Here is a 71323-nt window from a genome sequence, read left to right as displayed (position 1 = left end):
TCCCCATGGCTGGAAAATCTCCCCCCAGATCCTCCCCAAATTCTACTCCCGACATCCCCCCCGCTTCCAGCTCAGGATGGTGCTCTGATGAGACCCCTCCCCAAATCCCACCCCCGAGATGCCTCCCCATTGCTGGAAAACCCCCCTAAATCCACCCCAAACCCTGCCCCAAAATGGGAAATCCTCCCTGAGACCCCTCCCCAAATTCAGGCCTCCCCAAAATGCCCCTTCTCAATGGGATCAGGACCCCTCCACATCAATGGAAATTCTCCCAAAACCCAAAAAATTCTCACCAAATCCCCTTCCCACAATCAGAACCCCTCCAGGACCCCTGAATTTCCCCCCAAAACCACCAAATTCCTCTCCAAAAATACCAAAATTCCTCACAAATCACCCCAAAAACCCCCAAACCCCCATACTCTCCCCAAAGTCCCAAATCCACCCAAGACTCAAAATCCCACCCCAAAACTCCAAATTTCCTCCCAAACCCAAATTTCCTTTCAAAACCCCAGAATTCATCAAAACCCCCAAAATTTCCCCACCCCCCAAATTTCCCCCAAACCCACCAAATTTTCCCCCCAAACCCCAATTTCTTTCCCAAAACCCCAAATCCTTCCCCTAAGAAACACAAAGTTCTCCCTAAAACCCCAAATTTCCTCCCCCTACACCCAAATGTTACAAAAATATCCTAAAATTTCTGCCCTAAAACCTTGAAATTCCCCCAGGACCCTCAAAGTTTCTCCCCAGCACCCCAAATTTCCCCCAAACATCCAAATTCCCCCCAGATTCCCAAATTCCACCCCAAAACCTGGGAGACTCCCCCACAAAAAAACAGCAACTCCTCCCCAACCCCCCCCCCCCCCAAAATCGCAACTCCCTCCCCAAAAATCACCAGAAAAGTTGTGAACGAAAATTTTTTATTTCATATTTTTCACACCTTGGGATGGGGGGAAAACACCAGAATTCCTGTGATTTTTCCTGGTTTTTGGGGGGATGGGTGTCTCCCCAACTTTTCTAGCCCCCCCAGGCGACCCCTCCCCAAAATTCCTGCCCCTCAGCCCCCCAAATTAAGTGCAAATAAACTAAAAGAGGAAAAAAGAAAAAAAAAAAAGGTGGAACAAGGTAAAAATAAAAAAAACAGGGAAAAAAAAAGAAAAAAAAAATATCCCCATAACCTCATTTGGGGGGAGGGGGACAAAGGATATATCAGGGGAGGGGTCGAATTCCCAGGAAAAAATTGAGGGACCCCCCCCCAAAAAATTGGGGGACCAGTCCCCCCCCCCAAAAAAAGTTCATTTTGAAAAATGCCAAAACCAAAAAAAACTGGCAAAAAAAGGCAAAAAACCCCGAAAAATTTGGGGGTAATCCCCCAAAAATGCATAAAAAATGGGGGACCTCCCCCTTGAATCAAAGGGATTTTGGGGAGTTTTTTTCCCAAAAGCAGTGGGTTTTTGGGTGTGGCAGGGGAGGAGAGACCCCCTGCAAATTCCTGGGGGTGTCCCCAAGACACCGTCTGCAGAGGCAGCGGAGGGGAACAAAAAGGCCATTTTAGGGAAATTAAGGGAAATTGGGGAGATTTGGGCGAATTTTAGGGAATTTTGGGATTTTTGGGGTGTCAAGGGCAGGTTTTGAGTTTGCAGGGTCTTGCATTCCGGGGCTGCAGGATCATGTCCAGGGAGGCCACAGTTACCAGGAACCAGCATGGGACACCAACGAGACAGGATTCTGCTCAGGAAACCATTTATCCAGCTCAGGAACACTCAGATCCAGAGACAGCCCCGAACAGAGGCAGGGAGATGGGTTTTGAGAACCAGGGTGGAGTTCAAGGTCAGGGACCACTGGGAACACAGCAAGGGAGAAACACCAGGGGCCCAAACCCAATCAGAAATCCCTGGGCTGCCACCCCACAAGGGGTCCAGGGTGGAGTTTCTTCCTGGGCTCGCAGGGCCCATACTCCAAGGCAGAGGGATGGAATTCCCTCTTGCCCACACCTCTCACTTTAATAATGTTCATTTGAAACCAAATCTTTGCCTCCCTGGGCAGGGGCACCTCACACAAAAGCTCACTCAGTAATGGGCTCCCCCTCCCTTTATCATCCCCAAACTTTGTCTGTCTCATTCCAGACCCCACCCCACCTCCCCAATCCCAAGGCCAACCCATCTCATCTCTGCTGGACATCAAGACCTCCTTCCCAACCCCTATTTTGCCCATTTCACACCTCCCAATCCCCATCCCACCCATCCTGCCCCACCCAATGCCCATCTCACCCCTCCTGATTTGCATCCCACTTCACCCAATCCCCTTCCAACCCCATTCCACCTGATGCCTTCAGAAGGCTGACCTAGAACAGAGGCTATACAGAGTTAAGAATAAAGTTTATTAAAAGGCCTTAAAGGATACACCTTGGGCAGTACAAGAGCCTGGCCAAAAGTACACCCAAGATGGACCAAAAATGGTCACAAAAATGGATGGACAACTGATTGCAAGGTCTCACATTTTTGTAAGCTTAGGTCCATCTGCAGATTGGGGTTCATTGTCCAATTACAGGTTCAGATGATGAAGTCCTGTCCTCCTTGTTTTCTTCCTTTGGTCCACCCTTGTTTATGCTTTTGGGCCTGGAACTTGTAACGACTACCCTTGTTATCAAGCTAGAAAAGGAATTGTTTTGTCTACCTACTAAGTGAAGAGAGCTCACTAACACTTAATATGAAGTTCAAAACTACAAACCTAGGCAGCGCAGAATATGAAAAATATGAAAGCTAAAGCTTAAGGCATTACACCCTGAGGGGCTACGGAACTGTATAATTTTGGAGTGGTTTAGAGGTGGCAGATGGAACCCTCTCATCCCTTTGAGTGCCAAGAAATGGAGACAACTACACCAAATACTGCCACAACCCCCAAGTTTCTCCCTAAATCCCTGATTCCCTTGAAACACTAGTAAAAATTGAGGCTTAAGATGCTTTTGATGAATTTGTTGAATTTTACCCCAATTTTGTCTGTTTTACAAGGATGAAGATGAACCAAAAGATAACTGAAACCAAACTAAAATGACCACCAGCCCAGTGTGTTCCCAGCGCAGATCACTGGGAACGTGGGTCATCAGGGCTCTGCCCAGCGTGGGGCCTCTGATGGGGGATGGAGTTGGGGCAGCGCACAAAGCTCTTCCTGCACTTGGGGCACTCGCAGGGCTTCCCTTAGTGGTGCCTCTGTTGGTGTTTGGTCAAGGTACAGCTCTGGGTGAATCTCTTCCCACACTGGGGACACTCATAGGGCCTCTCCCCAGTGTGGATGCGCCGGTGGGCGACGAGGGTGGAGTTGTGCTTGAAGCCCTTGTTGCAGTCGGGGCAGTGGAAGGGCCTCTCCTCTGTGTGAATCCGTTGGTGCCTGAGGAGACGGAAACTGGTATGAAACCCCTCCCCACACTCCGGGCACTCGTAGGGCCTCTCCCCAGTGTGGATCATCTGGTGGATGATCAGTTGGGACCTCCGGCTGAAGCCCTTCCCACATTCCCCACACTCGTAGGGCCATTCCCCAGTGTGGATCATCTGATGCTGGATCAGACTGTTGCTCCGGCTGAAGCTCTTCCCATACTCCAAGCACTTGTAGCGCTTCTCTCCATCATGAAGCTGCTCATGGACCACCAGCTCAGAGCCCCGGCTGGATCTCCGGCCGCCTTCCCGGCACAGGATGGGTCTTTCCTCCTCAGAGCACCCTGGGCTGCGTTTGGAGCCCCTCCTCCTGTGGGATCTCTGGGGCTTTTCCTCCCCGTTGGATTCCTGTGCCCTGGAACTGGTCAAAACGGCCTCTTCCATGAGGTTCTGCTGCAGGGATTTGTCCTCCCTGGTCTCCATCCTCAGCTCCTTGTCTGGGGGAGGAAGGACAAAGAGAGGATGGGATTTGACTCCATACCAGAGGGAAGGGGAAGGAGATCCCCCCAGTGCGTCCCCAGTGTGTCAGCAGCAGGGTTGTTCTGCAGCCAGGGGCTGTGCTGGGCTGGGAGATGGAGCAGGAGAGAGGCGAAAAAGGGCAGTGACTTCCTCCTCACCTGCCGGGGTGTCCCGGGGCATCTTCCTCTTCCTCGCAGCCTCCTTCTCCATCTGGCCAACATTTGGGAATTAGAAATCCTGGTTTGGGGAAAAATACAATTCATGAGCACATTGGATTAGGGGGTTTCTCCTCCCCAAGTCCATCTCTAGAAATCACAAACTATCCATAAAAACCCCCCAAACTCCTAGATTCAGCCCTGAAAATGCTTCCCAGGAGTTCCCCATCTCTGGTCTCTCTCCTTTGGTGGTCAGGGGTTCCCCCCTGTCCCAGCTGCTGGGGGGTCACGCTTGCACTGGGGGTCCCCTGTCTACTCAGTCCCTGTCCTCGCCAGGCTGCTGGGAATGCCAGGAATCTGAAAAGTTCCCTTTGTTTCCATCTCCCCACTTAGGGATGCTGGGACCCCCCAGCATCCCCCCATGGGGCATTTTCCTCTCAGCTTTGGAGTTCTTCATTCTCCAAACATTCCCCTCCAAAAATACCAACCCAGGTACCCCCCAGGATATGTGGGCCGAGCTCCCCCTCCCCAGGCACTTGTGGGATGGAGGGTGATGATCCCATGGGTCGAGGGCTGTGAATTCAGGGAGTACTTGACCTCACGATTCCTTCTTCTTTTCTCTGATCCTCCTTTGTCCCTCCTCTTCCTCTTGCTCCTCCTCTTCCATCCCTCCTCCTCCTCCTCCCACAGGAGCAGCGACTCCCTCAGTGCCCCGTTCCCGAAGTCCACGGGAGGAGTGGGGATGGAGCCAGGACAGGTCGGGATGGGCAGTGCGGGGCTCTCAACTGCTCCCATCTGCTGGGGGGCAGGGGAAACCCAGCCCAGGGAAAAGGAGAGGGAAACTGGGAAAATTTGGGACTGCAGATCCAACCTGGGGCTGGCTGGGGACCCTGGCTGGGGACTGACAGCCCTTGGGGCTGCTCTGGGGAGATGCAGGAGGGGAGAACACAGAGAGGACTGGGGGATCCCAGGAGTGGCAGCACTGGCAGGGACTGGTTTGTACTGGGGTAACTGGAACCTTACTGGGGTAACTGGGAATGATTGGGAATGAGCACAAGCATGCTGAGGATAACTGGGATATACTGGAAGTGTCTGTGACCACACTGGGGAAATTGAAATCATGCTGGGAACAACGGGAACCACGCTGGGGACAACTGGGAGCAAGTGGGAGTGACTGAGTCTGCACTGGGGGCAACTGGGGATGACTGGGACCATGCTGGGAAGGGCTGGGATCATCTGGGGAGGGACTGCGACTATACTGGGTGTAACTGAGTGCAACTGGGATCACACTGGGAGGAACAGGGAGTGACTGGAACCATGCTGAGGGCAACTGGGATTCTACTGGGATCACAGTGGGAGCAGCTGCCCATAATGGGCAAGACTGGGACCATACTGGCAGCAACTGGGACTGGACTCAGGATGACTGGGAATGGCTGGGAGCAACTGGGATCAGGCTGGAAGCACCTCAGGAGTGACTAGGAGCAACTGGGATAGACTGGGAGAGACTGAAACCACAGTGCAGGTAAATGGGAGCAACTGGAACCACACTGGATAATCATGGGAGCAGCTGTGCCCATGCTGGGGTCATACTGGGATCCTAGTGGAACTAACTGGGATCCTACTGGGAGCAAATGGAATGGAAAGGTGCTGGCTGTGACTGGAACCATGCTGGAGGTGACTGGGAACAACTGGGCCCACCCTGGGAGTGACAGGGAGTCACTCTGACCATGTCTGGAATCATGCTGGGAGGATCTGGGATTGACTGGAACCATACTGGGAGTGACTGAGATTGTAGTGGGAGTGACTGGGAACATCCCGGAAGTGACTGGAACCATACTGGGAGTGACTATGGCTCCTACAGGGATAGCACTGGGAACCACTGGGATTCCAGTGGGTGTGAATGGAACCTGACTGGGGCTTACTGGGAGCTACTGGGCCCATGTTGGGAGGAAAATGTGGAGACATTGGGAGCAGCTGGGATCAACTGGAAGGTACTGGAACCATGCTGAGGGGACTGAGACCACAGCAAGGATCATAGTGGGAGAAACTGGGAGTAACTGGGAAAGAATTGGATTATTCTGAGCTAACCAGAACCTTGCTGGGGCAACTGGGATATACTGGGAGTGTCTGTAACCAGACTGGGAACAGCTGGAACCACACTGGGGGCAACTGGGAGTGAGTGGAATCATGCTGAGATGGACTGGGACTATTCTAGGGACAACTGGGATCCTACTGATAGGAACTGGGAAGAATTGCAACTATTCTGGGATCATGCTCAACTGGGATCATACTGGGATAACAGTGGGAGCAGCTGGGTCCATGCTGGCTGAGACTGGGATCCCACTGAGGGTGACTGGAATCATACTGGGATTGACTGGGAGTGGCTGTGAGCAAATGGAATCATGCTGAAAGCAACTGGGAGGAGCTGGGAATGACTGGGAGCATGCTGGGGCTGACCGGGATATACTGGGAGAGACAGGGAGTCCCAGGGATCACACTGGAGGCTACTGGGGTCATACTGGAACTGACAGGGAGCAACTGGCGGCCACTGGGCTCATACCGGGAGTGATTGGGATTAGATTGTAAGTGACTGGGATCAGACTGGGAGTTACTGGGATGATACTGGGAGTGCAAAGGAAACTGGAAAATTGGGGAAAAAATGGGAAAAAAAGCAGGATAAATAAAAGGAAAATAGAAGGGAAAAATCAGGGAAATAAAGAGAAAAAAATCAGGGTGAAATTAAAAAAATGGGGGAAAAAATCAGGAAAAATTTGGGAAAAAAAGAGAAAACTCAAGGAATAAATGGGAAAAATTGGGGAAAAAATCAGGAAAAGAAAGTGGAAAAAATCTGGGAAAAATCAGGAAAAGTGGGGAAAAACATCAAGGAAAAATAGGAAAAGAAGGAAAAATCCGGAAAAAACAGAAAGAACTGGAAAAAAACCTGAGGAAATCAGGAGAAAAACTGGGAAAGAAGTTGGAAAAACCGGGAAAAGAAAGAGCCATAAAATCTAAAAATAGTAGAAAAAAATGGGAAAAAATTGGGAAAAAATCAGGGAAAACTCAGGGAAATTTGAGAAGAAATTGGGAAAAAGCTAGAAAAAAATTTGGAAAGGAAGAAGAAAAATCAGGAAAAAATAGGAGAGACATGAAAAAAAATGTGAAAAATTAGGAAAAATCAGGGAAAATATCAGGAAAAGAAAGTCGAAAAGACCCTGGGAAAAATCAGGAGAAATCAGGAAAAAATTCAAACAAAAATTTGAAAAATCAAGGAAAAACCAGGAATGTTTGAAAAAGCTTGCAAAAAAATCAGGAAAAGTATTGGGAAAAAATCAGAAAAAAAAAATTGAAAAAAAAAGAAAGATCAGGAGAAAATCAGGGAAAAAAAAACAGGAAAAGGATAAAAAAAATCTGGAAAAAAATCAGAAAAAAATAATTAAAATTTTCAGGAAGAATGGGGCAAACCAGAAAAAATTGGGAAAGGAAAAGGAAAAATCAGGAAAAAAAAAATTGGGAAAATTTGGGGAAAAAATGGGTAAAATCTAGAAAAGAGAGAAAAAAGAAACCTGGAAAAAAAAATCAGGAAAAATCAGTAAAAAAATTAGGAAATACAGGGAAAAATCAGGGGAAAATTGTGAAACAATTGGGGAATAAACAGGAAAAGAACAGGGAAAAATCAGGAAAAAATGGGGGGAAATCAGGAAAAGAAATGGTGGAAAAAATTGGGAAAAATCAGAGAAAAAAATCAAGGGAAAAATGAGGAAAAGAAACTGGGGGACAAAACCTGGGAAAAATGGGGAAAAAATTGGGGAAAAATTGGGAAAAAGCCAGGAAATATTTAGGAAATGAACAGGCAAAATTTAGGAAAATTTTGGAAAAAATAAGGAAATATTGGGACAGATCAGAGGGAAAAATTAGGAAAAAAAATGTGAAAAATAGGTAAAAAAATTGTGAAAAATGAGAGAAAAATCAGGAAAAGAAAAAGGGAATAAAACCCAGAAAAAATCAGAAAAAAAAAAAAAAGAAAAAAAGATTGGGCGAAAATCAGGGGAAAATTTGGGAAAAATCAAGGAAAAAATGGGGAAAAAATGAGAAAAACCAGAAAAATCAGAGAAAAATTTGAGAAAAAATTGGGGAAAAGACAAAAAAATTTGGGAAAAGAAAAGGGAAAAATCAGGGGAAAATCAGGGGAAAATCAGGGGAAAATCAGGAAAAGTTGATAAAAAACTTGAAAAAAGATGGGAAAAATTGGGAGAAAAAGGAGGGAAAAATCAGAAAAAATCAGAAAAAAGAGGGGAAAATGATGTGGGTAGACAGGGAACCCCGGTCGGAAGATCTCGCGTTGTACGCGAAGATAGGGTCCCTCCTTCTACAATGTTCTATAACCCATAATACTACGGTGATTACATCATCGTATCTCGGTGATATAAAACCTAGCTCACCGGAAATAAAGGCTTTTCACCGTCCACCACATTGGTGTTCGCGCGTGATTTGCCCGACAGGCCTGTAAGTTTAGCCGTCGTGTCACCCACGAACCGGGTCGCTACGCCTCACCCCGAGGCGACAAGTGGTGCCGAAACCCGGGACCGCTCCCCGATACACGCGGGTTCGAGCGGCCGGAGTTCGGGAGTCTCGCCGGACGCTGAGTGACGGCTGGAGCGGCAGGACCGACTCCAGCGGGGAGGACGCTCCCGTACCGCCGACATGCAGTCGATCGGCAAGGTAGTTATGCAGCTGCACAAGCAGTGGGATATAGACTGCAAATCAGGGGACTTTGAACGCGCGATTACTAGATTGCTAGAATTATGTATCATTGATGATATATTACACCCAGATTGCTGGGTCAGGTGTACCGAGGCGTTCACGAATGACGTGTTGCGCTTTAAGTCCAGCAAGTGCCTTAAAAGCTGGGCGAGAGTTATGGAAGTGCTGAGAAAAGCGCTTCACGAGCAGAAAGTTTGGAAGGCAGCTCAAAGCTGTTTAAGGGTTACACCGCGGGTGGGGGTAGGAGCTGCCACTCAGACCACGTGTATTGATTGCCCCACCGATTCTAACGAGCCATCTAATGATGACGGGCGACCCGAGTCGCCATCCCGCCTGCCCGGCTCTGACACGGGTTTGGCCGCGGAACACACTTTGCCGCCGGGGTGTACCGATGCCGCGGAGCCGCGGGGCGCGCCCGACACCGCGGGCCCTGGAGATGTCGGGGAAAGGCCTCCGCCATACGCGCCGTGTAATGGCGCCGGGAACTCGAGCAAGGGGCGAAACGAAGGGTGTCTAGCGTGCGCGGACATTCGCGATCGGGAGTCTAAGGGGAGGCGGGCGGACAGCGCTGAGAGTGAATGGGAGGAGAGCTCACGGTCCAATCGGAGAGCGTGCTGTAGGTTGTCTCCTTGTAAGGAGAAGAACCTGCTGGAAAGAAGGCGGGGAAAGGGAGGAGAAAAACCAGTCCCTGGGAAAGGGAGAGGGCGGAGTCCCACCAAAAAGCACCGCAGCCCGGAAGCCCACTACCATTCGGCTTCCTCCTCCGACTCGGAGAGGGACTGGGGCCACAGGCGGCACGCGCGGGAGGCAGAGCGGCGTGCATTTAGACATGCATCCGGCTCGACTCTGACTCGGACTCAAACTGTGAGAGCATGCAAATAAATTTCGTTAAGCCCGAAAGACCGGTGGCTTCATTCCCACAAAAATCCATGCCACTCACGGACTGGAAGGAGATCCAAATGGCATGTGCTGAATGGGCTTCTCCCACAGTGTTAGCTTTTCCTGTCCGAGAAGTGAATGGTCAAAGGACCTATTCCCCTGTTAACCCCAAGGATGTACAAGCAATTGTCAAAGCAATTTCTGAGAGAGGGATAAATTCTGCCATGGTTTCTACCTTGATTGATGGGCTCTTTGGTAACGACGACATGTTGCCCTTTGATATCAAACAGACTTGCAGGATGATTTTTGATGGTGCTGGAATGATTGTATTTAGGCAAGAATGGGAGGACAATTGCGCAAGAGAGCTAGCAAGAATAGCAGGGGACAAACATCCACTACAGGGGTCCAGCTTACAACGGCTGACAGGCAGGGATCCAACAATGGTCACTCCACAAGCTCAAGCACAGAACTTGAGAGCCCCAGAGGTCGCAGCCACAACTCGTGCAGCCCGAGAAGCCATTCGCACAGCCTGCAGGGTAGTTGCCAAACCTGCCCCATGGTCAACAATGAGGCAGAAACAGAGTGAAAGTTTTACTCAGTTTGTAGACAGGCTTCAAGCTGCTGTAGATGCTTCCAACCTGCCAGCAGAGGCCAAAGGCCCAGTCGTCGCCGACTGTCTGCGCCAGCAATGTAATCTAACAACTAAAGAAATTTTACGCTCACTGCCACCTGACTCGAGTATAGCGGCGATGATCAAACATGTGGCTAGGGAGGAACACCTAAGTTCAGTCCACGCTGCAGTCGCAGAGGTCATGGCTGTTCAGAGCCAGCACAACCGCAGTGGAGAAAGATAACATCATTAAGTGGTGTCCATTGAAATCATTAAAGCCTGTGCTGTATAACTTAGCTAATGAAACCTCAGAGTTTCTTTTGGCAGGTCTACCGCTATGATCCTCCACCTTGACCCTGCTTCTTGTCCTCAACATGGACATCGGCAGTTTCACAACGTCTGTGCCTTTGTGCTTTCCTGTTTCTAAGCCTGCCTCGAAGTGGACAGGGAGAACTGGATGTGCATCCTTACCGGCCGTACACCTGGTCACTTCGCAATCCTGTGGACGGGCCAGTCGGGCAGTCCATGGCAGAGCTACAACAGAGACTCCAACAACGTAGCCGGCAACAAAGTAGTTCCCAACAAAGCTGGTTTAATTCGATGTTCAGCCAATCCCCTTAGATTATCACCCTTATTTCTACGTTAGCAGGACCAGTTATCGTTGTTGTGTTCGTACTTATTTTCGGTCCTTGTCTTCTTAATAAGTTAGCCCAGTTCATAAAAACCCGTTTAGATAAGATAGACATTTTATATTTAGAGCAGAGACAGTTAACCTAAGTTTGCATGACAGTTCATACTAACACACCGCGGTTTGGTTTCACGTTTGTTACTATCAAGTTCATGGTTTGTTGTTAATTACATAAGTCATTTGTTATAAAGTTCTGTTCATGGAGAGGGGGGGAGATGATGTGGGTAGACAGGGAACCCCGGTCGGAAGATCTCGCGTTGTCGCCTCACCCCGAGGCGACAGGAAAATTAGGAAAAAACTGGGGAAAAACAGGGAAAAAAGGGAAGAAAAGTGAAAAAATTGAAAAATATTGGGAAAAATGGAAAAAATCTGGGACAAAGCGAGGAAAAGAAAGAGGAAAGTAATCTGGAAAAATCAGGAAAAAGCAGGAAAAAATGGGGATAAAAAATGGGAAAAAAATGGGAAAAATCAGGAAAAAACCAGGACAAAATACCCCTATCCCATTTTTCCATGGAATTTTGGGAACTGCCTACCTGGGAGGTCACAGAAGAATTTCCAGACCTGGGACCCAGGGAGTGGGGAAAGGTGGAATTGCGGATGAGCTGGTCCAGATTTTTGGGAAGGTTGATGGCCTGGTCCTCTTCCAGCTTCCAGAATGTTCAGATGAATCCCACACTACCTTCCAACTGGAAATCATGGAAAAATCATGGAAAAATCACGGGAAAACTGTGATTAAAATTCATGCAGTTTTTCCCCCAAAGCACCCTTTTTTGTCATCAAAATTTCTATTTTTTCCCCCCAGATTTCAATTTTTTGGATAATTAAATGGGGAAGATAGGAGGAAATCAGGAAAAATAGGATAGAAGTGGAGGAAGAATGGGGAAAAGTTGTGGAAAACTACAAAAAAAAAAGGGGGAATAGAAAGAAAAATGGGAGGAAAAATGGAGCAAAAATGGGGGAAAATGGAGCCAAAATGGGAAAAAAATAGGGAAAAAATGGGATAAAAATAGGAAAAAAAATGGGGAAAATGGGATGGAAATAGAGGGAAAATGGAGAAAAATGGGAGAAAGAAATGGAAGAAAATTGGGATAAAATTGTGGAAAAATTAGATAAAAACTGGATAAAAATGGGGAAAAAATGGGGGAAACTGGGATAAAAATGGGAATAAAAATGGTAAAAATGAGGCAAAAATGGGGGAAAATGGAAGAAAATGGGGAAAATAGGAGAGAACATGGGGAAAAAACTGGGGGAAAATAGAGCAAAAATAGGGTAAAATGAGGAAATGGGGGAAAAATAGATTAAAAATGGAAAAAGATTAGAAAAATAGGAAAACATGGGGAACAATTTGAGTAAAAATGGATGAAAAATAGGAAAAAAAATCAGAAAAACTGGGAAAAAATGAGGAAAAATGAGATAAAAGGGGAAAATGGAGGGAAAAAGGAAAAAAAAGGGGGGAAAATAAAAAATAGGATAAAAATGGGGAAAATGGTATGAAAATGGGATAAAAATTAGAATAAATAGAGCAAAAATGGGAAACAATTGGGATAAAAATGGGGAAAAATTGGATAAAAATGTGAAAAAATGGGATAAAATGGAAGCAAATTGTACTCTAATAGGGAATGAGCAGGAGTGATTTGGCTTATCATGGGGCGCAGAGGAAACTGGAGCCACACGGGGGGAGCAACTGGGCAATGCTGGGAGCAGCCACTGCCGGCACCGGGAGCCCCGAACCCCTTTCCCGGCCATGCCGGACCCACATCCCCCCGGCCCCGCTGGGGCTCTGCCGCCACCGCCACCGGCAGCCCCCAAAAACACCTCCCGGGGACCCCCGGGGTCCCCCCGAGGGGCATCTGCGCCTCGGCTCTGGAGCCCTGCCATCCCCAAACATCCCCCCAAAAACCTCAAACCCAGGGAACCCTGGGGTATTTGGGGAGAGCTCCCCCTCCCCGGGCACCTGCGGGATGGGGGGCGATGGTCCCGAAGGAGCTGCAGATCCAGAGAGGGGGGAGCGCACGTGGAGCCTCCTCTGCCTGCTCCAGCTCTTCCTCCTCCTGCTCCTCCTCTTCCTCCTTCTCTGTCCCTCCTCTTCCTCCTCCTCTGTCCCTCCTCTGTCCCTGTGCGCGGTCCGGAGCCCTCGGGTGAGCGGGGCCGGGCCAGGACACGATGGGAAAGGGCTGGGTCCCCCCCAAACCAAGCTGGGGGCAGCGGAGGTTTGGGGGAACAATGGGAACGGGGCGGGACAGGGGGAGGTGGGAGCACTGAGGGTCCCCCAGTTCACCCCAGGACCCCCAAGCCCCGTCCCAGCCCCCCCAGTTCCCCCCGCAGCCCCGGCTGAGGCGGGGCTCAGCCCAGGAGCCGCCGTCGTTCGGGGCTCCCCCGAGTGCAGGAACGGGAGAGTTCCCGGCTCGGGGAGGCCCCAGCAGAGGAGGGGATCTTGTCCCTCTTCCAGGGCCTTTCAGGGTCTTCAGGCCCCTCTGAAGAGGAGTTTTTCTCTTTTTCAGGTTTTCTGGGGGGGATCCCACCACTACAGGGGTGTTTTTTCCTCCCCATTTTGTTTGAGCAGCCACAGCCCCACAAGCCCCTTTTGAGGGGGGATTATGACAGCTTTAAGTGACATTTTTAGAGGTGCCCCCACCCCAAGCCCCTGTAGATGTTTTGTCCCCCAGAGTGGATTTTGGAGGTTCTCTCTACCATGGCTGCTTTAAGGGCTGCCCGTACTGTCGGGTCCCACTGTAACTCCTCTTAAAAGGGCAACACCACTCCTGCTGATTCTGGCAGTAGAGCCCCAGGAGGGGTTGGGGGTCCCGGGAGGGTTTGGGGTTTGGGGGTACCTTGGTGATGCCAATGAAGGTGATGGGGTCCCCATGCTGGGTATAAACCTTCATAAGGGGTTCCTGAGGGTTTTCGGAAGTTCTGGGTGCTTTTGGGGCCATGGTGTTTTTTGGGGGTTCCCGAGGGGGGTTTACAGGAATCCCAATGAAGGAATTTGGGTGATCCCAGGGGTGGAATTGGGGGTCCCAAGGTTGTTTTGGCGTACCTTCTGGTGATGGAGATAGGGATCCCATGCCAGGTATGAACCTTTTCAATGTCTGTATGGGGTTTTGCAGTCTTGGGGAGTTTTTGGAGTATCCAGGGATGTGTTTGGGATCCCGGAGAGGTTGGGGTGTCCCAGGGGGTTTGGGGGTTCTCGGCAGCTTTGGGAATACCTGCGCCATGTGGGTGGCAGTGCTGGGGACCCTGTGCTGGGTTTGAACCTTCTCACTGCGCACAGGCAGCGTCAGCGTGTTCAGGGAGATCCTGGGGGGCCCAGGGAGTCACCCCAAATCCCAGGGACCCCAAATGCTGAGGGACCACCCAAACTGCTCTCACCGCTGGATCTGCTGCAGGCAGGGGGGCACCAGCACTCGGCCCCCACCCTCCACCATCACAGGGGGGCTGTGGAAGAAATCTAGGAGTGCACAGACAGGTCGGGTGGGACCCCCGAAGTCCTGGGGGAGGGGACACGGGGGGACTCCCTTGAATTCTCGTTGTGAGGGGATGAGGGAGGACCCAGGATGAGTCTGGGTGGGTCATGGGGGAGACCCCCAGGAGTCTTGTGGGGGGTGGGGATGGCAAAAAACAAGGCAGTCCCCAGGATGGGTTTGGGGGGGAACCTGATTGGAGTTTCCATGGCTGCGGGATGAGGAGATCTGCCCATGGAATTCCATGGGAATGGCATGGCAGTGAGATCCATCCGGGGAATTCCCATGGGAATGGGACAGCAGTGGGATCCATCCTTGGACGTCCCGTGGGAATGGGATGTCTGAGATCCATTCATTGCATTTCCATGGATTTCCCAGCCATGGATTTGCCTTCCCAAATCCCACATTCCCATATTCCCTGGGAATTCTGCCCTCCCCACCTTTACACTCCAGCGCCTCCTGCCCATATCTGACATATTTCTGGAGACATTCCCTGCAGCTGTGAGCCAAGGAATTTGTTAATCCCTCAGCCTGGATCTCAGGGATCCCCATGGCGGTGCCACAGTTGCCATCACAGCCCCACAGATCCCCCAGCCCTGGCTCCCCCCGCTCAGCCCCGCTCTGGCTGTGCTGCTGCTGCAGCATCTGCAGCTCCCCGCTGGCCCCGTGCCGGTACCGCTCCTTGTGCCGGCTCTGGCTATCCCAGTATCCCAGCCCTGGCTATCCCAATATCCCAGCTCTGGCTATCCCAGTATCCCAACTCTGGCTATCCCAATATCCCAGCCCTGGCTATCCCAGTATCCCAACTCTGGCTATCCCAATATCCCAGCCCTGGCTATCCCAATATCCCATCTCTGGCTATCCCAATATCCCAGCCCTGGCTATCCCAGTATCACAGCTCTGGCTATCCCAGTATCCCAGCCCTGGCTATCCCAATATCCCGGCTCGGCTCCGGCCGCCATCCCCGGGGCTGCGGCTCCGCCCGGCCCCGCTCGCTGCGGCGGCGCTGGAAGGGGATCCCAGCCAGGGACCCCATGGACATGGACTGCGGGAAGCCCGGGCCGGGCTCCGACAGCGCCGCGTGCAGGGAACGCAGGGAGAGGAGAACTGGGGGAACATTTGGAGATTTGGGATCGGGGGGGTCACGGCTGAAGGAAAGGGGGAAAGGGGAGAGCCGGGAAGAGCATTTGGGGGTGCCAGGACTGACAAGAGGGGAGGCTAGGGCTGGCTAGATGTGGCATGGCTGGAGTTCAGGGCGTTCCTGTATCCAGGAAAGGGAGCTCCAAGGGTCCACGGTGTCCTCATTGCCAGGACAGGGCAGGGAAAGCCAGGATGGCTGGGAATAGGGGTCCCGGGTGTCCTCAGTGCTGTGGAAAGGAGGGGCTGGCTGCTGGGAGAGGCAAGAATAGGGGTCGAGGGGGTAAATGGGTCAAGGAGAAGGTGGCTCTGGGGGCTGCGAGAGGAGGGATGGCCGGGAAAGGGGTGCAGGCGTTCCTGGATAAAGGGGTGCAGGGTGGGACCCACGGCCATGAATGGGGGTTCGGTGGGATGGTGGCGCCCAGGAATGGGGGTTTAGGGGCCCCTCGGCGCTCCGGAATGGCCGATCAAAGAGTCCCGGTGCCGGTGGTCCCCCTCACCTCTCGCCGCCCCCCGGGAGCGCCCCCGGCCCCAGCGCTGGAGCCATCGCGCTGCTCCGCTGCGGCCCCGCCCACAGCCCCGGCCCCGCCCCCAGAGCCGCCTCCGGCCCCGCCATTGGCTCCGCTCTTTGCTGCCCGCCAGTGGCAGCCCGAGGCTTCAGTGACGTCACCGGTCGCCGGGCAGATCCCAGTGCAGGGCAGGCAAGGTGGAAGCGAAAGTGCCCGAGGGAGCGCGGGGGGAGGGGACGGAGCAATTCCAGGGAATTCCCCGGGATCCCCTCCCGGGATACCCCGGGACCCTCCTCGGCCGCTCAGTGCGGGACCCCCGCGCCGGGCTGGGCTGAACTCCTGGGCCATGCGCTCAAGTTCTGCCTGGAACCCGCCGGCTTCGGCCCAAAGGGGAGGAAGCCCCGGGATCCGCGGATCCCATTTCTCCTGCGGCTGCGGCTCCCCAGCCCCGGCGGAGCAGGAGCTGGCGCTGGGAGCCCGAGCCCCGATTCCCAATCTCCTTCTCTCTCTCTCTGCTGCTCTCTCCCTCTCCTTTGGGTGATCAGAAATCCCAGAGCGGCTGGAGAGCTCTGTGCCCAGCTCGGCTTTCCCTGGAAAGGGAGGCCTGGGGGTGCGGTGCCCCGGGATGGCCGGGAATGGGGCTCCGGGGGTCCCCGGGCTGACGGAACCGGGGGATCCAGGGGCTGGCAGAGGAAGATCCCCGGGAAAGGGGGTGCAGGGCGCTGTTGGTGCAGAAGGGGGTGCGGGGGGTCCCAGAGCTGGGGAAGGAGATGCGGGGGGGTCCCAGGGCCCAGGAATGGGGATCCAAGGGGGTCCCAGGGGGGGTTCCCCAAAGCCCCTCCCAGGGCACAGCAGGAGCTGGGTCAGGAGCTCTGGCAGATACAAAAGGGGGTGACCCCAGCATGGGGGGGACATGGGGGAGTCACAGGCGCTCCCGGGGGGGGACACGACCCCTGGGGATCCCTCCTCACCTTCTCCCACGTACCCCAACAGAGCCTCTAAATGGATGAGCAGAGCTCGGTGATTACAGTATGAAACTTGCTCAGTGGCACAGGAGGATTTAGAATTGAGGACAGGGGAAGGGTTTAACCCTGCCTCCTGTTTGAACAGCCTGGAGAGGGGGCTGGGAAGAAACCCATGCCTGCATTGAATTGAGAGAAATACAGACCCGGGCTGGGAGAGATTTGAGACACACCCACCTTTGGACTTTGTTGTTCACAACACCCTGTCACATAAAGGTAAAGCCTTACAAAAGAAAGGACTTGTAAAATCATGGTTTAAGACTTGTTATGTGGGCTAAGTGTAGCTAGCAGCTGGCCTGATAAGTTCCCATGCAAAAACAACTTGAGAATGAAAAGTTTGTTAACATAACAAACTATTCTTGGGGAAAAAAACAGGTGCACCTGTAGTAACAAGGGATCTGTCCCATGGGAATCAGTAGAAAAAGCATGTAAACATTGTTAGAGAGAAAAGTTTGGATTGACGTGTACACTCACCATTACCAACCAGTGAACTGAGTTCCTAACCAACTGGAATTAAGCACGGTGCCTTCTGATAACCATGTGTTATCAGAAGCTGATAAGCTGTGTGCAATAAAGATTCAGCTATGATGGAAGAAGAAACAGGTGTCATTGTCCATCTCTACTACGACACACTCAACCAGGACATCGGGTCCTGCCGAAGCAGTGGAAAGAAGCAGCTCTGGTGGCCAAGTGACACAGCCCATTCCAAGTGTCCCTGAGCACAGAAACAGCCCCAGCACAGCTGAACACGGGGGGACCCCTCAGCCTCGGCTCAAGGGCTCTGAAGCCCCGGAGATTTGGACTTCCCGGCTGCAGCAGGAGGATGGGAGGCCGCCCCTGAGCCTGCACTGAAGGCAACGCAGCAGCAGCCAGGGCTCCCCAGCGGGGGAAGCCCCTGGGCCTGCCCACAGATCCTCTGCTGAAATCCTCGGCCTGGGCACCCTCCTTTGGCATCTCCAGCCACTGCGGGACAATCCTGGCTGGCACTGCTGGAGCTTCAGGGCTTTCTGTGCCTGCCCTCACCACAGCTGCTGGGGAAGGCACCGTGAGAATTCCACTCTGGATCTCAATTACACTCTGGGCTGGCTGGGATTAGATTGTGGGAAAATATACTAAATGTAAAATTATTTTTTATCTGATTTCTCCGGTCAGGCTTGGTTTGCATTTGCCTTGGGGAAGGGAATTTTAAAGGGTTTTTTAAAGGGATGTTCCACCACTCAGCAGAGATGAGCTTAACATGTCAACAGACTGGGAAGAGCCCAAAAGATTCCCACAAAGACAACGACCATCAACAAAACATCAAGGCCAGCAGCAAACATCAACCAACATCTACCCCAGACACTGCCCTGGCACAGCTGGAGACACCTGGTCTGGAAAAGGCTGAGCAGGAAATGCAGGAGTGCAGACCTAATTCACATCAGAGGCACAGAAATCTGGGTGCAACAGGAAACCAAACACTAAGAACTCCACAACTTGGAAACAATGAACACGAAACCAATGGATTTCTATGGGTTCAGACTGTATAAAGCTTAGGAAACATCTAGTAAAACTCACATGTCATGGAATGATTTTCTCTGCACATGCAGACTATGTGTGGTTGAAATGATTCTGTTCAGAATCAAGTAATGCTTTATTTCTCTAAAGGCATTGTTGGAGAGTTTTTGCTTTTCACAGTTGCAGTGAAAGAATTACACCATTAGAATAATTTTTCGTAATAATTCTTTTATGTTGTCAGTTCTGTTTGGGCCAGGGGTGTGAGAATCAGTTTTTAGTCAGTACAGAAGAAAAAGAAAATACTTGATTGCTTTCTAATTTTTGTTTCTATGTTTGTGCGTGGCTCTTAGTGATGGCAAAATTATGGTATGGGTTTTTCCATGTTCACCTTTAAGCTGCATTTTAAAAACTAGAAGAGCTTGAAAGGAGGCCCTTTAAAATGTAAAGAGTTAATAGAAAATTAAAAAAAAAAAAATGAATGTCGTGGTTTTAAACCAGTAATTAACAAAAGAGGAAAAAAATTTACTTATTTCTTGTTGTGAGATATGGATTAAAACAAGAGCAAAACAGGCGTAAAACTTAAAAGGAATAAAGAAAGTTTATTGACAAAATACAATAATAATAACACCAGAATAAACTTCCAGAAAAACCTTTTCATTTCTTACTGCCCACTATTCTTTTGTTCACATGACAACAGAGACAGAAACTTTAGAACTTTGATGGTTTAAACAGTTCCAATTCTTTCTACAGTCTTTTCACCAGTCTCTGTAGAGAAACAGAAGTTCCTTTCTGTTAATTTATGGAGTTTCTCACAAGAAAACTATTTTTGTTATAGTTTCCTGTTTCCCTGATATCAGCTGCCTAGAGCTGCTGTTATCAGAGCCCACCCTTCCCATTCCACATCACTCTAAAATGTGTTATGCGTCATGATGTTTAGGGATAGTATTTTTAAGGATAAGTTAGTCAAAGGCAAACAGTATTCTTCATCTGTTTTTGTGAGCTTCACTAGAAAACAGTTTTCTCATCGCCTCTCAAGGTTTCAAATCTCTCAGCACTTCACTATACCATAATTACTCTACTTTTTACTCAAATTTACACTTTGAACACTCTATTCCTCCCCATACTCCATCATGAATTAAAGGAGCTCTTTTCAGGACTTCATTGTCCATCCCCATAGTTTTAACAGAAAGATATTTCAGCTTAATTAAAGCATCTTCTTAATTCTCTACCTTTCTTGAAGCTTCTTTTCTTTCTTGTCACTAGTAGTTTATAAAGTCTCTTTTCATGTTGATCACTCTCCTTTTCTCTCTCTAGATAAAAAGATTAATCCGCAAGTCTCATCTGGATAAGAAAGAGTTAAAATCTTGCCCAAGCTTTTGTAGACGGTTCGGTGATCTCTGCTGAACAGGAGCTGGAGCTGTCTGCAATGGAAAGTTCTTCATAGCTGCTCTGGAGAGTGTGGTCACCGTCTCTGCTTGCAGCAGGCTTAGAGCTCTTCTCCTTCTTTACTCGACAGTTTTCTGGTAAATTCTATCACAGCAAAACCTGCAGCTAAGCCAGGAACCGGCCTGGCCTGGCTTGGCTTGGGGCAAGCCCCCCGCAGGCCCCATCTCCCGGCCAGGAGAACGGCAGGCCCAGCCCGGCCCCCGCCCGGCCGCATGGCCTGGGCAGGGAACCGGAGGCCAGCCGCAGGTCTGCTACCTTTCACAGCCAAGAAACAAAGAGAACAAGAGAGTTCTGGTTTTACACTTTAAGGTGGGGTTCACAAGTTGATCCCACTTTTCAATGGCTAAAACTGCTGTCAATTCTCAGCAATGACCGATAATTGGTCAGGAGAAAAGACTCCAGGCAGTCTCCAGCAACTCCAACTTTCCTTAAAGGTAAAGTAACTCCATGACAATGAAAAAGAAAAACAAGCAGATTGTGGGGGAGGCTCCATGTGAGTCATCCCAAGGCTGCCCTGGAAGAGAAGCTTCATTCCAGACAGCCAGGAGAGGAGCTCTAGAAATGCAAATCAACACCTCTGGGGCAAAGCATGGACAGTGTACCAGGGTCTTCCTGCCTGGGGGAGGAATTGGGCTGATCCCCTCTGCCCCTCACCCCAAGCTCTGCCTGCTGACACAGATGGAATTTGCACAGCTAAAGGCAGAGCCCATGGTGAGGATATCTGACTCTGCAGTAGAAATTGGTTAAGCTGCAAAGGAAAACAGCAAATTGAGAATGTTGTGAAAACTTCACTATAAAACATGGGGGGATCACCCCACTCCCCACCTCAACTTGTGCTCTCGATTTCTATGTTATCTAGGGTGAATTAGAGCACTGGGGCTTTTTTTGGTACTACAAGTTAAGGGAAATCAGTTGGGAGTCCAACTGATGTGCTGATTTAATTAGAGAAAAGCCAAAAATTGATGGAGTCCTGGCTGGAGGGAGCACTCAAAATTGGGGAAAAGATGAACGGCCACCAGAACACATCCTGCAACACCATGGACCAGCCCCTGGGAACCCTAACAAATTCATATCAGGAGCCAGAGAACGCATTTATCATTTCCATGGCATAATAAGATTACAGGATGTCCTCAAAATAATACTCTACCACACAGCTCCAATTCCTGACTATCTTCACAACCAATCCGCTCAGATGAGGAACACAACATTTCAACATGGGATGGAGTCAGATTATCTTTTAGCAGGAAAAGGAGGCAGAGTTTGTGGAAAATTAAATTACTCGAATTGCTGCTGGCAAATAGGTCACAGAGGAAAAGTGGAGAAACAGGTAACAAAGGATAGAAGAAAAGAGCTCATGTACCGGTCCATACGTGGAAAGGATGGGAATGGGCAACTTTTTGTGGTTCCCTGGCAGACCATGGGTTAAACGAATGCTGTTTCTCCTCTTATGTTCTACAGCAACTCTCATCTTTTCACCATGCCTGACCTTGCTGAGTGCAGCTCATTCAGCAGCTGAGCAAGGGGATGCAGGCGGCAGCCAGGCCTCCTAAGCCAGAAACAGCTACAAAAGGACAGCGAATGAGGGCACTGAGAGCAATCCCAAAATGAAACACACAGGAAGAAAAGACAGAGTCAATGAGTGAATCTGCTTGCAGATAGGGCCAGGGACTTGCACGTAAGGAAGCAATGGGAGAAAGCATCAGTTTCAGAAAATGTTACTAGCTGACAAGGACCACTGCTCTGACAAAGTCCCGCTAAATTCCTGAACTTCCAGAAGAACAAAGACTTAACAGAGCCATCAATATCGGATGTTCTACAAAAGTGGGGGGTAGATCTTAACCGGGACATGCAAGAGGCAGATCGGGAAGTCTGAACCTTCCAAGCACCTCTGCCAGTGGGGAAAGGGAGAGGGACATACGGCTGGGAAAATTAGGATAAAAATGAGGCCGCGTCCTCCAGCAACTGGAGAGAGCGCATGGCAAATGCCCCATGGCCTCTCCCTTTGGGCAGCAATAAAGTCACTTTCACACCACTCCTCTGGCTCCTTTGGGGACACAAACCTCTAGCGCCGGGAATTTTCCCGCCCAGCCCCGGGCACAGCGCAGCCACCTCCGGGCTACCGACACGAAGCGGGACGAGCCAGCGCTGCTCCGGCACCGGCTCCTGCCGAGGCCCCAGCGGGAAGGAGACCGCGGGCAGCCGCTCCCGCGGCGCCCTCACGCCAGGGCCAACACGGGCCGGCCACGGCACAAACAACCCGCCAGAGCCCCCCGCCGCCACCTCCCGGGCCCGCAGCGAGCCCCGAGATCCCGCAGAACCGAGCGCGGCTCCCACCTGCGATGGCCGGGACCGCCTCCGAGCTCCGCCGCCGCCTCACCGGGCTCCGGCCGCTGCTGCCGCCGCTCCCGGGCCCGCACAGACGCTCCGGCAATGGCGGCTCTCCTGCCCCACGGCCGCCCTGGGGGCGCCAGCGGGGCCGGGCTTGTCCCCGCTCTGCCCAATCAGAGCGCGCCAGAACCACGAGTGACGGCAGCAGCAGCCAATCGCAGCCAGCGGCGGGCTCTGCACACGGCACAGCCCCGCCCCGCGCTCTCAGGGCCCCCCAGGCTGTGTGAGGGGAAGGGCGGACATGAGGAACAGCCCTGGAACGGGCCCGGCCCGAGCCGCCATTGAGCTCCGGATACAAACAAAGTTCTCCGCAGCTCCCGGCCCGCCTTTCCCAGCCCTGGGTATTCGGTGGCTCCAGCTCAGCGGGAAGCCCTAGCCTCACTTCTCCCAGCGCTAATTAGGAGCATCAGTGCACTGCTGGGATTTTCCCCGAAAAGGGAAAACTGCCCCAAATCCCTGTGGGGGAGGAGAGAGATTTCTGTCAGAAAACTCCAAAAACTCAGAGCAGGATCATGAGAAGTAATTGAAAACCCTTAAAACCAGCTCCCCCCACCCCTCCCTTCTCCCAGCTGTGCCTCCTCCCCCGGCAGTGCAGGGACACAGGGAATGGGGCCATGGTCACTCCATCCCCCGGGGCTTTTCCCCCTGCTCAGGGACAGGAGTCGTTCCCCTGCTGCACCCTGGGCTCTCTCCCACCGGAGACTTCTCCAGGAACTTCTCCAACCTGAGTCCATCCCATGAGGAACAGCCCCCTCACAGTGCTGCAGCGTGGGTCACTCTGCCACGGGGTCAGTCCTTCTGAAAAGAATAGGCAAGGAGAGCAGCTCCTTTTTAATGCCTTTATTGAGGTCAGCTCTAGGTGGGGGAGCTCAACCACTGCTGTTCCCAATGGACAACCCAGAAAAGGAGGTGTTCAACTTTGCAACAAGGCAGAGATGGGGATTCCGTCTTCAGGAGAGTCTGTAGGAAGACACTGGTTCATTGTAAACCTAGGGTAGTCATGGATAGTAAATGTTGTGTAGTTACAACAACAAGGTCCGGAACATCACTCAGTTGCTCAATGTTCTCCCTTGCTCCACAGTGTAGTTTGGAGTCCAGTTTGTGCCATGGCTCGCTGATTCTAGGGGTCTTTAGATGTTAATCCCACTTCCCCTGGGTGCTACCCCCCATGGGAGTTCGGCTCATCTACACACCGGGTGCTGTCATCGGTGCCATTGGGGGGTGCCGGGAGCAGCAGAGGCAATAGACAAGGCCAGGTGGCATTAACAAGGCTGGTAAAACAATATTCGTATTTACCAAACATGACACAACGTGAGGTATATTAACAAAGAAGACCCCTTACAGTGACAACATTCTACTCTTCAAACTGTAAAACGTCTTTGTGTACTGATCAGGAGGTCACGATTTATTCTTTACAATCCTGATGCTGAATGTCTCCTTAGGAGGTCTGGTCACAGAGAAGAATGAGCCCCTTTTGGGCTGCCCCTGTTTGGACAACCTGCTCCTCACCCCGAGCCTCAGCATGTCTGACATCGCCCACCTGGGCCTGACATCCCAAAGCATTGAGAACATTTATCAATTTTTGTTTATCATTCCAATCTAATTAATTTATAAAAATAAAATTTTACTTTTTATAATAATATTATTCTGTATTCTTATAACCTTGTTTTTGCATTTATCTAAAAGAATTGATACATTTTCAGGAACAAAAACCATGATTCTTCTCTGGCTCTAAGTACCACAATTCCCTTCATTAATTAACTTACCACTATTTCTCCCTCTTTATGCTAATTACTCCTATTTTTAGCCCATTAATCATAATTTCGAAATTATTCTCAGACAGGGTAAAAGGGGCCACATTGGGGTCCATGGAAACTTTTCTGGGGAACATTTGGGGCAGTTTCAGTTCTGGGAAGGGAATTTAGAGAGCACCTGGGGGTCTGGAGGACACTTGTGGGTGCCGGTGGGCACATGGAGGAGCACGTAAGGATTCTGTGGGACAATTCGGGGTCAGGGGGAACACTTGGGGGTCCAGGGGGACACTTGGAGGTCAGGGAGGGGAATCTGGGGACCCTTCGGGGTCCGGGCGGGCACTTGGGGGGCTGTACCAAGGCTCCATGGGGCGCGGGAGATGATGGGAGCTGTAGGCGCCCTTATAATATGGTTTAAAGGTGCCGCGGAGCATCACGGGAGTTGTAGGCACTGCTCCAAAATCCCACAGAATTCTTCATGTCTCCTCAAAATCCCTCAAAATTCAAATAAAATCCCACAAAATTTCTTAAATCTTCTCAAAACCCTACCAATTCCAGAAACATCCCACAAAATCTCCACAAATTTCCACACATTCTAAGAAAAATCCCACAGAATTCTTCAAGCCTCCTCAATATCCCAAAAATTCCAACAAAAATCCCACAAAATTCCCTAAATCTACTCAAAACCCCACCAAATTCCAGAAAGATCCCACAAAACCTCCACAAATTTCCACAGAATCTAAGAAAAATCCCTCAAAATTCTTCAAGTCTCCACAAAATCCCACAAAATTCTACAAAAATCCCACAAAATTCGACAAAAATCCCACTAACTACCACAGGAATCCTACCAAATTCCTAAAACATCCCACAAAATTTCAGAAACATCCCACAAAAATTCCCAAAATCTTCTCAAAATCCCACCAAATATCAGAAACATCCAAAAATTCTCCTCTCATTTCCACAAAACCTAAGAAAAATCCCTCAAAATTCTTGAAGTCTCCTCAAAATCCTTTAAAATTCCACAAAAATCCCACAAAATTTCAGAAACATCCCAAAAAAATTCCAGAAACATCCCACAAAATTCTATAAATCTTCTCAAAACCCTACCAAATTCCAGAAACATCCCACAAACTCTCCACAAATTTCACCAAAATCTAAGAAAAATCCCTTAAAATTCTTCATGTCTTCTCAAAATCACACAAAATTCCACAAAAATCCCACAAAATACCACAGAAATTGTACGAACTTCCAGAAACATCCCAAAAAATTCCAGAAACATTCCATAAAATCTAAGAAAAATCTTCGCAAAATCCCACCACATTCCAGAAACATCCCAAAAAATCTCCTATAATTTACATAAAATCTACCAAAAATCCCACAAAAGTCTTGAAAATCCCCACAAAATTCCAGAAACATCCCACAAAATTCCCTAAATCTTCTCAATCCCTACCAAATTCCAGAAAATCCCACAAAAATCATTACAAATTTCCACACAATCTAGAAAAATAGCTCAAAATTCTTCATGTCTCCTCAAAATTCTTCAAAATCCCACAAAATCCCACAAAATCCCACAGAAATCCACAAATTTCCAGAAACATCCCACAAAATTCTCTAAACCTCCTCAAAATCCCACAAAATTCCACAAACATCCCACAAAATCTCCAATTTCCACACAATCTATGAAAAATGTTTCAAAATTCTTCCAGTCTCCTCAAAATCCCACAAAATTTCACAACAATCCACAAAATTCCAGAAACATCCCACAAAATTCCCTAAATCTTCTCAATCCCTACCAAATTCCAGAAAATCCCACAAAATCATTACAAATTACCACACAATCTAGAAAAACACCTCAAAATTCTTCATGTCTCCTCAAAATTCTTCAAAATTCCACAAAATCCCACAAAATCCCACAGAAATCCACAAATTTCCAGGAACATCCCACAAAAACTCCACAAATTTTGATAAAATCTAGGAAAAATCCCTGAAAATTCTTCAAGTCTCTTCAAAATTGCACAAAATTCCACAACATTCCAAAAAAAATCCCACAAAATTCCAGAAACATTTCCCAAAATTCTTTAAATTTTCCCAATATTCCACAGAATTCAAGAAAAATCAGTCAAAATCCAAGATAATCCCACAATGTTCAAGAAAAATCCTTCAAAATTATTTGAATTTTTTCAAAATCCCATAAAATTCCTGAAACAGCCCACGAAATTACTGAAAAAAACCCCCTAAATCTTCTCAAAACCCTACCAAATTCCGGAAACAACCCACATAATCTCCACAAATTTCACCAAAATCTAAGAAAAATCCCTCAAAATTCTTCATGTCTTCTCAAAATCACACCAAAGTCCATAAAAATCCCACAGAATTTTAGAAACATCCCACAAAATCTCGACAATTGCCCCAACATACCCAAAAAATCGCAAAAAATTCCAGAAACATCCCACAAAATCTCCTCAATATCCCACAAAACTCAAGAAAAATCCCCAAAAGTTTTAGAAACATCCTACAAAATTCCCTAAATCTTCTCCAAACCCTACCAAATTCCAGAAACATCCCACAAAATCTTTACAAATTTCCACACATTCTAAGAAAAATCCCTCAGAATTCTTCAAGCCTCCTCAAAACTCCACAACATTCCAAAAAAATCCTACAAAATTCCAGAAACATGCCAAAAAATTCCAGAAATAGCTCACAAAATTCTTTAAATTTTCAGAAAATCCCACAAAATTCTTGAAAAGCATCATGGAACTGTGAAAAAATCCCACAAAATTCCCTAAATCTACTCAAAACCCCACCAAATTCCAGAAAGATCCCACAAAACCTCCACAAATTTCCACAGAATCTAAGAAAAATCCCTCAAAATTCTTCAAGTCTCCACAAAATCCCACAAAATTCTACAAAAATCCCACAAAATTCGACAAAAATCCCACTAACTACCACAGGAATCCTACCAAATTCCTAAAACATCCCACAAAATTTCAGAAACATCCCACAAAAATTCCCAAAATCTTCTCAAAATCCCATCAAATATCAGAAACATCCAAAAATTCTCCTCTCGTTTCCACAAAACCTAAGAAAAATCCCTCAAAATTCTTGAAGTCTCCTCAAAATCCTTTAAAATTCCACAAAAATCCCACAAAATTTCAGAAACATCCCAAAAAATTCCAGAAACATCCCACAAAATCCTATAAATCTTCTCAAAACCCTACCAAATTCCAGAAAATCCCACAAAATCATTACAAATTACCACACAATCTAGAAAAACACCTCAAAATTCTTCATGTCTCCTCAAAATTCTTCAAAATTCCACAAAATCCCACAGAAATCCACAAATTTCCAGAAACATCCCACAAAAACTCCACAAATTTTGACAAAATCTAGGAAAAATCCCTGAAAATTCTTCAAGTCTCTTCAAAATTGCACAAAATTCCACAACATTCCAAAAAAAATCCCACAAAATTCCAGAAACATTTCCCAAAATTCTTTAAATTTTCCCAATATTCCACAGAATTCAAGAAAAATCCATCAAAATCCAAGATAATCCCACAATGTTCAAGAAAAATCCTTCAAAATTATTTGAATTTTTTCAAAATCCCATAAAATTCCTGAAACAGCCCACAAAATTACTGAAAAAAAAAACCCCTAAATCTTCTCAAAACCCTACCAAATTCCGGAAACAACCCACATAATCTCCACAAATTTCACCAAAATCTAAGAAAAATCCCTCAAAATTCTTGAAGTCTCCTCAAAATCCTTTAAAATTCCACAAAAATCCCACAAAATTTCAGAAACATCCCAAAAAATTCCAGAAGCATCCCACAAACTCTCCACAAATTTCACCAAAATCTAAGAAAAATCCCTTAAAATTCTTCATGTCTTCTCAAAATCACACAAAATTCCACAAAAATCCCACAAAATACCACAGAAATTGTACGAACTTCCAGAAACATCCCAAAAAATTCCAGAAACATTCCATAAAATCTAAGAAAAATCTTCGCAAAATCCCACCACATTCCAGAAACATCCCAAAAAATCTCCTATAATTTACATAAAATCTACCAAAAATCCCACAAAAGTCTTGAAAATCCCCACAAAATTCCAGAAACATCCCACAAAATTCCAGAAACATCCCACAAAATTCCCTAAATCTTCTCAATCCCTACCAAATTCCAGAAAATCCCACAAAATCATTACAAATTTCCACACAATCTAGAAAAACACCTCAAAATTCTTCATGTCTCCTCAAAATTCTTCAAAATCCCACAAAATCCCACAAAATCCCACAGAAATCCACAAATTTCCAGAAACATCCCACAAAAACTCCACAAATTTTGACAAAATCTAGGAAAAATCCCTGAAAATTCTTCAAGTCTCTTCAAAATTGCACAAAATTCCACAACATTCCAAAAAAAATCCCACAAAATTCCAGAAACATTTCCCAAAATTCTTTAAATTTTCCCAATATTCCACAGAATTCAAGAAAAATCAGTCAAAATCCAAGATAATCCCACAATGTTCAAGAAAAATCCTTCAAAATTATTTGAATTTTTTCAAAATCCCATAAAATTCCTGAAACAGCCCACGAAATTACTGAAAAAAACCCCCTAAATCTTCCCAAAACCCTACCAAATTCCGGAAACAACCCACATAATCTCCACAAATTTCACCAAAATCTAAGAAAAATCCCTCAAAATTCTTCATGTCTTCTCAAAATCACACCAAAGTCCATAAAAATCCCACAGAATTTTAGAAACATCCCACAAAATCTCGACAATTGCCCCAACATACCCAAAAAATCGCAAAAAATTCCAGAAACATCCCACAAAATCTCCTCAATATCCCACAAAACTCAAGAAAAATCCCCAAAAGTTTTAGAAACATCCTACAAAATTCCCTAAATCTTCTCCAAACCCTACCAAATTCCAGAAACATCCCACAAAATCTTTACAAATTTCCACACATTCTAAGAAAAATCCCTCAGAATTCTTCAAGCCTCCTCAAAACTCCACAACATTCCAAAAAAATCCTACAAAATTCCAGAAACATGCCAAAAAATTCCAGAAATAGCTCACAAAATTCTTTAAATTTTCAGAAAATCCCACAAAATTCTTGAAAAGCATCATGGAACTGTGAAAAAATCCCACAAAATTCCCTAAATCTACTCAAAACCCCACCAAATTCCAGAAAGATCCCACAAAACCTCCACAAATTTCCACAGAATCTAAGAAAAATCCCTCAAAATTCTTCAAGTCTCCACAAAATCCCACAAAATTCTACAAAAATCCCACAAAATTCGACAAAAATCCCACTAACTACCACAGGAATCCTACCAAATTCCTAAAACATCCCACAAAATTTCAGAAACATCCCACAAAAATTCCCAAAATCTTCTCAAAATCCCACCAAATATCAGAAACATCCAAAAATTCTCCTCTCATTTCCACAAAACCTAAGAAAAATCCCTCAAAATTCTTGAAGTCTCCTCAAAATCCTTTAAAATTCCACAAAAATCCCACAAAATTTCAGAAACATCCCAAAAAATTCCAGAAACATCCCACAAAATTCTATAAATCTTCTCAAAACCCTACCAAATTCCAGAAACATCCCACAAACTCTCCACAAATTTCACCAAAATCTAAGAAAAATCCCTTAAAATTCTTCATGTCTTCTCAAAATCACACAAAATTCCACAAAAATCCCACAAAATACCACAGAAATTGTACGAACTTCCAGAAACATCCCAAAAAATTCCAGAAACATTCCATAAAATCTAAGAAAAATCTTCGCAAAATCCCACCACATTCCAGAAACATCCCAAAAAATCTCCTATAATTTACATAAAATCTACCAAAAATCCCACAAAAGTCTTGAAAATCCCCACAAAATTCCAGAAAAATCCCACAAAATTCCAGAAACATCCCACAAAATTCCCTAAATCTTCTCAATCCCTACCAAATTCCAGAAAATCCCACAAAATCATTACAAATTTCCACACAATCTAGAAAAACACCTCAAAATTCTTCATGTCTCCTCAAAATTCTTCAAAATCCCACAAAATCCCACAAAATCCCACAGAAATCCACAAATTTCCAGAAACATCCCACAAAAACTCCACAAATTTTGACAAAATCTAGGAAAAAATCCCTGAAAATTCTTCAAGTCTCTTCAAAATTGCACAAAATTCCACAACATTCCAAAAAAAATCCCACAAAATTCCAGAAACATTTCCCAAAATTCTTTAAATTTTCCCAATATTACACAGAATTCAAGAAAAATCCGTCAAAATCCAAGATAACCCCACAATGTTCAAGAAAAATCCTTCAAAATTATTTGAATTTTTTCAAAATCCCACCAAATTCCTGAAACAGCCCACGAAATTACTGAAAAAAAAACCCTAAATCTTCTCAAAACCCTACCAAATTCCAGAAACATCCCACAAAATCTCCACAAATTTCACCAAAATCTAAGAAAAATCCCTCAAAATTCTTCGTGTCTTCTCAAAATCACACCAAAGTCCATAAAAATCCCACAGAATTTTAGAAACATCCCACAAAATCTCGACAATTGCCCCAACATACCCAGAAAATCGCAAAAAATTCCAGAAACATCCCACAAAATCTCCTCAATATCCCACAAAACTCAAGAAAAATCCCAAAAAGTTTTAGAAACATCCTACAAAATTCCCTAAATCTTCTCAAAACCCTACCAAATTCCAGAAACATCCCACAAAATCTCCACAAAATTCCACAAAATCTGAGAAAAATACCTCAAAATTTTTCAAGTCTCCTCAATATCCCACAAAATTCCACAAAAATTCCACAAGTATCTCAGAAAATTCCAGAAAAATCTGATGAAATGGTTAGCGTTCAGGAACAGATATAATCACAAATGATTATATGCAGGTGCTTTATTAAGAGATCTGGGTGTTAGGGGTACACATATCCAAATCTGACCCATCTTGGTTTTGAGTTGAACATGTTTTATACTCTAGCATTATTTAACTTACATATTAATTATTAAACTTACATTGTTCTATTGTATGCATTGTTTTTACCCAAGCATGAATTTCTCCTGATAACCCCCAGCCCCCAAACATTGTTCCTCGTGTTCTTTAAACAATAATTATATCCAATCATATCTAACAATTGTATCATGACCATCTACTGATTACACAGGTGCAGTTTCACCTGATCTTTAGCAAGTACAAGGCCTAACATTTCCCAGGGCCAACTTTTCCAAGGCCTTTCCAAACCTAACTTTCTTTCTAAGTCCCCAAATTTTCTACCATTTTGAGATCTTTTACTATCACTTACAGGACTTGTGCTCCAGAGCCCTCACCAGCCTTGTTGCCCTTCTCTGGACATGCTCCAGCCCATCCATGGCCTTCCTAAATTGGGGGCCCAGAACTGGACACAGCACTCAAGGTGCTGCCCAACCAGTGCAGAGTAGAGAGGAGGAATCCCTGCCCTGCTCCTGCTGGCCACACTGTTCCTGATCCAGGCCAGGAGCCATTGGCCTTCTTGGCCACCTGGGCACACTGCTGGCTCATGCCCAGCCTGCTGTCCATCAGTGCCCCAGGTCTCTTTCTGCCTGGCTGCTGTCCAGCCACTCTGTCCCCAGCCTGTAGCACTGCAGGGGTTGTTGTGGCCAAAGTGCAGGACCCAACACTTGGACTTGTTAAACCTCACCTTGTTGGGTTTGGGCCCTGGATCCAGCCTGTCCAGGTCCCTGTACAGAGCCCTCCTACCCTGCAGCACATCAACACTCCCAGCCAACCTGGTGTCACCATGGTTCCATGGGGCCCTAGAGTGTCACAGTGGTCTCCAGGATTCCATGAAGCCTCCCAGCAATCCAATTTTGGATCATACTGGGACTGACTGGACTCATACTGGGAGTATCTGAGAATGAATGGGAACATACCATGCACATCATCCCCCATACTGGGGGTGACTGGGAGCAACTGGGAACATGTTGGGAGCAAATGACATCATACTGGGACTGACTGGGTTGATCTAGTCAGAGGCAAATGGGACTGTACTGGGAATGCTGCCATGTGACAAGGATCATACTGGAGCTAACTGGGCTTATACTGGTGTTGAAAGGGAACAGCTGGGATCTCTGAACACCAAAGGTTCCTTTCCTGCTCACTGAAGAAGGAGCTTCCCAGCATCCATGTGTGAGGTGACCTTCACCTGAGCCAGACGCTGTTAGGAGAAAAAGCTGCCTCTGCGGGAAAATCCCACACAACAAGTCAATGCCAAGAGAAAGCATTTTACTTTCACAACTTCTTTCCTGGAGTCACAGTCCTTTTGGATCACACAGCAAGCAAGAGAAGAGCACAAAATACAAGGCTGTGTCCAGTTTTTGGCTGGGTGAGCAAACAGAAAGAATGCCAGGATCTGCTGCCACAGACTCTCCTCTTAGAGAACAGAACCCCCCAGGATACATTCCAAATGCTGTGCACACCCTGCTGGCTACAAACAACCCCTTTTCTAAGAAGTTGTTGGCAGGAGCTTTCCCAAAGGAATGGCATCTTAATGGCAATTTTCTTTCAAAATCACCTCTATTCCAAAGGAAGAACAGAAAGCCCAGAGCAAACCCAAAGGCACATATGGTGCACCTGGGGAAATCCTCGATTCAGAGGCCCAGTGGGTTAAAAAATACCCATAAGAAGCCACAGAGTCCTAAGTGTGAACTGCAGCAACCACTTGCTGGATCATTTTGGCTGTGCTGCACATGTCTGCAGACCGTCTGTCCCCCTGCAAGGACAGAAGGACACTGGTTAAGGGCTGGGCTGGCTGCTGAGAATGCCTCGGGCAGGAGGATCCTCAGGCTATGATCAGGCACCCAGAGCCGCTCTGACACTGAGGCCTCTGTGTCCCACAGCAATGGGAACACCACAAGGACACAGCAACGTTCCTGTGACATCACAGCAGCAGCTCCCCCAAAAACTGCCTGGAAGGTTCTCCTGGGTCACCAAGGAGCACAAGGGATCCTTAGAGGGCACAACCTATTGCTCAAGAGATCCAAGAGGAGCTCAGAAAATGCAGCAAATGAGGACACCCCACAGCCCAGCCTGAACACTGAGAAGGAACAAAGATGTGACCAAACCAAAGGAAATACAACTTTTGGTCACTGATGCTTCTGACTAAAACCAGCAAGGCTTGTTCCATCTGGGATCTTTGTTCTAGTTCTAGAAACAAGCAAGGTTCTCTACTGTAAATGTACAGAAAGCTGGAACTTGGGGGAAAGAAGGCTGAGAGTGCCAAAGCCTTGTGTGACTTCTTGGACATCTTGTGGCTGAGGGTGTCCAAGGCAATGGACTCTCAAGCGGGGTCCCTGCCCTCCCGACTGACAGCTGCCATCTCTCCTTCAGCCCCATGTGTGTCTCCAACAACCTCCTGTCAAGGGCCTCCATCCACACATTCCATCACCAGCCAGAGATCCTCATCCACGAGGTCACCCAGCATCCCTGAGGCCACAGCAGGGAGTGCTCCTGGCATCTGGTAGAGCACTGTGGCTTTTCCTGGGATCCTTCTGGTGTCTGTGGCTGAGAGGAGTGGGGTGGATGGAACCAGGACGGGTCACAGATCAGCAGCCCCACTGCAAGCAGTGCTTTCTCCTGCTGTGGGGACCGTGGGGTGACTGATATTGGGACTCCTCTGGCTTTGGCTCCTGCAGACCACACAGTGGGTCAGACACTGAGGGAAGGGGTCTCATGGAAACCCGGCACAGGCATTTCTCTTTGGAGAAGGGGTTCTGCAGGGAGAAAGGAGAAGAAGAGACTTTCCTGTCTGCTGAGATTCACCCTACTCTTTCAGCAGCCATACCACAGTCCATCAGTACCAGAGTTCATAGGATCACTTCCATGCCAGGGAGCACAAGGCACTCAAAACTGAACCCTGCCAGAACCCAGCCCTGCCTGCCCATTTGGAGGGTGTGGGGGAATGGAATTTCAACAGGAGTTGACCTGCAATGATACTTTGCCACTTGTGGGTTTCTCACAGCCTTAGAAGGAGTGCGAGATCTCTGTCCCCAACACCTGCTCACCCTTCAAGTGCACACACGTGCCTGGGGGCAATTCAGGTTCCCTGGAGTGGTGGCTGCTTCCCTTTGAAACAGGAGTTGTTGCCTTTTCTGGTGCCCTTAACTCCCTTCTACCTATTAGAAAGTGGGTGAGTAAAGGAAATGATCCTGGAGGAAGGGGACCAGAACCTTGGAAAAAGATGAAACATCTTTTGTCTGAATTACAAATAAAATCTAATTCATTTATTTCTTTAGGACGAATCTATTACTATAAACAAAAACATGTTCCTGGGCTGATTGTTGGGATTCAGGGCTTTATTTCTTGTTCTTGTTGTTATTATTATTTATTAGTATTACTTTTCACTGTCAAGACTTTTAAATCTTAGACACGAATAAAAATGGCTGGATGTCACACACTGGGAAAATTCCCTTGCTTTTCCCACCAGAATTAAACTGTACACTCAACTCCAAGTTGCCAGTGGATTCTAAGGATGGAAAATCCTGTTAATGGTGGGTTTAGTGTGGTTTGGAGATGTGGAAGTGTCTCATCCTTTCCCAGAGGTGCCCCAAGTCCACTCTGCTGCCACGTCTGCACTCGCGGCCCCTCACGGCTGCTCTGCCCTGGGGACATGGTGGGGACCCCTCCTGCCAGGGCTGAGGCTCCTCATGGCTCCTCACAGCCCCTCATGGCCCCATAGACCCTCTCATTGCCCCATAGAACCTCTCTTGGCCTCTCACAGCCCCTCATGGCCCCACAGGACCTCTCATGGACCCTCACATCCCCTCACAGCCCCTCACAGCCCCTCACAGCCCCAGGGGCTCCTCCCAAAGGAGAAGGGGTTGGGCCCTGCTCCTTCTCCTTTTATTTTGGTCCCTTCACAGCACCAAGTAAAGAAAGGCTGAATGGAGCCTTTCCCCAGCGTTTCCCTTGGGGTTCATTGCGGGCTGAAGCTCTGTGCTGGCGCTGGCCCCAGTGCCAACATCCCTGCAGCCCCCAAGGCCTTTGCTGTCCCCCCGTGTCCATTCCCTGTCCCCAACTCCCGCCCGGCTCTGGCAGCAGCAGCAGCCGCAGCGCAGCGGGCGCCGGCCCGGCCCGGCCGGGGCTCCCGGCCAGGAGCAGCAGCAGCACCGGCCCTTCCCACCTGCTCCTGCCTCGGCTTCCCAGGGCTTTTCCCAGGGCAGTTCTGGACTACAGCAACAATCCCCCACAAACAGCCCTGATTCCTCAGGGCCCGGCTCTGCTGCCCTCAGCCAGCCCTCAGAGGAAGAAAGGATTGGGTTCCAGCGCTGTTTTCAGCACTGTTTTACTCACCCTGAGGTGACAGCAGGAGGCTGTTGGTGCCTTTGCCTTGGCAATTGTAGATCCCGGCTGCTCTTGCCCCTCTTCTGCTTGCCACTTGAATTTTAGCAGTACAGCTGCAATTGCCTCTTTTAATCAGTGCTACCCACTGTGCTTTTATCACGGGGAACTCAGGATTTTTGTTTCAGGCATCATGATCAGTAGAGATCAAAATCCTCCCAACTCCCTGAGCACAAAATCAAGGAGAATTAAAGCCACACAGGTCACATTTGCAGTGCTCAAACACAGCCCTGTTGCTGCTGCTGCTCCTGAAATAGAATCAACTGACAGAGGCCATCACAGAAACTGCCTCTGCAGTGGCAAATAAAATGAAGAAATCCACCAGGAGAAAGAAATACCAGAACTTCCCAACTCAATTCATTGTTTCTTCTGAGCAGCAGAAGAAAAAGGAACAGGGCACCTTTCAGGCAGTCCCACAAGCTCAGGGTTCTCATTTCATGGGGAATCTGACATGCAATTGGCCTTTTTAAAAGGATAAAAGCAAAGGGAATGAATTGGGAATTATTAGGAAAATATGTACCTTCTTATATACAAAGTTTACCAAGTCATTCCCTGCATTTCTCCTTTTCACAGTCTTTCTCTCATCCACTGAGAGGTCCAGCTTATCAGGTTCTGGTGCTTATCATCAACTGATTGTGCTCTTGATTTCTACCAGTGCAAGTGATGTAGAATCATCTAAACTGAACACAGAAACAAACACCCTCTGTCAGCCTATCTTCATGTTCCAGATCACTTTCAAGATGTCCATGGGGCTATTGGAATGATTAGCTCTCCACTTCTGGCTGCAGGCTCTGGAGATTCTTTCTCCACATTTGCCAGGCTTGTATTCCCCAACAATTCCTGGTACCTCATCATGTTTTCTTTGGCTAGAAGAGTAACAGTGAAAACCTTACCAATGGCACAACTCCACTGTCCACAAGGAAGAGAAAGAACAAGTTGTCAAGTTCTTCAAACATTTGTCCTGCTTTGCTGCAAGAGTTGTGCTGCAGTCACTGTGTGGGAAGCCAAGAGAAGCTGCAGCTGGGGACACATCTTGTGACAGGAGCTGCACCTTCTTCTCCAGGACAGGTTTTTGGAAAGAACAGACAGGACTGGGGAGAAGATTCTGGGAAAATTGAAACAACTTTTTTATGAAATGAAAATAAAATCAAAAGAAACAAGCAATATGTTTTTCTCTATTTTTCTCTATTTATTTTTATGTTCCCCTTTTCCATCTTGCACTTTCTCCATCCCATTCATTCCAAATGGAGCTCACCTCTAAGATCTGAGACTTGGCAAGTTTTAGACACTGTAAAATACCATGAGCTATACGCAGCTTGCCTTCCCCTGTTTTACTTGGAAAGCAATGCTGGAGACACAAGTGCAGTGCTTGGGTCAGGTACTAATTCTGCATTCAGGGAATGTGCTCAGATGGTGTCTGACCCTCAGCAGGGACGAGGCACAGCAGCAACCAAGGGCATTCCTGTGCCCCTGTGCAGGAGTCAAGACTCTGGCTCCTGGCTCAACAGGGCAAAGTTCCCGTGTTTGGCCAGGCTCAGGGGCTGCCCGGGGAGCGCGGGGCTCGGGGCGGGGCCGAGCGGGCAACGGACAAACGGACACGGGGACAAACGGTCCCGGTGCTTCAGTTGCAGCGGCAGCAGCAGTGGCAGCGGCAGCAGCGGCGGCAGCAGCAGCAGCAGCAGTAGCGAAAGCATCAAATTTATTGCTTTTCTGTTTCTCCTCTCCCTTTCCCACTGTCCCACATTCCCTCCGGGTCTCCCTTTTCCTGCGTCCCCTCCTCTTCCAGGTTCCCTCTCCCTGTGCCCGCCCGGGCCATGCCCCTGGCCCGCCCCCGGGCCCGCCCACGGGCCCTTGCGGGGCTGCCCCGTCCCCGTCCCCGTCCGCGGCCGTCCCGCCGTGGTCTCGCCTCCGCCCGGCTCTGGCTGTGCTGGCGCTGGCGCTGCTGGGCGGGCATCATTGCCTGGGGCTGGGGCGGAATCGCTGCCCTTTGGCTCCGCCTGGCACGATCCCGGCCCCGGCCCCGACGCAGGCTCCGGTCCAGACCCCGGCCCCGGCCCCGACCCCGGCCCTGCCCCCGGCCCCGGCTCCTCCCGGGGCCCGCGGAGGACACAGGCGGCGCGGCCGCTGCCGCCGCCTCCGCTGCGGCTTCCCCGGCCCGAGCTCCGCCGCTCAGCAGCGCGGCCGCTGGCCCCGAGCCGCCGCTGCCGCGTTCCAATGAGGGAACGCCTGCGGATGCCCGGCCCGGGGAGGTCGGGGAGCGCTCGGGGGCCGTTCCTGGCCCCGGGCCGAGCGCTGATGGCCGCGACTCGCCGCCAGGGAAGGCGCAGGAGGCCCTGCAGCAGCGCTACAAGCTGGGCCCGCTGCTGGGGCGCGGCGGCTTCGGCAGCGTCTTCGCGGCCACGCGACTCTTGGACGGTGCCCCGGTGAGCGGTGGGCAGAGGAGGAGGAGGAGGGGGCGGAGGAGATGGCGGGGGGGCAGCGGGGCGGGCAGCGAGCTCAACCCTCTGCTGCTTCTTCCTCGCAGGTGGCCATCAAATGCGTGCCGCGGGATCGCGTCCGGCTCTGGGGCGAGCTGGTGAGTGAGCGGGGCCAGCGGCAGAAGCCGGGGCGTGCCGGGCAGGGATGAGCCGGGGCCCGGCAGGGTGGGAGCCGCCAGGAGCCCTGCGGGGAGAGCGGGCCTGGGGTGAGCGAGGTGTGCAGAGCATCCCGGGCTGGCTGAGGGCTCCCAGAGCCCTGGCACGGCCTCAGCCCCACTGACAGCACCGTGCTCCTCCCGCAGCCCGACGGCACCCGTGCTCCCCTGGAGATCGTGCTGCTGGACAGGGTGTCCTCTGGCTGTGCTGCAGTCATTCAGCTGCTGGAGTGGCTTGAGCTCCCTGACAGCTTCGTGTTAGTGTTGGAGCGTCCAGAGCGGTGCCAGGACCTCTCGCATTTGCTGGCAGAGCGGAGGTTCCTGCCGGAGGAGGAGGCGCGGGGGCTGTTTAGGCAGCTGCTGGAGGCCGTGCAGCACTGCACCAGCTGCGGGGTCCTGCACAGGGACATCAAGCCAGAGAACATCCTGCTCGACCTGGCCACAGAGCAGCTGAAATTGATCGACTTTGGCTGTGGCGCCTTCCTGCAAGACACAGCCTACACCCAGTTTGCAGGTGAGCCCTGGCAGGGGATGCTCCTGGCCATCTCATGGCCCAGCCTGGGTGTGGCACCGGGGATTCCCCGTGTTGCTGCCAGGATGGGATTAATGCTTGAGCCAAACTGATTTGAATGGGGGTGTGAGGGGGGCCAGCTCCCAGCCCTGCCAACAGCCTTCAGCACCCACTGTGCCCTGGGCTGGCGCTGGGACAGCCAGCCTGACAAAAACCCCCATGGGGGTAGCAGAGGGCAGGGGTCTGACCCCATGCCCCAGAGAGTTTGGTGCGTCAGCGAGGAAGGGCTTGAACACCTCTGCTCCCCACGTTTGCCTTGGCTTATTAACAATTTTTTGGAAGCCATGCAGGCAGGGAGGAGAGTGTGTTTTTCTCTGCCATGGGGTGGGTTTTTATTTGCTTGTCATGGTTGGGCCTTCCCAGTGCTTCTGCTGCCCTCTTCCAGCAGCAGTGGCTTCTTTTCCAGCCCTGGGTTTGTAGCCAAGTCCCAGGTGCTGGTGAGAGGGCAGTGGGTCACCCCGTGTGCCGCTGGGGCAGCCCCCACATGCCCAGGGATGCTGGGGCGAGGCTCTGGGAGCAGCAGCATCTCCCTGATGAGCTCCATCTGTGTTCCACAGGAACCCTGTCCTACAGCCCACCTGAGTGGATCCACCAGCAATGCTACCATGGCCAGGCAGCAACAATCTGGTCCCTGGGCCTCCTGCTGTACCAGCTGGTCATAGGGAAGCACCCATTCATGAGGGGCCAGCAGATGATCTGGGGGCGGATCTTGTTCCCACGACGGCTCTCCCAAGGTGAATCCTCATCTCTGGGCACAGGGGGAACACCGGGCTTGGGAGACAGCAGCGGGCTCATGAGCATCCTGCTCTGGCAGCTGCTGAGGAGGTGGCACATGTCCTGCTCTCCTGCAAACAGGGAATCCATGGGGAAGTTTAGGCCCAGCTCTGGGCACACCCAGCATGGGCTGGGCACTGGAAGGGGGCAGCAACTTCTCCAACTGACTGCTGATTCCTGGTTTCTCTCTTCAGAATGCCAAGATATTATTAAGAGGTGTTTGTCCATGCAACCCTTGGACAGGCCATCCTTAGAAGACCTTTTCCGTGATCCTTGGATGCAGGGTGTTCATCTGCCCTAGGAGACGGGAGAGATCCACATGCACAGTTGGATCCAGGGGCCTGGCAGGTAACAGCTCCACACATTTCTTGGCAATCAGGGGCAAAGCAAACCAGGCTGTTTTTGTCCTGCCTGTAGCTCTGAGCAGGGGTCATCAGAAGGGAACACACAGCTCTTGGTCTGAAGCTGAGCTGGACACCTGGTGTGGCAAGCACTGGTGGCCACCATTCCCCCTGGTTTTGCTTGTCTGGATCACTGATGGTTGGAACCCTGGACAGAGCACTGACAGCCTGGTCTGGCCCGTAGGCAAGGAGAAGGAGCCCCTGGAGAAGCTGTTACCAGGTGGGGCTGCTGCTGGAGACACCAAGGGCAACCTCAAGATGGCAATCTCTTCCTCCATCTGGCCAGCTGAAGATGATGGATTTCAATTCTGGCATGTCTTCTTCAAAGACTCGCTCCACGCCCAATTTGCAGGTGAGTCCACAGCCAGGGGATGCTCCCAGATCTGGGCATGGCACAGCCTGGCCAGCACCAAAGGTTCCCCCCTTGGCTGGGCTGGATGCAACCAATTCTTCAGTTGGCTGCCAAGCTGCTTTTTGTCTCTGGGCAACTGCTGAGGGACTGGATCTGCCGTGGCTGGCTGCAGGCTGGGCACATGTCCTGCCCTCCTGCTCTGCTCCCAGAGGCAGCAGTGATGGGCAGCTTTGGGCCCAGCTCTGAGCACGACCAGCATGGCCTGGGCACCGCGGGTGGCTGGGACAAGGGGACAGGAGCCTGCAGCTGACGGGCGGTTTCTGGTTTCTCTCTTTGCAGCCGGGCTCTGCGGATGCTGAGGCTGCTCTGGGCTCTGCCACGGCTCTGCTGGGCTCAGCCCCAGGCACAGCTGGGCTCACTCTGCCCTCACATTGCTCTGACAGCTTTGCATCACACGAGCCCGTTCCCAGCACACCGCCTGAGCTTTCTGCTTTTGCAGGTGAGTGAGACTCTCCTGCAGGCCAAGAGATTGCAGTTAGGGACACACATCCAATTGGCAAGAACCAAACTCTCCACAGTCCCAGCTGAATGCCTGCATCTGCACAGGATGTTTTCTATGTCCCACTCTTCCTTTCTTTTTGGCTGGAATTGTGCAATTGCACTTTCTTCCTCCTCTAGAAGTGCCACTGCTGTGTTCCTGAGGCAGTGCAGTCTGGAGCTGATGGATGAAGAATCGCCCTTCTGCGCTTCCAAACCAGAACAAAAAGCTGTAAGTGTGACTTTGCATCTTTAAGAAACCCCTGAATGTTTGAAAGGGAATGTGCAGCTCATTCACAGGGTGAGAAGGAAGGGCATCTTCTAAAGGATTTGGGGTTTGACAGAGTTTAGATTCCCAGTGCTGCTTGGAGCTGGCAAGGCGCAAAGCAGTTTCTTCTTGCTTCACTCCAATTTCACCACAATTTAAAAGAACAATATTGGAATCAAACCCCAAAAACTTTTTCAAAAAGGATACTGAGGCCGGTAAGATGCATCATGCCATCAGCATGTTTACAAAGTAAATAACTGAGTTTTATGTTTCAAAAGACCAATTACACCTTAATTCCAAGTTATAGAAGATTTTTCACTGCACACTTTTTATCTTTCACATTTTAAAGAAGATTTTTTCTTTTATTTTTCCACATTTTTCCCCTTAAAACAGAAATCATGCTATGAAATGAAGTGTCTTTTGCTCTTGGTTCCCGTGTGGAGCAGCTCCCTTCCCGCTGGCTGAGCTGCTCAGGCAGAGCCCGGCAGCTCCTGGCCCTGCAGGGCTGAGGCTTTTCCCCGTTGCTGGGCACAGACTGATGGAGCAGCACTGCTGAACACGGGGACACGCAGAGGGAGCAGAGCAGCTGCCTTTGCCCACCTGAAGCTCCAAGGCCAAACTCTGAGCAGGCACAGCTGGAAGAGACTCGCAGGCTCCCTGTTGGCTCTGCTGCCCCACTTGTGCCTGGCCCAGCTCTGCGTGAGGCAGAGGGAGAACAAGGGGCAGCTCCCTCCCAGCCCCAGCCCAAGGACCCCTCCAGCCCCGGGCCTTGGGGCACTGTCAGCACCCACTGCTCCAGCCACAGCTTCTGCTGGCACTGACAGCAAGAACCAAACTGGGGCTGGTCCCGAGGGAGCAGCAGCAGTGCCTGGATCTGATCCCTCAGTCTGGGGCAGTGCTGGAAAAATGATCGCAGCAGCACCAGCAACAGCAACAGCACCAGCAGCAGCAGCACCAGCAGTTTCAGCAGCCACAACAGCAGCAGCACGAGCAGCAGTGGCGCCAGCAGTGTCAGCACCAGCAGCACCAGCAGCAGCAGTACCAGCAGCAGGAGAACCAGCAGCAGCAGCTGCACCAGAAGCAGCACGAGCAATACCAGCCTCGCCACCAGCACCAGCAGCAGCAGCACCAGCATCACCAGCAGCAGCAGCAGCCGTACCAGCAGCAGTGCCAGCAGCACCAGCAGTGCCAGCAGCATCAGAAGCAGCACTAGCAGCACCAGGACCACCAGCACCAGCAGCACCAGAAGCATCACCAACATCAGCAGCAGCACCAGCAGCACCAGCAGTACCAGCAGCAGTACCAGCACCAGCAGCTACAGCAGTTTCAGCAGCAACAACAGCAGCAGCAGAAGCATCACCGCCAGCACCAGCACCAGCAGCAGCAACACCAGCATCACCAGAAGCAGCAGTACCAGCAGCAGTACCAGCAGCAGTGCCAGCAGCACCAGCAGTGCCAGTAGCATCAGAAGCAGCAGCAGCAGCACCAGGACCACCAGCACCAGCACCACCAGCAGCAGCAGCACCACCACCAGCAGCAGCACCAGAAGCATCACCAGCACCAGCAGCACCAGTACCAACACCAGCAGCACCAGCACCAGCAGCACCAGCACCAGCAGCAGCACCACCAGCACCACCAGCACCACCAGCACCACCAGCACCACCAGCAGCACCACTGGCAGCAGCACCAGCACCACCAGCAGCACCACCACCACAGCACCAGCAGCACCAGCAGCAGCACCAGCAGCACCAGCAGCACCACCAGTAGCAGCAGCAGTACCAGCAGCAGCAGCACCAGCAGCACCAGCAGTTTCAGCAGCAGTACCAGTGGCAGCAGAACCAGCAGTGCCAGCAGCAGTAGCAGCAGAAGCAGCACCAGGACCACCAGCACCACCACCGCAGCACCAGAATTATCACCAACATCAGCATCACCAGCAGCACCAGCACCAGCAGCACCAGCACCAGCAGCACCAGCAGTACCAGCAGCAGTACCAGCACCAGCAGCAACAGCAGTTTCAGCAGCAACAACAGCAGCAGCAGCAGCGGCACCAGCAGTGCCAGCAGCAGCAGTACCAGCAGCAGCAGTGCCAGCAGCAGCAGAACCAGCATCACCGCCAGCACCAGCAGCAGCACCAGCATCACCAGCAACAGAAGCAGCAGTACCAGCAGCAGTGCCAGCAGCACCAGCAGTGCCAGCAGCATCAGAAGCAGCAGCAGCAGCACCAGGACCACCAGCAGCAGCACCAGCAGCAGCAGCACCAGAAGCATCACCAACATCAGCATCACCACCAGCACCAGCACCACCAGCAGCAGCACCAGAAGCATCGCCAGCACCAGCAGCACCAGTACCAACACCAGCAGCACCAGCACCAGTAGCACCAGCAGCACCAGCAGTACCAGCAGCAGCAGTACCAGAAGTGCCAGCAGCAGCAGCACCACCAGCAGGACCACCACCAGCAGCACCAGCAGCAGCAGCAGCACCAGCAGCAGCAGCACCAGCAGCAGCAGCAGCAGCAGTGCCAGCAGCAGCAGAAGCATCACCAACATCAGCAGCAGCACCAGCACCAGCACCACCAGCAGCAGCACCAGAAGCACCAGCACCAGCAGCACCAGCACCAGCACCAGCAGCACCAGCAGCACCAGCAGCAGCACCAGTAGCAGCAGCAACAGCAGCCACAGCAGCAGCAGCACCAGCAGCAGCAGCACCAGCAGTACCAAGAGTAGCACATGGAGCTGACTTTCAGTGCAGCCTCTGCCATGCTTCCCTCCCTGTGCAGCGGTGTCACAGCAGCCTGAGGCACCTGGGAGCCCTCAGTGCCAGCAGGGACTTGAGATGGCAGCCCTGGGCTCCTGCACCTTGTGCCAGGAACCGAGCTGGGGACTCCCTCTCCATGTGGAGCTTCCAGATGGAAAAGGCTGCTGTGACCAGGCAGCTCCAAGGGCACAGAAAGGAGGGGCTCGACCCCTTGATCTGTGCCAGTCCCACAGTCCTGGGCAGCAGCCACCGAGCCCTAGGGGAATAGAGGGCACAGCAAGAGGGACAAAACCAGTCAAGGTCAGAGAGTGGGAAGAGCCAGACCTGGGAGCAGGAACAGCTGCTTCATTGAACTCCTGGAGAAAGCTCTTGGCTGCTTCAAAGCCCTGAAAGGTGTGAAGGGCAGAGAAGTGGCCACACCAAACAATGCTCCTGTTTTCACACCTCCCCTCTCTGTGTCCCAGAAGGAATTGGATGAACTCTGTTCTTCCCTCTGAGTCATCTCCTTCAGTGTGAGCAGCTCAGCACCAGGAGCTGAAGGAGCTGAAGCCTTAGGCCACAAGAGCTGAGCAAGAGGGGGCTTTTGGACCAAAGTAATGCTGCTAAGTAATGGAGCTAGCTGAATGCAGCAGATAGAATCCTGCAATTATAGAATCCATTCTGCTGGAAAAGACCTCTGAGCTCATCCAGTCCAGCCAGTCACCCAGCAGTGTCAAGCCCAGCACTAAACCTCGTCCCTGAAGTGCCAAGGTCTGAACAACAGGCCCTGAATGAGGCCTGAACAACAGGCCCTGAGCCTAAGGTGACCTCTGGATGAACCTTCCAACCAAAGGTTATCTGTCTGTCTGCTCATTACTGAAATATGCATGGTCATTAGCACTGTGATAGATGTATCCACTCATCAGTGAAGCATGGATTGACCTTTCTGTGTTTAGAAGCCAGACAAGGCCATGAAATCCGACATCTGGCCTTGTTTGGGGTGTATGGTCAGAGTCAACTCCCTTGGTTCCTCCTTGAGGCCTGGCCAGGCTTTGCTAGGGACCCAGGAGGAGGATGAAAGCAGATGTTCCCACACCAGAAGTGCTGTCAGTTTGTTTATTCAGCACTATCAAAGCTGGGGCCTCTCTCACAGCGGGGGTTGAGGCTCACCTGTGGCTGGAGGCACCTGCAGGATTTCCCAGTGTCCAGGAGTGGCTCTCCAGTCCTTGGCTGTGACAGCTTCCCCAGCTGATGGGTGGATCTGGGGATGGCAAAGTCTGAGGGCAACTGGATCTTTGTTAATCCCTGCAGGCAATCTTTGGCAGTGATGATTGGGTGCATTGCTGAGCTGCTCCTTTTGTGATCCTTTGCTGCTTGGAGCTGCAGTAAGTGACACTGATTCCTTCAGGTGGTGTTTGTGCCTTTGGTGCTGACCCTGCCCACTGGTGAAACAAAATTGGCAAAGTCTGGCCAGATCACAACAAAATACCACTTTTTAAATGTAAATGTAAGGAATCAGTTTCATCTGAAATTCCCAGAAGGGAAGCCCTCCCCAGAGTTCACTGGCTCTGGAGTGGGGCTGAGGTCGGAGCACCGTGCGAGCAGTGGGGCAGTCAGTGGGGCTGAGGTCGGAGCACCGTGCGAGCAGTGGGGCAGTCGGTTAAAAGAGGCTGAACCGCAGGATGTCTTAAAATGCATTCAAACATTGCATATGGAAAAAGGAAAAGAACTTGTGGGTTTGGGAAGACAAGGATGGATTTTGTTAACAGCACCAACGGAAGGAACAGTTGTTTTTGGAATGCTCCCACATGAAGGTACAGAAAAAGGTTTTAGTCTTGAGCTCAGGTTTGTCTGTCCAAGACAAATAATAACAATAACAATAGAAATAACAATAATATAACACAATAATATATATTTATATATATAACTAAAAATCAATTATGTGAAATAATGCTGAAAATACCAATTTGTGAGCTTTGGCTGCTCACTGTAACACTAAATACCCTACAAAAAAGAACTGGCAAAGACCCAAATGTCAATGGTAAACTTTGTGAATTGTATACAAGGAATAAAAGAGGACGGGGTGAAATTGGCTGTTTTTATAGGGTTTGGTGATACTATGATGCAGAATGCTTTGTCTGTTCCTGTGAAAAACACAGTGATTAAGACTGCTGGGTTTTTCATGTACCAGACTATCTACAAGCTGCAGGATTGGTTGAACAGGTGAAGGAGTTGTTAAAAGAGCAGTTGATAAAATGAGGAGATGGGAACCTGTCCTGGTGGAGAACCCATCTCCCAGATGTGTTCCATGCCCTTAACAATGGGCCCACTGGGGAAATGGAAACCCCTGGGTGTGCAGGGCTGCACCCAATTTGCAAACACAACCATGGACAGTGAGACTTGGACTGCCTGGGAAATTGTTCTGGGTGTGATGGCCCCTGACAGGGCCACCCCAGAAGCTGCAGGGCTGGACCTTCATGCACTGGAATGAATTAGGAAAAAGCAGAAGCAAATGAAAGTTAACAATAGAAGAATAGGAATTCAGATTCCTCCAGGACGCTTTGGTTTGGTAACTGCTCACTTGAGCTTGGCCTTGCAAAGTGTTGATGTCATGGGAGGAGGAATTGATGCAGATTATCAAGGAGAAATTGAAGAAATTCTGTTAAAAATGAATGAACAAGATTGGATGACTCAACCCCATGACAAATTATCTCAGATATTGATATTGCAGTTTAAAAACGATTGTGAAAGAAGGAGATCCACCTCCAGTCAGCAGTGTTTGTGGAGATAAAAGGTTTGGACGCACCAGTCCTAATAATTGGTCCAGAGTGTGGGTCCAGAGGCCAAATGGCCCTCCAGAGGCAGCTGAAGGAACAGCTCTGGGGAAAAGACAACACTGTTTGAATCCTGAAACCTGAGCATGAAGCATTGGAATATATCCCTGCAGCCAAGTGTTCTTTGCCACAACAAGCTGATGTTATGGGATATTGTTTTACAGATGCTGCCAGACCAAATCTCCCTGTTTGCCCCAACGACCCCTTTGGAAAATGCCCTGATCCACGGGGCTCCATGTGAAGGCTGATGTGACACTGAGGGACTTCCACACCAATTCCAGCCAGGAGCCTGGCACTTCTCCAGCCAAAGGGGAGAGGATCCCAATTTCTAGCTCCTGGCTGGAATTGGTGTGCAAGTCCCTCAGTGTCACATCAGCCTTCACATGGAGCCCCGTGGATCAGAGCATTGTCCAAAGGGGTCCTTGGGGCAAACAGGGAGATTTGGTCTGGCAGCATCTGTAAAACAATATCCCATAACATCAGCTTGTTGTGTCAGAGAACACTTGGCTGCAGGGACATACTCCCATTATTCCTGCCCAGGTTTCAGGATTCAAAGTGTTGTCTTTCCCCAGAGCTGTTCCTTCAGCTGCCTCTGGAGGGCCATTTGGCCTCTGGACCCACACTCTGGCTCCATTATTAGGTCTGCTGGATCCAAACTCTTGATCTCCATGAACAGAGGTGATTTGCGGTGGATGTCCTTCTTTCACAATTGTTTTTAAAACTGCAATATTAATAACTGTACTACCCTGCCATGGGGTTGGAAAACAAAATCTTGTTCATTATTGTTTAACAGACTTACTTCAATTTCTCCTTGATAATCTGCATCAGTTCCTCCTCTCATGACATCAACACTTTGCAAGGCCAAGCTGAAGTGAGCAGTTACCAAACCAAAGCATCCTGGAGGAATCTGAATTCCTATTCTTGTATTGTTAACTTTCATTTGCTTCTGCTTTTTCCTAATTCCAGTGCATGAAGGGCCAGCCCTGCAGCTTCTGGGGTGGCCCTGTCAGGGGCCATCACACCCAGAACAATTTCCCAGGCAGTCCAAGTCTCACTGTCCATGGTTGTGTTTGCAAATTGGGTGCAGCCCTGCACACCCAGGCGTTTCTGTTTCCCCAGTGGGCCCATTGTTAAGGGCATGGAACACACCTGGAAGATGGGTTCTCCACCAGGACAGGTTCCCATCTCCTCATTTTATCAACTGCTCTCTTCTAACAACTCCTTCACCTGTTCAACCAATCCTGCAGCTTGTAGATAGTCTGGTACATGAAAAACCCAGCAGTCTTAATCCCTGTGTTTTTCACAGGAACCGACAAAGCATTCCACATCACAGCATCACCAAACCCTATAGAAACAGACAATTTCATCCCTTCCTCCTTTATTCTTTGTATAAAATTTGCAGTTTACCACTGACATTTGGGTCTTAGCCAGTCCTTTTTTGTAGGGTGTTTAGTGTTACAGTGAGCAGCCAAACTCACAAATCAGTACTGTCAACAGTATTTCACATTATCAATTTTTCATTATGTATATAAATATATATTATTGCGTTATATTTTTATCATTATCATCATTATCATCATTGTCATCATTATCATCATTGTTCTTGTTGTTGTTGTTTCACTTGCACAAACAAATCTGAGCTCAAGACTATAACCTTCTTTTGTCACTCCACATGGGAGTGTTTTAAAAACAATTGTCCTTCTGTTGGTACTTTTTCCTATTTGCTGTTAACAAAATCCATCCTCGTCTTCCCAAACCCACAAGTTCTTTTCCTTTTTCCACATGCAATTTTTGGATTCATTTTAAGGCTGATTTACTAAAATCTGGATATGATCTGGTATCAATATCCAACTGAGACAGACAAAGACTCTTTAACTGTTTTAGGGTTAAAAAGTGTATGTTTATTCACAGCACTGGGCCGATGTGTCAGGTCACCCCTTAATACACATGGCCCCGAGCACAGGTGAATACAGGCTTTTTATTGACAGAAGTATTGAATACAAATACATATTCATGACCCAGTTACCACCAACTTTTCACTTCCTATGCTACTTAGGAAAAAAAGAAATTAAGCATGGGTAGTTTGATCCTTGAAATGGATCGGTGGTCTTTTTATGAGGAGGGGTCACAGAAGGGAGGAAGGGATATGGCTCTTCCTCGTTCTGACCTTTCTACCTTTTCAATGCAAAGTGACAAATGGACCCTTGGCTGGGCTCCTTGTTTCATATCTTCAAGGAGTTTCTGATTTGCAATTGGCTTATGTTCTTGAAGTTCTTTACCAGATACTTTATTTCTCATTATAAGCCCAACTGAACAAGCATGAAGTTGACAATTAGTTATTAGCCACTGATTAACCTCTATTTTAGCAAGGCCTCTCTATCTACCTTTAATTTTAGCAAGGCCCATCTATTGATTTTAATTAGAGTTAGCAAGGCTTATTCTTAATTAAGGCCTCAGCTTCTCTATAATCTTAAATTCTTCCAAGTTTGTGTCTCACCATGCCCCTCTGCTTTTTGTGTGTTTTGTTGTAAAAAGGCAGAATTGGCAGGATTCAGTTCTGAGGCCGATTCTGCAGCTGCTGCCTTGTGGGGCTGGTGCTGTCCCTATGCAGGCCCAGGTATTTCTCCTGCAGCTTCCTCTGTGGGGGCTATAGGAAAACTTTAGGGGAAAGTATTTTATTATCTTTCCTTGGTTAATTTGTTAGTCACCTCCCTCCGCCTAAGATGGACTCGATGCGAAAAATTGGGACAGGGAGCGATTGGTTACTAAAACAAAAAATGTGATTGGCTTTAGGCAGTGGCATTGCTTGCCACTGAACTGGATCATGTTTAAAAGGAAAATCACTGGAACAAAAGGAAGGAAAATGGTACAACAACATTTGACATGGACAGTCCTCCCACAGGGATATCCAGCGTCACTGGTTTTGTTTGGGCAAGCTTTGCAGAAAATATTAAGAGAGTTTACTCCAGCCTCAGGAGTTAGGTTGTTGCAGGATGTGGATGATTTGCTTTTGTCAGGGGGACAAAAGGTGGTTGAAGAGGCTACTGTAAAGCTGCTTAATTTTCTTGCTAAAAAAAGACTTAGAGTGTCTGAAAAGAAGGCCAGTTGGTCGGAAAAGAAATAATAATAAAAAGGTCATATATAGAGCTGTCCTGGGGTGACTTTATGATCCTGGTATCCCCAATCGTCTGGTTTATGTTCTATATTAAGTTGTGCACCTTTAAGACTGGCCCTGAGAGCGAAGGGGGCGGAAGAAGAAGTGCGCAATTTGTGTTGAAAGAAAACATCACTCCCGCACATCCCGCTCCTGGACTGTGGTGTCTGCAGCACGGACACACTGCAGGACAGAACTTCTCTCTGGCTTTTAGTTAGTTTTAGCTCGCTGAGGCAGAGGAGTTCCCTGGACCTTTGTTTTTTCCCTTTTTACCTGGATCTGTGCAAACCTGCTCTGGACTGAACACCCAGCCAAACCCCGGGAGCTCACGCCTGTGACCCAGCGGGGCCTGGGCCTCGGCACTTTCCAGCGCCGAAAGGACTGAGAAGAACCTGAGCGAGCCGAGCTACACCACATGAAAAGGACTTTTCTTCCTAGATTTGCCATCCCATTCAACAGCGAGAGGTTTTATTATTTAATATTATTCAATTTCTGTTAAATAAACAGCTTTTTCCACTTCTCTCCAAGGAAATTTTTTTCCTTTCCCGGAGCAGTTGTGGGGGAGGGGTCATTTCCCTGGGGAAACCCCCATTTCGAGTTTTCGTCCTAAATTTGCCTTAAAGTAGGACAAAAGCCCAACAAAATTCCACAAAAATCCCATAAAATTCCTTAAATCTTCTCAAAACGCTATGAAATTCCAGAAACATCCCACAAAATCTCTTCCAATTTCCACAAAATTCCTGAAAAACCCCACAAAATTCCTGAAAAGCACCACAAAATTTTAGAAAAATCCCACAAAATTTCCTAAATCTTCTCAAAACGCTACCAAATTCCAGAAACATCCCACAAGATTTTTAAAAATTTCCACAAAATCTCAGAAACATCCCAGAAAATCTCCTACGATTTCCTTGACATTCCAAAAATATCCCACCAAATTCCAGAAACATCCCAGAAAATCTCCAAAAATTCCCACAGAATTCCAGAAAAATCCCTCAGAAATCTTCAGGTCTCCTCAAAATACTGTGAAATTCCACAAGAATCCCTCAAAATTCCAGAAACATCCTACAAAATCTCCTCAATATCCCACAAAATTCCACAAAAATTCCACAAAATTCCAGAAAAATCCCACAAAATTCAAGAAATGTCCCACAAAATTCAAGAAAAATCTCTCAAAATTCAAGAAAAATCCCACAAAATTATTTAAATTTTATCAAAATCGCAGAGAATTCCAGCAAAACTGCACGAAATTGCAGAAAAATTTAAAACCCCCCCCTAAATCTTCTCAAACCCCTACCAAATCCCACAAACATCCCACAAAATCTCTTCCAATTTCTACAAAATTTACGAAACTCCCAGAAAATTCCAGAAACATCTCACAAAACTTTTCACATTTTCTCAAAATCCCACAAAATTATTGAAATGCCCAAGAAAATTTACTCAAATTTCCACAAAATTCCTTAAATCTTCTCAAAACCCTACCAAGTTCCAGAAACATCCCACAAAATCTCTTCCAATTTCCACAAAATTTAAGAAAAATCCCAGAAAATTCCAGAAATATCCCACAAAATTTTTCACATTTTATCAAAATCACACAACATTCCAGAAAAATCCCACTAATTTCAAGAAAAATCCCACAAAATTATTTAAATTTTCTCAAAATCCCATAAAATTCCAGAAATATCCCACAAAATTTCTGAAACATCCCACATAATTCCCCAAAACTTCTCAAAACCCTAACAAATTCCAGAAACAACCCACAAAATCTCCACAAATTTCTGAAAAAATTCCTGAAAAATTTCACAAGATTACAGAAAAATCCCAGAAGATTCAAGAAAAATCCACGAAATTCCAGAAACATCCCTCAAAATTCTTTAACATTTACTCAAAATCCCACAAAATTCCAGAAAATTCCCACAAAATTCAAGAAAAATCCCACAAAATTCCTTAAAACTTCCCAAAATCCTAGCAAATTTCAGAAACATGCCACAAGATCTTTACAAATTTCCACAAATTCTAAGAAAAATCCCTCAAAATTCTTCAAGTCTCTTCAAAATCCCACAAAATTTAAAAAAAAAAATCCCACCAAATTATGGAAACATCGCACAAAATCTCCTCAATATATCACAAAATTCAAGAAAAATAAAAAAAAAACCCAGAAAAATCCAACGAAATTCCCTAAATCTCCTCAAAACCCTACCAAATTCCAGAAACATCCCTCAAAATCTCCACAAATTTCCACAAAATCTCAGAAAAATCCCTCAAAATTCTTAAGTCTTCTCAAAATCCCGTAAAATTCCAAAAACATCCCACAAAATTTAAGAAAAATCCCAGAAATTCCAGAAAAATCCCACCAAATTCCCTACATCTTCTCAAAACCCCACCAAATAACAGAAACATCCCGCAAAATCTCCACAAATTTCCACAAAATCTAGAAAAAATTCCCACATCAGTCAAGGAAAATCCCACAAAATTTCAGAAACATCCCACAAAATCTCCTCCAACAAAACTCCTGAAAAATCCCCAAAAATTCCAGAAAAATCCCACAAAATTCCCTTAATCTTTTCCAAATACTTCCAAATTCCAGAAACATCCCAAAAAATCTCCACAAATATCCACAAAATCTCAGGAAAATCACTCAAAAATCTTCAAAAATTCAGCTAAATTCCAGAAAAATCCCACAAAATTATTTGCATTTTCTCCAAATCCCACCAAATTCAGAAACACCCCACAAAATACCTGAAAAATCCCACAAAATTCTTGAAAAGCCCCACAAAATTTCAGAAAAACACCACAAATTCCAGGAAAAGCCCACAAAATTTCCTAAATCTTGTAAAAGCCCCACCAAATTCCAGAATCATCCCACAAAATCTTCGCATTACAACAAAATTTCAGAAAAATCCTACAAAATGCCAGAAACATCTCACAAAATCTCATCAATATCCCATGAAATTCCAGAAAAACCCCACAAAATTCCCTAAATCTTCTAAAAACCCCACCAAATTTCAGAAACATCCAACAAAATCTCTGCAAGTCTCCATAAGATTCAAGAAAAATCCCTCAAAATACGTCAGCTCTCCTCAAAACCACACAAAATTCCGGAAATTTTCACATTCCAAAGAAATCTCAAAAAAATCCAAAAACATCCCACAAAATCTCATAAATATCCCACTAAATTTCAGAAAAAATCCCACGAAATTCCCTAGATCTTTTCAAAACCCTACAAAATTCAAAAAACGTCCCACAAAATCTACACAAATGTCCAAAAAAATCTCAGAAAAATCCCCCCAAATTCTTCAAGTCTCCTCAAAGCCGCACAAAATTCCAGAAACATCCCACAGAATTCAAGTAAAACCCCACAAATTCCAGAAAAATCTTACAATATTTCAGAAAAATCTTCTCAAATCCCCACCAATTTCCAGAAACATCCCAAAAAACCGCCACAAATTTCTACAAAATCTAGAAAAAATCCCACAAAATTCAAGAAAAATCCCACAAAACCTCTACAAATTTCCACACAATCTAAGTAAAATCTACAAAATCCTTCAAGTCTCCTCAAAATTCCATCTGTTCAGTTATGGCAGGATGTGATACATCCAGAAATATTTGCTTCATTTTTGGAGTCACTTTTAGCATTACAATCTTATTTGAGTTCCATCTTTGCCACCCTGGAAGAAAAGAAGCCCCAGGCTCCTCTGTCCTGGTTTTCCCCAGCTTAGGCTTGTTTCCACGTCTCACCGCATGCAAACCCACCAACCCAGTTTTGATCCACTTCCACGTCTCCCCACTGCACGAATCTGCTCTGGCCCCGATTCGCTTCCACGTCTTCCCGCTGCGCGGACCTGCCGAGCTCCCTCTGCCTGCAAAGGGTCCCTGTTTGAGAGCCAGGTATTGGAAAACCGCTCAGACTATTCACAGAGTCTTCACAGAAGTATAGCAAAAGTCGTTTATTTCTATCTTTAGCACGCTTGCATAGGGTCCTACAGGGTTTGTGGGGCTTAGCAAGCTACTATTGGTTAAAACATATTGTTTACATTCTTTTCCAAGTACATAAGGCCATTGTTTTCCTTTAATCTCGCTGTTCCAGGAGAGTTTCAAGAACACTGCCTTTAATATTGTCATCTGAATTAAAAGCTGGGTTGTGCACACAGGCTTTTACTAAAATATCATGCTTTTACTCTATTAAAATGTTCCCTACAGTAAATACAGGATATGTTATAATAAACAGAGTCCCAAGATCTTTCTTTTGTTGCCCAGGGTGTGCGAGGCATAGCGGAAGAGGGGGAAAAGGGTGCTTGTGCTCAGCTACCTGCCAGGGTGTGCAGTGGTGCAGGGAAAATGGCCAGAAGCCCCTTGGCCTATGGTGGTTCTGCTGAAGCTACGAGCCCTGTCCCAGCCAGGAAGCGCCATCTGTGTCCTGCTGCTCGTGTGGTGCTGCTTGGATTGCTGAGGGCTCCCAGGTGCCCCTTGATCCAGCTCCTCTGGAGCTCCTGTGGGGCTGAGGCGCTGCTGGGCCAGGCTGGAGGAGACCCTGAGGGGACGGGATGCTGGGAGGCCATGAAGGGATGAGGGGCTGCAGAGACTCTGATGGGACAAGGCAGTGGGAAGGCACAAGGGGGATGTGTGAGGGAGTGGGTGGCAAGGGGTTCTGAGGGAACAGAGGGCCCAGGAGGGTCTGGGGTGGTGGAAAGACCTGAGGAATTGGGTGTCAGAGGCCATAAGCAGCCCCTGGGCAGCCGCCTTGTTCCTGACACCCAGCTGATCTGGTGCTTCCACAAAATGTCTCCCAGGCCTGCAGCAGAAGCCCTCGAGGCTGGGACACCACCCCTCCAGGAGGGTGGGGACAGCCCAAGGTGCCCAGGCTGGGCTGGCTGGGGACATGGAGGGCAGGGTCGTGCTGCCAGGCCATGGCCACTGGGTGCCTGTGATAAGGGGCAGTGGGCAGAGGCAGGGCTGGCCGCCAGCCCAGGCCCTCACGGCTGCCCAGGCCATGGTGCTGTGACTGAGGCTCTCCTGACACAGAGCTCGGGGCCTGCAGAGCTGCTGCCACCATGGGGAGGGTGGCGATGTCTCCTCGAGCAGGGCTGCAGAGTTGCTGCTGCTGAAGAGGCTCTGGAGCCCCCAGAAACAGCAGCAGAGTGGGCACAGGAACAGCAGCAGCCCCAACGTCGGCACCTGCGCAGTGAGGCGTCCACAGCAGCTGGGTGCCAAACGGGGAGGCTGTGGGCACAGCTGCCTTTGGTTTGGCAAAAGGCTTCAGCAGAATTGGCCACAATGGCTTTCTCTTCACTTGCAGCCTCACAGCAACACTTGGCAGCTTCAGCTGCAGCCTGTGCCCCTGACTGACTTGGATGGCCGTGCTTGAGGGCAGGCTCGCCTTCCGCACTCAGGTGTCCCAAGGCAGTGGCATTGGTGCCATCGTGAGAGAGAGACACTGATGAGGTTCAAGCCTTGTGCTACACCTGTCCTCCCTCTCTTCTGTGAAGGCATCTTAATGACAGATGCGTCAGCTCTGAAACTAAACCCTGGACTTGCTTAGAACAAAGGAAGGGGCAGCATGCGCTGAAAAAAAGCAGGGACTTACATGGCTCAGTTTTGCTCTCCACTTGGGGAACCACAGAATTCCAGAGCACTTTGTGTTGGAAAGTATCATAAACATCATCCAGTTCCAACCACCCTACCATGGGCACAGGTGGTGTGCACACACTTGTCACTAGAATTGGAAGAACACCTCTCCATGTTGACCTTTTCTTCTCCTGGATTTCAAGCAAAGATGAAAAAATCATCTGGTGAATCACAGGTGAATATTGTAGCTCACAGAATTAGGAGCAGGAGTCTCCAGTGGCCCATGGTGTGTCCATTCAACCATTGTTAGATCACCCACTTGGACTCAGCCCGGTGCAGCCTGGGCACAGGCACCAGCCTGGTCCATTTCAGCATCCCAAAGTCTTTGTGGCTCCCTGTGCACCCATTGCCTCCTGAATCCATTCTTGAATTCCCAGTTACTGCTGTGCAGGACATGAGAACACAGGAATAGCTTGTTTGGCTCATTCTTGCGTTTGCTGCTCCTGCCTAAAGGAATCATCAGGATTATATGCTGATGGAATGGTATAGCCAAACAGCAAAGACTTTTTCTGTAATGTCTAAAACAAAAATCTTGTGTGACTCTTCAGACACTCTAAAATCCAGGGTGAAAATGACAGCTTTGGTATGGAAGAATCCTAGAAATTTTGACATGTGATTTTTCTAGTCAAGGATTTTAATGCCAATGTGGAAACTACAAAAATATTAAAATTATTTTCATTAGCAACCCCTTTGAAATGGCATCAGGACACCTACAGGGGACAGGGTATGACACCAGGGACAGTACTTGGCAGTTCATGGCTTCAGATGTGGGAGATAAGTATTTTGCCTGAGTTCAACCTGAAGTTGAAGTATTCCCAGGGTTTTGATTGACTGGTCATTGCAGGTAAATTTAATAAATGCAAAAGGATGTAAAAGCACAATTTCTGGAGAATGTGCACTAGGGAGAAAATTGGGAGAAAACCTTGAACACAGCCAGCAGGCTCTGGAAAAATTTTAAAAAGTTAAAACTAAAAATAGATGTAGCTCTGTGATTGTCCAGGCAGGACTTTTTGTGTCTGGGGAAAATGTTTGCCTTGTATCAGCTGCACACAGACAGACAGGCAGCAACTGAAGCCTTGGACATCAGAGACTGGGCTAATGTTTCTCCCAGAAAAACAGACCGAAGATCACACTGAAACATGACAGTGCTTCTGTACAATCTAACCATCCTAAGAAATTCAGCAGCGGATGGTGTTTTTGTGCTACTGCAAACCCCTTCCATGGAAAATATCATTCCAGGAAGGAGCAACATCATCTGACAGATAGCAAGAGTGGCCAGCAGTAGCTCCAGGAGCTCCAGCCAAGACCCCTGCAGGAAGGAGCCCAGTCCCCAATGCACTTGGGCTTTGGCTGCCCTCTGGCACAGAAGCCCACCAGGGACACAGGTCTCTGGGGCAGGAGATGGGCACCAGTGCTGCCAGGACTCAGGGGTGTGGCAGGTCTGTGTCGGTGGGGACTCTGCCACACCTGCTGATTTCAGTGCTGGCCAGGCCCCAGGGCTCAGAGCAGCATTCGTGCTCTGGCCCACACGTTCCTTGTCTGTGTCACACCTGCAAGTTTAGAATGGCCATCAGCCGGGATGTGTCCAAAGGAAGCCATGCCAGCTTCTGTGCAAAGCCCCGTGCCCTTCCATCTGTATCGGCAGCCCTGGGGGCTTCTTCTGCTGCCCCGAGCCTGCAGAGCAGGGCAGCGTTTGCTGATGGTTTGAGGCGTTCCTAAAGATCTGGTCAGGCTGTCTTAGACACTTTGGGCAAGGGATTCCGTCCAACCTGGGCTACTCTGGGGGGGATGGGGGCGGCCCCAGGGCAGAGGGCAGTGTGTGCAAGGGCCCTTTGTGACATATGGTCACCATGGGATGGAAATGGACAGGGTGTCAAAGGGCCCTTTGTGACACGTGGTGACATAGGAGCTGGCAGTGACAGGACCACACCACAGTGCTCGGTGCATGCGACGGGACAGGACGCGCCAGAGCGGTGCTGTGAGGAGACCCCGCACAGCGCACTCATTTGTGTCTGACCTGGAGCTTTTCCGAGGCTTTACTCCTACAGGTGACCTTGTGGAAAGACTGCAGGCCTTGGTGGTCGTGGCCTTCCCGAGGCTTTTCTTTTGCAGGTGCCTGCAAGGCCGGACTGTGGGACTTGGTAACCCAGAGCTTTCCTGAGGCATCTGCCATCCTTCTGGCCTGTGCCCTCAAGGTGAGACTGTGGGACTCGGTGACCAGAATCATTTAAGAGGAGTCTCCTGTCATTGTGGCAGAGCCCTCAAGAGCAGACTGCAGGACTTGCTGTCCTGTAGTCTTCCTGCAGCATCTCTACCGCAGGCGTCTTCAAGGCACAACTGCGGGATTTGTTGACTCAGAGTTTTCCCAAGGCATCTCTCTTTAAGGTGCCCTCAAGGCCAGACTCTAGCATGGCAGGCAGATTCCTCAGCCTATTCAAAGTGGTCAGGGGGAAAAGAAAGAAGGACACTGGAGCTGCTCCAGCACAACAGCCTGAAGAGCCGGAGCAGTTCCAGCCACTGCAGGATGGTGAGTGGCAGAGCTGGGCCACAGGGCTGATGGCTGCAACCAGCTTGGCCCCATCCCATCCCACCTGCTTTGGACATGCCCACAGACAGAATGGAAGAGGGGCCAGGGCTGCCCCACCCCCCACAGCAGCCCTGCTCCATCCCCTGGCACATCCCAGGGCTGTCCCTGCCTGGGGAGTGCAGGGCTGGGCTGTGTTCTCCAGCCTCTCCCACAGCCCCTCAGCTCTGGCTGCGCTCGCTCTTTGCAGCCATGGACCGGACACAAGAGCAGGATCCCTCCCGTGGCCGCTTCCGCAGAACGCTGAAGGTACCTGCAGCCATCCCCACCTGGTCTGGGCCTGCTGTCACTGCTCAGCGGAGAACTGCACTTTTAGTACTCCATGGAACATGCCTAGTTTCCCTTTGTTCTCCTGCAGATGTTCCGGAAGTCTGTGCCCATTCAGCGTAGAAAGAACAGTACCACAGCAACTGAGAGCACAGCCAAGCCTGACTCTGGGCTGACTGAGCTCCAGGCAGAGCCTGATGTCAGCCCAGATTCACCTGACCACTCAGAAAAGTTTGACACCTCAGTGACTGAAAACTGGGAAGAGGCTTTTCTCATGTCAATGACTGAGGATGTGGCCATCACAGACACTATCAGTGGAGAGACTCAGGGCCTGACAAAGACTGAAACCAGCCCTGATTTGGCTGAGCACTCAGAAGACTCTGCCAGTGCAATGAATGATCACAGGGCAAAGGCTGACGTGGAAGTGACTGAGGACATGGCCATCACAAACTTCAGCACTGGTGTGGCCATCACAGACACTGTCAATGAAGAGACTCAGGGCATGACAAAGACTGAAACCAGCCCAGATTTGGCTGAGTGCTCAGAAGACTCTGACAGTGCAATGAATGATCACAGGGCAAAGGATGACGTGGAAGTGACTGAGGACGTGGCCACCACAAACGCCAACACTGGAGTGGCTCAGGACATCGCAAATACTGACACCATGCCCACTCCCACAATTATTCATGCTCCCTCTACAGATTTCTTTGAGGAGAGAGGATTTTCTTCTCAGCAGGTACCCAGCCTGGGGCTAGGGTTGGAGGCCTCCCAGGGTCGTGTGCCCCCTCAAGCCATGGCCACTGGGCCCCCTCAGCCTTTCAGGCCAGCACAGTGTGGTGGGAAGGGAAGCACTTCTTGGGGGAAGCTGGGGAAGCTGATCCCTTTTACAGTGCTCCAAGTCTTCCCCATGCCTCCTCCAGGTGCCAGCCATGGTGAAAAACATTCACCAGAGTCTCATGTCCCATGCCACTGTGGGTGCCAGGCTGGCCATGAACATTCTGAAGCTGGCTGAAAAACACCCTGTTGATGTGGTGCTGACCCTGCTGCACTGTGCCCCATCATGTGACAGGTATGGGGCGCACGTGCCTTGAGAGCTCAGGGCTCACCAGCCTTTAGGGCCCATTGCCCTGCACAGTCTGTCCAATGGGGTCTGCCCAACAGGCAGAGAGGTCCAGGAGCCTCGGGCCCCTCTGTTTCTCCAGGCTGCTGCCAATGTTCCCTCCCTGCCCCTCAGGGCACTGGGGCTTTGTCACTTGGGCTCCCACAGCTGCATAGGTCATGGTGCTATGACTGAGACACCCCTGACACAGAGCTCTGATCCCACAGAGCTGCTGCAATGATGTGGAGAACTATCGCCTCGTCAGGACCAACAGTGGAGAAGGTGCTGGCAACACTGCTCTGTGTGATGGAGGATTGGCCTCTGCACAGCATGTGCACCTCCGATGGGGACAACAAGAAGGTTTTTTCCCTGGCTGTGAGTTTATGGGCCATTGCTCAGTCCCACATCACCTCTCCAGCAGCTCTCCACCCTCTCCCTGCCTCTGGGAGTCCTGGGCTGAAACCTGGGCTAGGGGCAGGCTCAGGGGACACCAGGCCCGCTGCTCCCCCTGTGTCTCCCCTTGGGCCCTGCCCCATGGACACCTCGGAACTGAGCTCTGTCTTTGGGTGCTTCTTTTGCAGGCAACTCTGGTGCTCTGGGTGATTATCCAAGTGCCTGAGTGCCACGAGGCGATGATCCTTTATTCTGCCCGCCTGTTTGTGGCTCTGCTGTTCCATGTTGTCATCACCACCCAGCAGATGCCACCAGTGGAAGCTGACATCTTCTGGAGAGCATGCCAGGAGGAACACCGCCTTCCCAGCAACCCCAACAGGTGCCAGTCCTCCTGTCCTTCCCATGCCTTTGTAGACACTGCCAGTTTTCCCAGTGTGACCTGGGCTTTGCTCTGCACACAGGTTTGCAGTGCAGGCCATGAAGGCTCTGCTCTGCTGTTTGCACTATGATAGTGAGTTGATGGCTATGGAGCGCAAGCGTGGCTGGGACACGCTGCTCTGTGCTGACACCCAGCACTATGCCGTGGGTCTGTTGGCCAGGTGAGTCCCCCTTCTCCCCGCTACCTCCAGCTTTTGTGCCCTGTGCCTGAGGTGTCCCCCACAGTCCTGTGGTCCTGGGTCAGAGGGTCACTGAGAGATGGCTGAGCAGACTGGAAAAGGCCGGGAGAGGATGCCCAGAAGGAGCCACCTCCCAAAGTACCCATAGTCCCTCCAGGGATGCTGAGGAAAGACCAGACCTCAGTGAGTTATTCCTAGGAGAGGTTTGCCCTCCCCACCTCAGGGTCTTGGTGCCTTTTTCCCCCCTTCCAGGGAGATGCACGGTGCCTCCCTATCGTTATGTTCTGGGATTGCACTCCGCCTGCTCCGGCTGCTCAGCGGGGAGGAGCCATGCTGGGATCTGCCCTTCCTGGCATTCCTTGTGGAGGTGAGCTTGATGGCCAGCACTACCTCACTGACCTGCCTCTCAGCTCTCTGCCCTTGCATAGCCACAGCTGCCTGGGACAGTGCCTGCTCCCTGTGCCGCTGCCTGGACCCAGCCCTGTGTGGTTCCAGGCTCCTGCCAGCTGGGTCCCCTCTCACTGCCCTGTGCCTTTCAGGTCCTGGATTGCCTGGACTTGAGTGCATGTGGTGACAGCATCCTGGAGATCATGTCAATGCACCTGCAGAATGAGTGCAGGCAGAGGCGTCGCCTGGCACTCAGAGGCCTCATGGTGCTCAGCAAGGATCCCTCGATGGTGAGGACAGGGCAGCGGCTGAAGCTGTGCTGGGGAAAGCAGCTCCTTGTGCTGGCTGGGCTTCAGGAGCTGAGGCAGCTGCTCCCAGCTCTCCTGCCTCACCTGCCTGAGTGCTTTGGGACAGGCCTTTGGCCTCTGGACCCGGCGGCAGCAGAGTGGGGTTGCAGTGCCAGGGCCGTTCATGGCTTCCCAGCACAGCCTTGTTTTCCACACAGGCCATAAGAATGTGCAGCCTGTCTCAAAGCCTTCTGGAGCTGCTGGGTGATGCAGACAGAGATGTGGTTGGCATGACCCTCCATGTGTTCACTAATATGCTCAAGAACAAAGACATCCTGATATCCAGTACCACTGCCCCAAAGCTGGCTGAGGCACTCCTGCTGCTCTTTGACCATGTAAGGCTCTGTGCCCCCAGCCACGAGCACTGGCTGCTGTACAAAACTTTGTGCTTTACAGATATTTGGGCCTTCACCCAGGTGAGCCTGGAGTAATTGGTATTAAGTTCTTTTTCTCTTCCTTTCCTCCAGGATCACAGCCATGTGCAGCTGCTCTCCCTTGACCTCTTCTTCAAGATGATGGACTTGGTAATGGATGAGGGAAAAAAGCCCCTGGAGAAGATTTTGAGCCAGAGCCTGATTCCCCTCTTCATCCACTGCCATGATGAGAACCAGCATGTGGCGAAGGTCAGGTTTTGTGTGATGCTGGTGCATCCCTGGCAGGGGCATTGGCTTCCTCATGCCCTAGAACCTCCCAGGCTGCAGCCTCCTCTGGGCCCTGTCACCCAGACAAGAGTCCTGTGCCCTTGGCTGCAGTGCCATCTCTGCATCTCTGCTGCTCTCCAGGCCTCTCGGAAAGCGCTGATTCGAGTGGCCGAGTTCCTAAAGAGGAGGAATCTCAAGCAGCTGATGAAGAAGGAGCAGCTGTTGAACTTTGCAGAGTGTCTGGTAAGGACAGCCTGGAAGCCCCAGCCTCAGCCTGGAGAAGACCCTCGGCCCCAGCACTCAGTGTGTGGTGCTGGCATCTGTGCCCCTGCCCAGTGCCGCACCCAGGGGCGCCAGCCTGCGCCCCACACACCGCTCCCTTCCCTGGGCCGCACACGTTCTTCTCCAGGCTCCCGTGGCCCCGAGCCGGGTGCCAATGGAGCCCTTGGTATGCGGATAGAAAAACTCTGTAACTCACAGAGTAGTTATGAGAGTAGGTATGAATTTATTCAGTGCTGAGGTGCATGGGGGATATCTCCTCCGAAAGCATGCACACCTTGGAGTCTTGTTTCTCCCTTTTTATTCTCTACAAACTAGGGTTACACAGTATGTCTAATACATATTCATTTGCTAACCCTGCCTGTCCCCGCTTCATACTAAAATTAGTTCCACGCCTATTTGCAGCTGCGCACTGCTCCTTGTTGGTCACTCTGGTGGTCGTCTGGAGGCCTTTGGGGCTGAAGTCACCAATTTTCCTTCAGCTGAAATTTTCACCTTCTCTTTTTGTGCATGCTCCTTTCAGTTCTTTTGAACCCTCTCTTTCCATTTCTTGTGGCTTAGGGGTCCAAAAGAATCCAAGGAACCCCCTCACCCTATGGTGCATTTATGCTTGCATCCTGTTTACGTATTCTAGCTCTTTATCTCATCCTGCAGTCTTTATTCTCTTCCTGCTCTTTTGGGAGCAGTCAGCATTTCACACAGGTTTTGTAGCCCCTTCTTTTACTCAAGGCAATTTTTATAAATGATTCCTAATTTCTCTGTTTCACCCTGGCCCACTGGGGCTGTGGGCTGGGTCGGCACCGCAGCTCCCCGGGCAGCAGCCGGCCCTCTGCCCCCTCCAGAGCCCGGCGCCAGCGGCTGCTGGCCGGGCCTCAGGGCTGGGCGGGCACGGGAGGCCGGGGCTGGCCGCAGGGAGCGCCCGGCCGAGGGGCAGAGCCCGCACCAACCCTTCCCTCCTGCCGCTCTCTGCAGCTGGCACAGGACGAGAGGCAAGCAGCTGAGCACCTGCGCCGGGCCCTGCCGTACCTGCAGAGCCCACAGGAGTCCCTGCGAGCGGCGGCCATCAGGTTCATCGGTGAGCCACGAGCCCGGGCTCCCTCCCCGCCCCACCGCAGCTCGGCCCCAGCCCCGGCTGCTGCCCCGGTCCAGCGGCACCCGGGCCCGGCGCCCTGGAGCCCCGGCTGCCCTCGGGGCTGCTGCCGGCCTCTGGCAGCCGTGCCCTTGGGCTGAGTCAGGATGCGGCAAGGGCCCGGGCTGAGCCCTGCCGGGGCGGGAGGGCGTGTGGCCCCAGGGCTGGCAGCGGCGCTGGCAGGGGGCTGTGCCGCTGGGGCCCTGACAGGCTCTGTGTTCCCAGAGATGGTCGAGGTACCCATGAGGGGGCAGCAGGAAGAGCTCTAGGCCTTCAGTAAGGGTGAGTGAATGCTGTCCGTGGGGGCTGGCGGGGGGAGCTGCAGTCTCTGCCCTGGCAACAGAGGGCTTTGCTCCCTGTGTGGACGAGGGGTGGTGTGGGCAGAGCACAGAGAGATTTCAGGGACGCGAAGCAGGGGGTTTGGGGGGTGTGGATTCGTGACCAGGACCTTGCAGCTGATCCCGTTGGCCACTCCCCTCCTGTAACTCTGGCAAGAGCAGGCTGGGATGGCCTTGGCAGGACATTCTCCTAGGATTCCCACAGATCCGGGCTCTGATTGTGGCTCTGTTCCTCTCTCTTCCAGCCTTTTAAGCCCTGAGGAGGAATGACAGCCCTTCCCAGACAAACACAGTAGTTCAACTGATATTCAGTGAAAGAGCTGCAGAAGTAGGCTCATCTGCTGGCTCAGAAGAAACAGTGTTCATTTAAAACCTCCAGATGCCATGGACGATGAGAATACCTTGACACCAGAAGAGACCAGCTGGAGCTCCAGGCACAGCTAATGACTGGCACAGCTGAGCCTGTGGGAAGCTCATGTGGCTTCAGCCCTCTCCCTGCCTGTAGATAGTTCCCTCCCTGCAGCCCTCAGACACTGCCTACTCCTTCTTTTTCCCTTCCACTCTCCCTCCTTTTTGACAGCTCCATCCCCCCAGCCCTCAGACTGTGCCACCCCCTTTTTTACCTCTCAACTCATCCCTTTGCTTTGTCTTCCAGCAATAAACAGTTTGGCTTTTTCACTTAACCTGCATCTGTGTGGAGCTGAAGGGTCACAATTCTGGAGTTCTGTGACACAAATCCTGAGCCCTGAGACACGCAGGCCCCTCCTGCTGTTCTCTTCTGCACTGTGTTTTGTTCAGAGACGCAGAGGAACGAGCGCAGATCAGGCTGGATAGGTCCCTGTGCTGAAGGTCCAGTTCCACAACATTGTGGAGTTAAAGGTCTTGCTGAGTACCCTGAGCCTTGGATTTTGGAAGAGCCAAGCTGAGTATGCCCTGAACCCCGCTGTGAGGGGTTCTGTGTCAAGCATCCACAAGATGGCAAAGGAGCTTAGAATGCCTGAGGCTTTCAAGAATAGCTTCCTGAAAGCACAGTAATGCTCCATCCCTGCTCAGGATCAGGAAGAGGGCAGAACCAGAGAGCATCTGGGCTTAACAGGGAGCTGTGGGTGTGTCTAAGAGCAAATGAAGCAGCAGCACGGTGGCCGAGACTCGGACGCACAACCGTGCTGGCGTCCGGAGCGCTGTCAGGCAGTGCCGGGATCCTGGGTTTGGTTCTGGGCCCCACAACTGAGGAACTGCAGCCCCTGCCTCAGAGCCTGTCAGAAAGCCAAGCAAGTGAGACCAGAGGGAGGGCATCCTTCCAGTCTCTCTTGGGCATGGCCGCAAAACAGCTCCTGCTCCTTCTTCCTCCGCCTCTGCTTGGGCTCTGCTGTTACAAACGGAGACAAGTTTAGACAAGTTCTGCCTTTGTCTCAGCTTTGTGGCAGCAGCTCATTTTGAGGCAGCCTGCACCCCAAATGTCTCTCATTCACAAGTTCTTAAGAATGGCTGATTAGGTTTATTATAAAATTAATTCTTTATTGAATTGACAAAGGATTAACAGACATCAGACTTTAGATAGACCACTTAGTACATAGGACAAAACAAAAAGAGCCACTACTAGATCAAAAATACAGGACAATAAAAGGTACCTTGTTATAAATCCATATTGTGCTACTGGCTTTTGCAAGTATTAAGATGAATGCTGTATGTTACATACTTTTGCAATGTCTTTTTCTCCTGCTTTAAGTTTTAGGCATAGGTGAAGAAGAATTTTGGACATTAGGGCAATGTCCTGTCTGTGCAAAGCAAGATAACCTCCAGGAAACAAATGAAGGGGCCCAGGCTGCTATCAACACTGACCGCCTGCAGAAGAAGGAAGCCCAGCCCAAATAAAAATGTGATAAAGGGAAATAAAATCTTTAAGACACATGCTCTAAAAAGGCGGATTCAGGGCGTAGACATGCAAAATACTTTGTGGAAAAATATGAGTATGCATTAAAACCCCACAGCAGAATGGGATAAAAGGAGTGTTCCAAAGATACCAGGTGTGTTCCTGGCAATGCGCCAGGATACCCTGGCTGTTTTAACCCTTTGCTTTATTATCTTTGTCTCCCAATTGTCTTTTTGTTTATATTAAACCTTTTATAATTTATTAAGTGAGTGAACCTCGTTTTTCACTATAGGAAGGAGTTCTTCACAGAAAGGCTGATGGGGAATTGGAATGAGCTGGCCAGAGGGGAGGTGGTGGAGTCACTGTCTCTCTCCAGTGGTGTGGGGGAGTGACATCAATCTCTGTGCAATAACTGATTTTGCTTTAAAACAATTGCTTCAAAATTGCTTCCTGTTACACTGTGAGTGTCTGTGCTGGTTTATATTAGTTGATACTTGGTGAGGAGGGAAGAAGCCACCCATGCAAATGATTTTTCTAGGAGGGGGCTGCTAAGAGCTTCCTCTGTGCTTAGCAAAGCCAATAGCTGGCTCGCTCTGAGAATTGATAACCTATGAAACCATTTAGAAGCTGGATTCTCCTCTGTGAAATCCACATTTGAAAGACAGTCAAGCCAAGGAAAGCTCTCTGTTGTTTCCAGCTGTGAAGAGTTAACTGGGTGCTGGTCAGGCTGGCCCTGCTCCACCCTGGCCTGCACCGAGCCGGGCTCCACCAGGCCCCCTTCACCACGGCCCGCACGGCCCCAGCGGCTGCCGGGCACAGGGAAGGGAAGCCATGGGCCCGCAGCTGAAATTGAAGGGAGCAGGGGCCTGGGACCAGCCATGTAGGCAGAACAGCCACGACTGTTCTGGCCGGGCCCCCTGAGATCTTGGCACAGCTCCAGGGCAGCCTGAAATTCATCACTGTGACTGCTTTTGGACCAGGCAAAAACCATCATGATCATCTGCAGGTCTGGGTGAGATATTAACTATTTCAGTGCACAGATGAGACCTGCAGACCTCGATCCTTCCCTTGGGTGAGAGAAAAGGACAGAGTGAGGACATGTAGAAGACAACATGAAGTCAGTAAAGAAGGAGTCAAGTCCCAGATGAAAGGAGAATGAGGAGATGCCTTAGTATTGGTGCTGAAAGTTCTTTTGGTAAGGCCATGGACATGGACTGTGATACACTAAAATATCCCCTTTAATTCATGAGAAAATATGGAGAGATGGAGTGTTCAAACTCTAAACATGGGCAGAGGCCTGTAAGAGACGGTCCGAAGTTTCCCTCATCTGCCTCATAACCATTGCAAGAACAGAGACCGAGACTCTGAAGACACCAAGGAATTTTGTGCAGGGGTTCTGGCCTGGTTGATGTGGAAGCTTGCCAGGTGATGGTTTGCAGGTGTGCTTGCTGTGCTGTCAAGGTACACTGCCTTCATTCCTGCTGCTGAGCAGGGACTTGTAAGGAGCGGCCTGTTCTGTACCTTACACCTGCTTCCCAGAGCAAGGGGTCTCATCAAAATCGCCGAGGAATTTCCCCACCTCTTGGCCAGCTGCCCCTTGCATTGAAACAGACTGTAAAAATGACTTTTCCAAGTTACTTTCTTTGAGAGAGATCTCCCCATGGAAGAAGACACCGGCGACCCTGTCTCGTCCGTTGGTAGCTATAACCCCCCCCCTTTTTTCTCTTGGCATTTTGCCTCTTTATCCCTCTCTCCCTCTCTCTCTCTCCCTATCCTCTATCGCATAACCCATGTTGTTTGCACTAAAATAAAGATGCATTAATGCTGTTGTGATTTAAACTGAAATCCCTTGGTGTCCGTTTTGTACTCTGAGATCAAACAAACCTCTCACGACTCCCACTTGTGTTAGCGGATCGTGACACTCGGGAGCAGGGTGACCCAAGGTGCAGCTTAGAGCAAATGCTCCACGGCACAAGGATATTGGTAGGCTCACGGTGGAGACAAGGATGAGGAGGAGATCTCCAGTGTGGGTTCCAAAGGCTTTTACTCCACTGGAGCATCCAGGGACTGAAGACCAAGAACACAACTGTGTGGGTTTTTATCTGGGGGAGGCCAGAGGGTGGGTACAAAATTTTAACCAACAGGAAGAAACTATGGGAGGAGTGGAAGGTTCCATTCAACAATACAATAGAGGAAACAAGGGGAGCAGAGTGGGTCACATGGGCCAATGGGACATTGGAGATTAGGGGATTTCCACAGGGGCGGTTCAGGTAGGAGGCTGGCCTGAGGGAAAACTGACAAATGGGTGTAATGACAGATGGGGAACGTGACAAAACAAGGGCTAGGCTTGAGGCAGGATTGGCAGGTGGGTAGGAGGATACAAACTAGGAGCAAACCAATGACTTAGGGGAATAATTGGAGAAACCATTCAAACAAAGCAGACATCACAACAATAGAACTGTTAACCATTACAGGAGGTGGCATCTTCAAGAGGCTATTGTCGGAGAAGGGAGACGCAGACACCAGGTGGTCGTCAAGCAAATCTCGTTTATTGATCATTACACTCGTGTTTAAATACATGATTTAATTAGCTCATACATATTGCAAAAGTATAGCTCATCATTGGTTATTCTGCTATCTACGACACTGCGAAACATAGCTATGTGCTTCTGCATTCTTGCGGTTACCAGACCGTCCCTGGTCCTTCTTTTTCGTTCTGTTTACCACATTCTTGTTCTCCTCCCCATATCTCAAGGGCAATCCGGCCTTGAGACTGCCTCTGCACTAGTTATGTTTTATCTCTAGCAAGTTTGTACAGTCATGGCCTTTCTCGCCTAACCATTCTGCCACAAAAGTCTCCACACTTCCCCCGTTTTCTTTTTGGATTACGAGGTTAGCGTGTTTTTCTAACAAGGCCGTAGTTAATGCAATTAAGCGGTTCTGAATGCATTGTAAAATACATGGTCCAAAAAGCAAAATTATAACAACAAGCAAAACTGGTCCAGCCAACATCATAAGTACATTTTTCACCCATCCTCTCATACCCCATGAGTCCAACCATTCACCTACTGGGGCTGACTCAACGGTGATTTTCTTCATATTGTCTTTCAATTGTTGTAACTGCTTGTGAATAGATTCAGAATGGTCTGACAAATTCATACAGCACATCCCTTCAAAATCCTGACACCCATGTCCTTGAGCTAGTAATAAAAAATCTATAGCAGCACGATTTTGCAATACCGCATGCCTAACACTACTAACATCTACAGCTAACTGAGATAATATATTTGTGATTACATTTATTTGTTTCTCGGTCCAACAGGCAAGTTTTCCCAACTGATTTAACGCCTGTGCTGCTGCAACTCCGGGGAGAAGTATAGAAGCAATGGTATTTGCGGGCTTGTCCCATAGCTGTACTTCATCCTGACAACCTTCTCCCAGCAGCTTAGTTGATCGCCGCTCCCTAACTCGCTTCTGATTCCAAGTACCATTAGCATGTAAAAGTTGTTGAAAATCGGGGGCAAACATCGTAAGTTTTCCAAGATAACAGGGGCCTCCCCAAGGTTTTGATGGTATACCTACCCATGCCCGATCCCCACAAATTAAAAAGATTCCGGGTGGTAATTGTTTTGGTCTTCGGTTAATAGCATCAATACTTGCAATAAATCTAGACCCACAATAAGTGCCTTTCTGATATCTATGATCAAAAGGAGACACAATAGTACTGCCATTACTGGGCCTGCTAAGCGGGTCTTCCCATGGGTATTCTCCGGGGTGCCCGAACTCGATACAATAGTTTCCTGCCTTAGATCCCAACAGCTGCAGTTCTTGAGGTTCTGTTCCTGTTCTATTTAACGTCATCGTAATATTGGCCATTTGTTGTGCAAATGTTGTTGGCATAAATGATCCTCTTTGACAAGGGGGGCAAATTGTTTGGTTACACTGGCTATTAAGAAATGGTTGTACCCTTGGGACTCTAGTTGATAAAAAGGCCGCTATGCATGCTACCGTATGATTTCTTTCTATTTTGAATTTAGTCTAAGCATCAAATTCTTCAAAATCCATTAAGGGTAGTCCAATGAGACATGTTCTAAATGGATCACTTGGGGTAGCCATGGATAAGCAAAAGGAATTAACTCCTGTTGCATTGGCCCATGCAATCCACATATTAGCTCTCGGGTTGATGTCCAGGATTGCTGTGGTAGTTATGAGCTGACTGCTCAACCATAGCCCTAGTAGCCAGTACTTCACCCCAGTTGTTATCTTCCACTTGCCACCATGGTGGGATAAAAATGTTACCCACACACTGAACTCCCATAACGCTGGAGTAGTTTTGTTTTTCAATCTTAACTGCATGTTGCTGAGTCTGAAAAGCCCTTTCTACCCACTCAAGTTCTTCCTGCGTGGGGTCTAACCCTTGTGTCCTCCTATACGCGATGAAGGACCTTACTGCATTCTCTTCCCTAACGCTTAGCCACTCATGGTAGCATTTCCTACACCAAGGTGATCTCAATAACCCTTTTGCAATCCACACAATCTTACCACATCCCCCACATAACAACCTGACCCGCACAGAACACGGCCCAGGGCAGCTTTCACACTCAATATCTGGTATGGTAATTTGTTTACGGTATCCACGGAGCTCGGTAACGATTGATACCCAGTCCTGCGGTGTCTCCCAATTTAATTCGAGTCCAGTCAATCCTCGTAGTTGCTCGAGGGCTGTGTTCACGGATATGGAGAGCTGCTCAAGGAGGTTACTGGCCATTGGCTGTATCAATCCAGGGCTTCACCCATCTAGCTGGAATCCACAGTGTTCCTGAGGGGGTGGAAACACAAACATAACCTCTGCCCCAATACAAGACTTCCGCAGGACCGTTCCATAGTCCTGTTTTCGGGTCTCTATATCGAACGACAGCTTTTAGACTTTGTTTCTCCTTCTGTCCTTCCTTTTCTGCATGCTTAACTGCTGGTGGTTCACTTTCATCCCCAAAAACACATAAATGATTTAGAACAAAAAGAGTCTTGGCTAATTTTTCCTGCGGATCTGTTATTTGCTCCTGCTTTCTTAGATACTGTTTCAAGGTTCCATTTGCTCTTTCAACTATGGCTTGCCCCGTGGGTGAGTGAGGAATTCCTGTAACATGTTTGATTCCCCACAATCTCATAAATCGACTGACCTTCTGACTAATATATGCAGGTCCATTATCAGTCTTTATTTCTCTTGGCAGTCCCATTACTGCGAGACAGCTGGTTAAATGCCTAATCACCTGATTTGCCTTTTCCCCCGATTGAGCTGTGGCCCAGATATATTTGCTACATGTATCTATGGTGACATGCACATACTTCATTCTGCCAAATTCAGAAACGTGCGTGATATCCATCTGCCAAATGTCATTACTCTTCAACCCTCTAGGGTTTACGCCACAACCCAACCCTGTACCACTATTGTGATGACTGCAAACTGGACAAGCTCTTACTATAGCTTTTGCCTCTTGGATTGCTATTCTATATTCTCGCACCAATCCTTTTGCATTCTGGTGGAATCGAGCATGCGACTCCTTGGCTTCTGTTATTTTGTCATCAACTACATTCATTACTAATCTATCTGCCCTTGCATTTCCTTCTCCTAATCCTACATCCCACTTGTGGCTTCGAATGTGAATAACACAATAGGGTTCTGTTCTAGCCCTCACAGCCCGTTTTAGTTGCAACAACAATTCATATAGTCTTTTGTTCTGGACTTCCTTGACTGCTGCATCTTCTATTCTTTGTCCTACCCCTGCTACATAGTAAGAATCTGTGACTACATTTAAAGGCCCTTGTAGTTTACTTAATGCCCACACAACGGCAAGAAGTTCTAATGTTTGCAGACTGTCTTCTGGAGCCGCTTCAATCATGTGATGTT

At 49.3% G+C, this 71323-nt stretch overlaps 1 protein-coding gene and 1 long non-coding RNA gene across 2 annotated transcripts; both read left to right on the top strand.

Annotated features, from left to right (window-relative positions):
- Positions 1-22678: 22678 nt before the first annotated feature.
- LOC131589769 (serine/threonine-protein kinase pim-1-like) lies at positions 22679-39861 on the top strand. Its single transcript, XM_058859553.1, has 7 exons — positions 22679-22778; positions 37370-37507; positions 37900-38006; positions 38108-38158; positions 38363-38729; positions 39344-39520; positions 39755-39861. The coding sequence occupies exons 1-7, from the start codon at positions 22679-22681 to the stop codon at positions 39859-39861; spliced, it is 1047 nt and encodes a 348-aa protein (XP_058715536.1).
- A 23196-nt stretch (positions 39862-63057) lies between these two features.
- On the top strand, positions 63058-63826 carry LOC131589912 (uncharacterized). The gene is made up of 3 exons (XR_009279881.1): positions 63058-63150; positions 63430-63486; positions 63788-63826. It is a non-coding gene; the product is annotated as an uncharacterized LOC131589912 (long non-coding RNA).
- The last annotated feature ends 7497 nt before the right edge of the window (positions 63827-71323 follow it).

This window comes from Poecile atricapillus, chromosome 30, assembly GCF_030490865.1.
Source record: "Poecile atricapillus isolate bPoeAtr1 chromosome 30, bPoeAtr1.hap1, whole genome shotgun sequence".
Classification (NCBI taxonomy): Eukaryota; Metazoa; Chordata; class Aves; order Passeriformes; family Paridae; genus Poecile; species Poecile atricapillus.
The sequence above is the reverse complement of the archived record's forward strand: the minus strand, read 5'-3'. Positions and strand labels throughout refer to the sequence as shown.

Coding starts and splice junctions, on each gene's coding strand:
- LOC131589769 (XM_058859553.1), top strand. CDS start 22,679: ATGAGGAACAGCCCTGGAACGGGCCCGGCCCGAGCCGCCATTGAGCTC. Junction 22,779..37,369: donor CCCGCCTTTCCCAGCCCTGG/GTATTCGGTGGC, acceptor CTCCTCTTCCAG/GTTCCCTCTCCCTGTGCCCG. Junction 39,521..39,754: donor CCCACGACGGCTCTCCCAAG/GTGAATCCTCAT, acceptor TTCTCTCTTCAG/AATGCCAAGATATTATTAAG.